A 68,837-nucleotide genomic window follows, 5' to 3' on the forward strand; every position below is an offset into this window, starting at 1 on the left:
ACCCCCTGTATAATATACATCTGCTGGTGTCACCCCCTGTATATATATATCTGCTGGTGTCACCCCCTGTATATATATATCTGCTGGTGTCACCCCCTGTATAATATATATCTGCTGGTGTCACCCCCTGTATAATATATCTGCTGGTGTCACCCCCTGTATAATATATATCTGCTGGTGTCACCCCCTGTATAATGTATATCTGCTGGTGTCACCCCCTGTATAATATATATATATCTGCTGGTGTCACCCCCTGTATAATATATCTGCTGGTGTCACCCCCTGTATAATATATATCTGCTGGTGTCACCCCCTGTATAATGTATATCTGCTGGTGTCACCCCCTGTATAATGTATATCTGCTGGTGTCACCCTCTGTATAATATATATCTGCTGGTGTCACCTCCTGTATAATGTACATCTGCTGGTGTCACCCCCTGTATAATATATCTGCTGGTGTCACCCCCTGTATAATGTATATCTGCTGGTGTCACCCCCTGTATAATATATATCTGCTGGTGTCACCCCCTGTATAATATATATCTGCTGGTGTCACCCCCTGTAAATATATCTGCTGGTGTCACCCCTGTATAATGTATATCTGCTGGTGTCACCCCCTGTATAATATATATCTGCTGGTGTCACCTCCTGTATAATATATATCTGCTGGTGTCACCCCCTGTATAATATATATCTGCTGGTGTCACCCCCTGTATAATGTATATCTGCTGGTGTCACCCCCGTATGTATATCTGCTGGTGTCACCCCCTGTATAATATATATCTGCTGGTGTCACCTCCTGTATAATATATATCTGCTGGTGTCACCCCCTGTATAATATATATCTGCTGGTGTCACCCCCTGTATAATATATCTGCTGGTGTCACCCCCTGTATAATGTATATCTGCTGGTGTCACCCCCTGTAATATATATCTGCTGGTGTCACCTCCTGTATAATATATCTGCTGGTGTCACCCCCTGTATAATATCATCTGCTGGTGTCACCTCCTGTATAATATATATATCTGCTGGTGTCACCTCCTGTATATAATATATATATCTGCTGGTGTCACCCCCTGTATATAATATATATATCTGCTGGTGTCACCCCTGTATATAATATCTGCTGGTGTCACCTCCTGTATATAATATATATATATCTGCTGGTGTCACCTCCTGTATATAATATATATATATCTGCTGGTGTCACCCCCTGTATAATATATATCTGCTGGTGTCACCTCCTGTATAATATATATCTGCTGGTGTCACCCCCTGTATAATATATATCTGCTGGTGTCACCTCCTGTATAATATATATCTGCTGGTGTCACCCCCTGTATAATGTATATCTGCTGGTGTCACCTCCTGTATAATATATATTATACAGGAGGTGACACCAGCAGATGTATATTATACAGGAGGTGACACCAGCAGATATACATTATACAGGAGGTGACACCAGCAGATATATATTATACAGGGGGTGACACCAGCAGATATATATTATACAGGAGGTGACACCAGCAGATATACATTATACAGGGGGTGACACCAGCAGATATATATTATACAGGGGGTGACACCAGCAGATGTATATTATACAGGAGGTGACACCAGCAGATATACATTATACAGGGGGTGACACCAGCAGATATACATTATACAGGGGGTGACACCAGCAGATGTATATTATACAGGAGGTGACACCAGCAGATATACATTATACAGGGGGTGACACCAGCAGATATATATTATACAGGAGGTGACACCAGCAGATATATATTATACAGGGGGTGACACCAGCAGATATACATTATACAGGGGGTGACACCAGCAGATATACATTATACAGGGGGTGACACCAGCAGATATATTATTAACAGGGGGTGACACCAGCAGATATACATTATACAGGGGGTGACACCAGCAGATATATATTATACAGGGGGTGACACCAGCAGATATATATTATACAGGGGTGACACCAGCAGATATATATTATACAGGGGGTGACACCAGCAGATATACATTATACAGGGGGTGACACCAGCAGATATACATTATACAGGGGGTGACACCAGCAGATATATATTATATACAGGGGGTGACACCAGCAGATATACATTATACAGGGGGTGACACCAGCAGAATATATTATACAGGGGGACACCAGCAGATTATATTATATACAGGGGTGACACCAGCAGATATAATTATACAGGGGGTGACACCAGCAGATATATATTATATACAGGAGGTGACACCAGCAGATATACATTATACAGGGGGTGACACCAGCAGATATATATTATACAGGAGGTGACACCAGCAGATGTATATCTGCTGGTGTCACCCCCTGTATAATATACATCTGCTGGTGTCACCCCCTGTATAATGTATATCTGCTGGTGTCCCCCGTATAATATACATCTGCTGGTGTCACCCCCTGTATAATGTATATCTGCTGGTGTCACCCCCTGTATAATGTATATCTGCTGGTGTCACCTCCTGTATAATGTATATCTGCTGGTGTCACCCCCTGTATAATATATATCTGCTGGTGTCACCCCCTGTATATAATATAATCTGCTGGTGTCACCCCCTGTATAATGTATATCTGCTGGTGTCACCCCCTGTATAATATATATATCTGCTGGTGTCACCCCCTGTATAATGTATATCTGCTGGTGTCACCCCCTGTATAATATATCTGCTGGTGTCACCCCCTGTATAATATATATATCTGCTGGTGTAACCCCCTGTATAATGTATATCTGCTGGTGTCACCTCCTGTATATATACATCTGCTGGTGTCACCCCCTGTATAATGTATATCTGCTGGTGTCACCCCTGTATAATGTATATCTGCTGGTGTCACCCCCTGTATAATATCATCTGCTGGTGTCACCCCCTGTATAATGTATATCTGCTGGTGTCATCCCCTGTATAATATACATCTGCTGGTGTCACCCCCTGTATAATGTATATCTGCTGGTGTCACCCCCTGTATAATGTATATCTGCTGGTGTCACCTCCTGTATAATGTATATCTGCTGGTGTCACCCCCTGTATAATATATATCTGCTGGTGTCACCCCCTGTATATAATATATATCTGCTGGTGTCACCCCCTGTATAATGTATATCTGCTGGTGTCACCCCCTGTATAATATATATATCTGCTGGTGTCACCCCCTGTATAATGTATATCTGCTGGTGTCACCCCCTGTATAATATATCTGCTGGTGTCACCCCCTGTATAATATATATCTGCTGGTGTAACCCCTGTATAATGTATATCTGCTGGTGTCACCTCCTGTATAATATCATCTGCTGGTGTCACCCCCTGTATAATGTATATCTGCTGGTGTCACCCCCTGTATAATGTATATCTGCTGGTGTCACCCCCTGTATAATATACATCTGCTGGTGTCACCCCCTGTATAATGTATATCTGCTGGTGTCACCCCCTGTATAATGTATATCTGCTGGTGTCACCCCCTGTATAATGTATATCTGCTGGTGTCACCCCCTGTATAATATACATCTGCTGGTGTCACCCCCTGTATAATGTAGATCTGCTGGTGTCACCCCCTGTATAATGTATATCTGCTGGTGTCACCTCCTGTATAATATATATCTGCTGGTGTCACCCCCTGTATAATGTATATCTGCTGGTGTCACCCTCTGTATAATATATATCTGCTGGTGTCACCTCCTGTATAATGTATATCTGCTGGTGTCACCCCCTGTATAATATATATCTGCTGGTGTCACCTCCTGTATAATATATATCTGCTGGTGTCACCCCCTGTATAATATACATCTGCTGGTGTCACCCCCTGTATAATGTATATCTGCTGGTGTCACCTCCTGTATAATGTATATCTGCTGGTGTCACCTCCTGTATAATGTATATCTGCTGGTGTCACCTCTGTATAATATATATCTGCTGGTGTCACCTCCTGTATAATATACATCTGCTGGTGTCACCTCCTGTATAATGTATATCTGCTGGTGTCACCCCCTGTATAATATATATCTGCTGGTGTCACCTCCTGTATAATGTATATCTGCTGGTGTCACCCCCTGTATAATGTATATCTGCTGGTGTCACCTCCTGTATAATGTATATCTGCTGGTGTCACCCCCTGTATAATATACATCTGCTGGTGTCACCTCCTGTATAATATATATATATCTGCTGGTGTCACCCCCTGTATAATGTATATCTGCTGGTGTCACCTCCTGTATAATATACATCTGCTGGTGTCACCCCCTGTATAATATATATCTGCTGGTGTCACCTCCTGTATAATATATATCTGCTGGTGTCACCCCCTGTATAATATATATCTGCTGGTGTCACCTCCTGTATAATATATATATATCTGCTGGTGTCACCCCCTGTATAATGTATATCTGCTGGTGTCACCTCCTGTATAATATACATCTGCTGGTGTCACCCCCTGTATAATATATATATCTGCTGGTGTCACCCCCTGTATAATATATACATCTGCTGGTGTCACCCCCTGTATAATGTACATCTGCTGGTGTCACCTCCTGTATAATGTACATCTGCTGGTGTCACCCCCTGTATAATATATACATCTGCTGGTGTCACCCCCTGTATAATGTACATCTGCTGGTGTCACCTCCTGTATAATGTATATCTGCTGGTGTCACCCCCTGTATAATATATATCTGCTGGTGTCACCTCCTGTATAATATATATCTGCTGGTGTCACCCCCTGTATAATGTATATCTGCTGGTGTCACCCCCTGTATAATGTATATCTGCTGGTGTCACCCCCTGTATAATGTATATCTGCTGGTGTCACCCCCTGTATAATGTATATCTGCTGGTGTCACCCCCTGTATAATATATATCTGCTGGTGTCACCTCCTGTATAATATACATCTGCTGGTGTCACCCCCTGTATAATATATATCTGCTGGTGTCACCTCCTGTATAATATACATCTGCTGGTGTCACCTCCTGTATAATATATATCTGCTAGTGTCACCCCCTGTATAATATACATATCTGCTGGTGTCACCTCCTGTATATAATATATATATCTGCTGGTGTCACCTCCTGTATAATGTATATCTTCTGGTGTCACCTCCTGTATAACGTATCTGCTGGTGTCACCCCCTGTATAATCTATATCTGCTGGTGTCACCCCCTGTATAATCTATATCTGCTGGTGTCACCCCCTGTATAATCTATATCTGCTGGTGTCACCCCCTGTATAATCTATATCTGCTGGTGTCACCCCCTGTATAATCTATATCTGCTGGTGTCACCCCCTGTATAATCTATATCTGCTGGTGTCACCCCCTGTATAACATATCTGCTGGTGTCACCCCCTGTATAATATATATCTGCTGGTGTCACCCCCTGTATAATATATATCTGCTGGTGTCACCTCCTGTATAATGTATATCTGCTGGTGTCACCTCCTGTATAATATATATCTGCTGGTGTCACCTCCTGTATAATATATATCTGCTGGTGTCACCCCCTGTATAATATAACTGATATCTGGAGAGCGGTGATGTCACCTCATGTGTAATATCACTGATATCCGGAGAGCGGTGATGTCACCTCCTGTATAATATAACTGATATCCGGAGAGCGGTGATGTCACCTCCTGTATAATATAACTGATATCTGGAGAGCGGTGATGTCACCTCCTGTATAATATAACTGATATCTGGAGCTAGTGATGTCACCTCCTGTATAACTGATATCGTGAGAGCGGTGATGTCACCTCCTGTATATATAACTGATATCTGGAGAGCGGTGATGTCACCTACCTGTATAATATAACTGATATCTGGAGAGCAGTGATGTCACCTCCTGTATAATATAACTGATATCTGGAGAGCGGTGATGTCACCTCCTGTATAATATAACTGATATCTGGAGAGCGGTGATGTCACCTCCTGTATAATATAATGATATCTGGAGAGCGGTGATGTCACCCTCCTGTATAATATAACTGATATCTGGAGAGCGGTGATGTTACCTCCTGTATAATATAACTGATATCTGCAGAGCGGTGATGTCACCTCCTGTATAACTGATATCTGGAGAGCGGTGATGTCACCTCCTGTATAACTATACTGATAGAGTGGTGTCACCTCCTGTATAACTGATATCTGGAGAGCGGTGATGTCACCTCCTGTATAATATAACTGATATCTGGAGCGGTGATGTCACCTCCTGTATAATATAACTGATATCTGGAGAGCGGTGATGTCACCTCCTGTATAATATAACTGATATCTGGAGAGCGGTGATGTCACCTCCTGTATAATATAACTGATATCTGGAGAGCGGTGATGTCACCTCCTGTATAATATAACTGATATCTGGAGAGCGGTGATGTCACCTCCTGTATAATATACTGATATCTGGAGAGCGGTGATGTCACCTCCTGTATAATACTGATATCTGCAGAGCGGTGATGTCACCTCCTGTATAATATACTGATATCTGGAGAGCGGTGATGTCACCTCCTGTATAATATAACTGATATCTGGAGAGCGGTGATGTCACCTCCTGTATAATATAACTGATATCTGGAGAGCGGTGATGTCACCTCCTGTATAATATAACTGATATCTGCAGAGCGGTGATGTCACCTCCTGTATAATATAACTGATATCTGGAGAGCGGTGATGTCACCTCCTGTATAATATAACTGATATCTGGAGAGCGGTGATGTCACCTCCTGTATAACTGATATCTGGAGAGCGGTGATGTCACCTCCTGTATAATATAACTGATATCTGGAGAGCGGTGATGTCACCTCCTGTATAATATAACTGATATCTGGAGAGCGGTGATGTCACCTCCTGTATAATATAACTGATATCTGGAGAGCGGTGATGTCACCTCCTGTATAATATAACTGATATCTGGAGAGCGGTGATGTCACCTCCTGTATAATATAACTGATATCTGGAGAGCGGTGATGTCACCTCCTGTATAATATAACTGATATCTGGAGAGCGGTGATGTCACCTCCTGTATAATATAACTGATATCTGGAGAGCGGTGATGTCACCTCCTGTATAATATACTGATATCTGGAGAGCGGTGATGTCACCTCCTGTATAATATAACTGATATCTGGAGAGCGGTGATGTCACCTCCTGTATAATATAACTGATATCTGGAGGCGGTGATGTCACCTCCTGTATAATATAACTGATATCTGGAGAGCGGTGATGTCACCTCCTGTATAATATAACTGATATCTGGAGAGCGGTGATGTCACCTCCTGTATAATATAACTGATATCTGGAGAGCGGTGATGTCACCTCCTGTATAATATAACTGATATCTGGAGCGGTGATGTCACCTCCTGTATAATATAACTGATATCTGGAGAGCGGTGATGTCACCTCCTGTATAATATGATATCTGGAGAGCGTGATGTCACCTCCTGTATAATATACTGATATCTGCAGAGCGTGATGTCACCTCCTGTATAATATACTGATATCTGCAGAGCGTGATGTCACCTCCTGTATAATACTGATATCTGGAGAGCGGTGATGTCACCTCCTGTATAATATACTGATATCTGGAGAGCGGTGATGTCACCTCCTGTATAATATAACTGATATCTGGAGAGCGGTGATGTCACCTCCTGTATAATATACTGATATCTGGAGAGCGGTGATGTCACCTCCTGTATAATATACTGATATCTGGAGAGCGGTGATGTCACCTCCTGTATAATTAACTGATATCTGGAGAGCGGTGATGTCACCTCCTGTATAATATAACTGATATCTGTACAGCGGTGATGTCACCTCCTGTATAATATAACTGATATCTGGAGAGCGGTGATGTCACCTCCTGTATAATATAACTGATATCTGGACAGCGGATGTCACCTCCTGTATAATATAACTGATATCTGGAGAGCGGTGATGTCACCTCCTGTATATAACTGATATCTGCAGAGCGGTGATGTCACCTCCTGTATAATATAACTGATATCTGGAGAGCGGTGATGTCACCTCCTGTATAATATAACTGATATCTGGAGAGCGGTGATGTCACCTCCTGTATAATATAACTGATATCTGGAGAGCGGTGATGTCACCTCCTGTATAATATACTGATATCTGGAGAGCGGTGATGTCACCTCCTGTATAATATAACTGATATCTGGACGGTGATGTCACCTCCTGTATAATATAACTGATATCTGGAGAGCGGTGATGTCACCTCCTGTATAATATAACTGATATCTGGAGAGCGGTGATGTCACCTCCTGTATAATATAACTGATATCTGGAGAGCGGTGATGTCACCTCCTGTATAATATAACTGATATCTGGAGAGCGGTGATGTCACCTCCTGTATAATATAACTGATATCTGGAGAGCGGTGATGTCACCTCCTGTATAATATAACTGATATCTGGAGAGCGGTGATGTCACCTCCTGTATAATATACTGATATCTGGAGAGCGGTGATGTCACCTCCTGTATAATATAACTGATATCTGGGAGCGGTGATGTCACCTCCTGTATAATATAACTGATATCTGGAGAGCGGTGATGTCACCTCCTGTATAATATAACTGATATCTGGGAGCGGTGATGTCACCTCCTGTATAATATAACTGATATCTGGAGAGCGGTGATGTCACCTCCTGTATAATATAACTGATATCTGGAGAGCGGTGATGTCACCTCCTGTATAATATACTGATATCTGGAGAGCGGTGATGTCACCTCCTGTATAATATAACTGATATCTGGAGAGCGGTGATGTCACCTCCTGTATAATATAACTGATATCTGGAGAGCGGTGATGTCACCTCCTGTATAATATAACTGATATCTGGAGAGCGGTGATGTCACCTCCTGTATAATATAACTGATATCTGGAGAGCGGTGATGTCACCTCCTGTATAATATAACTGATATCTGGAGAGCGGTGATGTCACCTCCTGTATAATATAACTGATATCTGGAGAGCGGTGATGTCACCTCCTGTATAATACTGATATCTGGAGAGCGTGATGTCACCTCCTGTATAATATAACTGATATCTGGAGAGCGGTGATGTCACCTCCTGTATAATATAACTGATATCTGGAGAGCGGTGATGTCACCTCCTGTATAATATAACTGATATCTGGAGAGCTGATGTCACCTCCTGTATAATATACTGATATCTGGAGGCGGTGATGTCACCTCCTGTATAATATACTGATATCTGGAGAGCGGTGATGTCACCTCCTGTATAATATAACTGATATCTGGAGAGCGGTGATGTCACCTCCTGTATAATATAACTGATATCTGGAGAGCGGTGATGTCACCTCCTGTATAATATAACTGATATCTGGAGAGCGGTGATGTCACCTCCTGTAATATAACTGATATCTGGAGAGCGGTGATGTCACCTCCTGTATAATATAACTGATATCTGGAGAGCGGTGATGTCACCTCCTGTATAATATAACTGATATCTGGAGAGCGGTGATGTCACCTCCTGTATAATATAACTGATATCTGGAGAGCGGTGATGTCACCTCCTGTATAATAAACTGATATCTGGAGAGCGGTGATGTCACCTCCTGTATAATATAACTGATATCTGGAGAGCGGTGATGTCACCTCCTGTATAATATACTGATATCTGGAGAGCGGTGATGTCACCTCCTGTATAATATAACTGATATCTGGAGAGCGGTGATGTCACCTCCTGTATAATATACTGATATCTGGAGAGCGGTGATGTCACCTCCTGTATAATATAACTGATATCTGGAGAGCGGTGATGTCACCTCCTGTATAATATAACTGATATCTGGAGAGCGGTGATGTCACCTCCTGTATAATATTACTGATATCTGGAGAGCGGTGATGTCACCTCCTGTATAATATAACTGATATCTGGAGAGCGGTGATGTCACCTCCTGTATAATATAACTGATATCTGGAGAGCGGTGATGTCACCTCCTGTATAATATAACTGATATCTGGAGAGCGGTGATGTCACCTCCTGTATAATATAAAGATATCTGGAGAGCCGGTGATGTCACCTCCTGTATAATATAACTGATATCTGGAGAGCGGTGAGTGCCACCTCCTGTATAATATCACTGATATCTGGACGAGCCGGTGATGTCCACCTCCTGTATAATATAACTGATATCTGGAGTAGCGGTGATGTCACCTCCTGTATAATATAACTGATATCCTGGAGAGCGCGGTGATGTCACCTCCTGTATAATATTACCTGATATCTGGAGAGCGGTGATGTCACCTCCTGTATAATATAACTGATATCTGGAGAGCGGTGATGTCACCTCCTGTATAATATAACTGATATCTGGAGAGCGTGATGTCACCTCCTGTATAATATAACTGATATCTGGAGAGCGGTGATGTCACCTCCTGTATAATATAACTGATATCCTGGAGAAGGCGGTGATGTCACCTCCTGATATAAACTTGATATCTGGAGAGCGGTGATGTCACCTCCTGTATAATATAACTGATATCTGGGAGAGCGGTGGATGTCAACTCTGATAATATAACTGATATCTGGAGAGCGGTGATGTCACCTCCTGTGTAATAACTGATATCCGGAGAGCGGTGATGTCACCTCCTGTGTAATATAACTGATATCTGGAGGGCGGTGATGTCATTCCTGTATAATATCACTGATATCTGCAGAGCGGTGATGTCACCTCCTGTATATAAGGCTGGGGGGTCCTGGGCACTTCTTTCCCACCATATTCGAGGTGTTTCATGCTCCAGTCCCTGTGAGTAGACAGATCAGGGATTACAGGGTCCCGGGGGGGGGGGGGGGGGGGTCGCCTCTATGATTCTAGCACCAGGCAGACAATAGACCAGTGAGATCCCCACACACAATGGCAGCGCAGAGAGGGGCGGTCAGCCATAACCTCCTACCGTCCATGCCAACCCGACATACCGCGTGCTGTATACTGCCAGAGGGCAATGCAGGGTGTACAGGCAATATACCCCCCATACACTATACATATAGGGGATCTCCTGGACATTATACCCCCCCCCCATACACTATACATATAGGGGGATCTCCTGGACATTATACCCCCCCATACACTATACATATAGGGGATCTCCTGGACATTATACCCCCCCATACACTATACATATAGGGGATCTCCTGGACATTATACCCCCCCATACACTATACATATAGGGGATCTCCTGGACATTATACCCCCCCCCATACACTATACATATAGGGGGATCTCCTGGACATTATACCCCCCCCCATACACTATACGTATAGGGGATCTCCTGGACATTATACACCTTCATACACTATACATATAGGGGACCTCCTGGACATTATACACCTTCATACACTATACATATAGGGGATCTCCTGGACATTATACACCTCCATACACTATACATATAGGGGATCTCCTGGACATTATACCCCCCATACACTATACATATAGGGGATCTCCTGGACATTATACCCCCCCATACACTATACATATAGGGGGATCTCCTGGACATTATACCCCCCCCATACACTATACGTATAGGGGGATCTCCTGGACATTATACCCCCCCATACACTATACGTATAGGGGATCTCCTGGACATTATACACCTTCATACACTATACATATAGGGGACCTCCTGGACATTATACACCTTCATACACTATACATATAGGGGACCTCCTGGACATTATACACCTTCATACACTATACATATAGGGGACCTCCTGGACATTATACACCTTCATACACTATACATATAGGGGATCTCCTGGACATTATACACCTTCATACACTATACATATAGGGGATCTCCTGGACATTATACACCTCCATACACTATACATATAGGGGATCTCCTGGACATTATACCCCCCATACACTATACATATAGGGGATCTCCTGGACATTATACCCCCCCCCATACACTATACATATAGGGGATCTCCTGGACATTATACACCTCCATACACTATACATATAGGGGACCTCCTGGACATTATACACCTCCATACACTATACATATAGGGGATCTCCTGGACATTATACCCCCCATACACTATACATATAGGGGACCTCCTGGACATTATACCCCCCCATACACTATACATATAGGGGGATCTCCTGGACATTATACCCCCCCATACACTATACATATAGGGGACCTCCTGGACATTATACACCTCCATACACTATACATATAGGGGACCTCCTGGACATTATACCCCCCCATACACTATACATATAGGGGGATCTCCTGGACATTATACCCCCCATACACTATACATATAGGGGGATCTCCTGGACATTATACCCCCCCCCCATACACTATACATATAGGGGGATCTCCTGGACATTATACCCCCCCCATACACTATACATATAGGGGGATCTCCTGGACATTATACCCCCCCCCCCCCCATACACTATACATATAGGGGACCTCCTGGACATTATACCCCCCCATACACTATACATATAGGGGACCTCCTGGACATTATACACCTCCATACACTATACATATAGGGGATCTCCTGGACATTATACCCCCCCCATACACTATACATATAGGGGATCTCCTGGACATTATACCCCCCCATACACTATACGTATAGGGGATCTCCTGGACATTATACACCCCCCCCATACACTATACATATAGGGGACCTCCTGGACATTATACACCTCCATACACTATACATATAGGGGGACCTCCTGGACATTATACACCTCCATACACTATACATATAGGGGATCTCCTGGACATTATACACCTCCATACACTATACATATAGGGGATCTCCTGGACATTATACACCTCCATACACTATACATATAGGAGGATATCCTGGACATTATACCCCCCATACACTATACATATAGGGGATCTCCTGGACATTATACACCTCCATACACTATACACATAGGGGGATCTCCTGGACATTATACACCTCCATACACTATACATATAGGGGATCTCCTGGACATTATACCCCCCCCATACACTATACATATATGGGATCTCCTGGACATTATACACCTCCATACACTATACATATAGGGGACCTCCTGGACATTATCCCCCCCCCCCATACACTATACGTATATGGGATCTCCTGGACATTATACCCCCCCCATACACTATACGTATATGGGATCTCCTGGACATTATACATATAGGGGATCTCCTGGACATTATACACCTCCATACACTATACATATAGGGGATCTCCTGGACATTATACACCTCCATACACTATACATATAGGGGACCTCCTGGACATTATACCCCCCCCCCATACACTATACGTATATGGGATCTCCTGGACATTATACCCCCCCCCATACACTATACATATAGGGGATCTCCTGGACATTATACAACCCCCCATACACTATACATATAGGGGATCTCCTGGACATTATACACCTCCATACACTATACGTATAGGGGATCTCCTGGACATTATACCCCCCCATACACTATACATATAGGGGACCTCCTGGACATTATACCCCCCCCATACACTATACGTATATGGGATCTCCTGGACATTATACCCCCCATACACTATACATATAGGGGATCTCCTGGACATTATACCCCCCCCCCCATACACTATACGTATATGGGATCTCCTGGACATTATACACCTCCATACACTATACATATAGGGGATCTCCTGGACATTATACACCTCCATACACTATATGTATAGGGGATCTCCTGGACATTATACCCCCCCCCCCATACACTATACATATAGGGGACCTCCTGGACATTATACCCCCCCCATACACTATACGTATATGGGATCTCCTGGACATTATACCCCCCCATACACTATACATATAGGGGATCTCCTGGACATTATACAACCCCCCATACACTATACATATAGGGGATCTCCTGGACATAATACAACCCCCCATACACTATACATATAGGGGGATCTCCTGGACATTATACCCCCCCCCCATACACTATACATATAGGGGGATCTCCTGGACATTATACACCTCCATACACTATACGTATAGGTGATCTCCTGGACACTATACCCCTCCATACACTATACATATAGGGGATCTCCTGGACATTGTACACCTCCATACACTATACGTATAGGGGATCTCCTGGACATTATACCCCCCCATACACTATACATATAGGGGATCTCCTGGACATTATACACCTCCATACACTATACGTATAGGGAACCTCCTGGACATTATACACCTCCATACACTATACATATAGGGGACCTCCTGGACATTATACCCCCCCCCATACACTATACGTATAGGGGATCTCCTGGACATTATACACCTCCACACACTATACATATAGGGGATCTCCTGGACATTATACCCCCCCCCCCCATACACTATACGTATAGGGGATCTCCTGGACATTATACATCTCCATACATTATACATATAGGGGATCTCCTGGACATTATACACCTCCATACACTATACGTATAGGGAACCTCCTGGACATTATACACCTCCATACACTATACATATAGGGGATCTCCTGGACATTATACCCCCCCCCATACACTATACGTATAGGGATCTCCTGGACATTATACACCTCCACACACTATACGTATAGGGGATCTCCTGGACATTATACACCCCCATACACTATACGTATAGGGGATCTCCTGGACATTATACACCCCCATACACTATACATATAGGGATCTCCTGGACATTATACCCCCCCCCCATACACTATACGTATAGGGGATCTCCTGGACATTATACCCCCCCCCATACACTATACGTATAGGGGATCTCCTGGACATTATACACCTCCACACACTATACGTATAGGGGATCTCCTGGACATTATACACCCCCATACACTATACATATAGGGGATCTCCTGGACATTATACACCTCCATACATTATACATATAGGGGATCTCCTGGACATTATACACCTCCATACACTATACGTATAGGGGATCTCCTGGACATTATACATCTCCATACATTATACATATAGGGGATCTCCTGGACATTATACACCTCCATACACTATACGTATAGGGAACCTCCTGGACATTATACACCTCCATACACTATACATATAGGGGATCTCCTGGACATTATACCCCCCCCCATACACTATACGTATAGGGGATCTCCTGGACATTATACACCTCCACACACTATACGTATAGGGGATCTCCTGGACATTATACACCTCCATACACTATACATATAGGGGATCTCCTGGACATTATACACCTCCATACACTATACATATAGGGGATCTCCTGGACATTATACACCTCCATACACTATACGTATAGGGGATCTCCTGGACATTATACACCTCCATAGACTATACATATAGGGGATCTCCTGGACATTATACCCCCCCCTCCCATACACTATACATATAGGGGACCTCCTGGACATTATACACCCCCATACACTATACGTATAGGGGATCTCCTGGACATTATACACCTCCATACACTATACATATAGGGGATCTCCTGGACATTATACACCTCCATACACTATACATATAGGGGATCTCCTGGACATTATACCCCCCCCATACACTATACATATAGGGGATCTCCTGGACATTATACACCTCCATACACTATACATATAGGGGATCTCCTGGACATTATACCCCCCATACACTATACATATAGGGGACCTCCTGGACATTATACCCCCCCCATACACTATACGTATAGGGGATCTCCTGGACATTATACACCCCCATACACTATACGTATAGGGAACCTCCTGGACATTATACACCTCCATACACTATACATATAGGGGATCTCCTGGACATTATACCCCCCATACACTATACATATAGGGGACCTCCTGGACATTATACCCCCCCCCCCCCATACACTATACGTATAGGGGATCTCCTGGACATTATACACCTCCACACACTATACATATAGGGGATCTCCTGGACATTATACCCCCCCCCCCATACACTATACGTATAGGGGATCTCCTGGACATTATACATCTCCATACATTATACATATAGGGGATCTCCTGGACATTATACACCTCCATACACTATACGTATAGGGAACCTCCTGGACATTATACACCTCCATACACTATACATATAGGGGATCTCCTGGACATTATACCCCCCCCCATACACTATACGTATAGGGGATCTCCTGGACATTATACACCTCCACACACTATACGTATAGGGGATCTCCTGGACATTATACACCCCCATACACTATACGTATAGGGGATCTCCTGGACATTATACACCTCCATACATTATACATATAGGGGATCTCCTGGACATTATACACCTCCATACACTATACGTATAGGGGATCTCCTGGACATTATACATCTCCATACATTATACATATAGGGGATCTCCTGGACATTATACACCTCCATACACTATACGTATAGGGAACCTCCTGGACATTATACACCTCCATACAGTGTGTGTGTGTGTGTGTGTGTGTGTGTGTATGTATGTGTGTGTGTATATATATATATATATATATATATATATATACACATACATACATACACACACACACACACACACTCTCCTGCACATTATACATGTTCTTTTGGCGTGTGTGATGTGAACCTGATGCAAGCAGTGTAGACTGACACCTCCCTGCCCCCGACATCCCTACACTGATGTCTGCAGATGAGATGCTGGCTTATTAATATCCGAGTCATGGCCTGTTTACAGGGTCGAACATTGACATCTGGTGGCATTAGAGGCGGAGCTTCAGAGCTCATTTGCATGTCCTTTTCCCCAGAATTCCAGAGGAGCAGGTATGGCCTCCAAGTCTCACACAGATTACGGCGCTCTCCCCAAGGAGAGATAGTGCGCCCCAACTACACAGATATACGCAGCACGTGGAGCAGGGTCCACTCCGAGGGTGGTGTTTTGGTCATGAAGCAGTCATCTGCTGCCCCCTCCTGGGCACATGGTGTCATTACTGCAGGCTGGTGAGGAGATGGCAGCACCACGGTACCTGGCTGGATGACCCAACACACCTGGTGCAGCGCCCCCAGCAGACCGTCCGTGCGGTGAATAAACAGTTTCTTACCTCACGTCATCTATTAAAGGGGTCTTATTACACTGCCCCCAGGTTCCGGCTACAGACGCCTCTCCTGGTCCCAGCAGACAGGGCGCCCCCAGGTCCCGGCTACAGACGCCTCTCCTGGTCCCAGCAGACAGGGTGCCCCCAGGTTCCGGCTACAGACGCCTCTCCTGGTCCCAGCAGACAGGGCGCCCCCATGTCCCGGCTACAGACGCCTCTCCTGGTCCCAGCAGACAGGGCGCCCCCAGGTTCCGGCTACAGACGCCTCTCCTGGTCCCAGCAGACAGGGCGCCCCCAGGTTCCGGCTACAGACGCCTCTCCTGGTCCCAGCAGACAGGGCGCCCCCCAGGTCCCGGCTACAGACGCCTCTCCTGGTCCCAGCAGACAGGGTGCCCCCCAGGTTCCGGCTACAGACGCCTCTCCTGGTCCCAGCAGACAGGGCGCCCCCAGGTCCCGGCTACAGACGCCTCTCCTGGTCCCAGCAGACAGGGTGCCCCCAGGTTCCGGCTACAGACGCCTCTCCTGGTCCCAGCAGACAGGGCGCCCCCATGTCCCGGCTACAGACGCCTCTCCTGGTCCCAGCAGACAGGGCGCCCCCAGGTTCCGGCTACAGACGCCTCTCCTGGTCCCAGCAGACAGGGCGCCCCCCAGGTCCCGGCTACAGACGCCTCTCCTGGTCCCAGCAGACAGGGTGCCCCCAGGTTCCGGCTACAGACGCCTCTCCTGGTCCCAGCAGACAGGGCGCCCCCATGTCCCGGCTACAGACGCCTCTCCTGGTCCCAGCAGACAGGGCGCCCCCATGTCCCGGCTACAGACGCCTCTCCTGGTCCCAGCAGACAGGGCGCCCCCAGGTTCCGGCTACAGACGCCTCTCCTGGTCCAGCAGACAGGGGGCCGCCGGGTCCCGGCTACAGACGCCTCTCCTGGTCCCAGCAGACAGGGCGCCCCCATGTCCCGGCTACAGACGCCTCTCCTGGTCCCAGCAGACAGGGCGCCCCCATGTCCCGGCTACAGACGCCTCTCCTGGTCCCAGCAGACAGGGCGCCCCCAGGTTCCGGCTACAGACGCCTCTCCTGGTCCCAGCAGACAGGGGGCCGCCGGGTCCCGGCTACAGACGTCTCTCCTGGTCCCAGCAGACAGGGTGCCCCCAGGTCCCGGCTACAGACGCCTCTCCTGGTCCCAGCAGACAGGGGGCCGCCATGCCTATGAAGGCCTTGCAATCGACCCCCCCCCCCCATTGCAGGGGCTCGGAGGAGAGGGCAGAGGGGCCCAGGTGAAGGGTCCGGAGGAGAGGGCAGAGGGGCATCCCATACAAACACCTCTTACTTCAAGAAAGGCGAGTAGAGGTGCAACCACTATAACCCTGAGGCCCCTGTCACACGGGCGAGATTTCTGCGCGGGTGCGATGCGTGAGGTGACCGCATTGCACCCGCACTGAATCCCGACCCACTCATTTCTATGGGGTTGTTCACATGAGCGGTGATTTTCACACATCACTTGTGCGTTGCGTGAAAATCGCAGCATGCTCTATTTTGTGCGTTTATCACGCAATACAGGCCCCATAGAAATGAATAGGGTTGCGTGAAAATCGCAAGCAAGTGCGGATGCGGTGCGATTTTCACGCACGGTTGCTAGGAGACGATCGGGATGGAGACCCGACCATTATTATTTTCCCTAATAACACGGTTCTAAGGGAAGATAATAGCATTCTGAATACAATAGGGCTGGAGGGGTTAAAAAATAATATAACTCGCCTTAATCCACTTGATCGCGAAGCCGGCATCTCTTCTGTGCTGTGTGGAGGAACAGGACCTGTGGTGACGTCACTCCGGTCATCACATGACCCATTACCATGGTGATGGATCATGTGATAGACCATGTGATGACCGGAGTGACGTCACCACAGGTCCTGTTCCTCCACACAGCACAGAAGACAGAAGGAGATGTCGGCTGCGCGATCAAGTGGATTAAGGGGAGTTAAATAATATATTATTTTTTAACCCCTCCAGCGCTATTGTACTCTGCAGTCTGTATTCAGAATGCTATTATCCCTTATAATCTACAGAACACCGATCCCAAGCCCGGTTCTGTAAAGAAGTTCGGGTTTAGGTACCAAACATGCCGATTTTTCTCACGCGCGTGCAAAACGCATTACAATGTTGTGCACTCGCGCATGTTCCCGCAACGCACCCGCACCTTTTCCCGCGACACCCGTCTGAAAGAGGCCTTACTATAACTTACAGAAAACAGAGGGTGTTGTCCAGTTAGCTTTTATTACAACCCCATTGGGCTGCCCAAGTGCCTGTGGCCGGCTGCTCCTCCGTGATGGCCACTTGGGGCCATGTGACCGCTGAAGCCAGGCACTGACGGGAGAGGCGCTCACACCCCGGCCGTCCGGGCACTGGGAGACTAGAGGAGGGAGCAGAGGAGCAAGGCGCTCATCCGTCGGTGGCCGTCCTTCTGACTACCTCATACACATAGATCCTCCTCCACTGACGACTCGTGGACCGTCTCCAGAAGAAAAAGCCCCCATACATAGTACATGGCCTCTAGTCAGATGGTGGCCTTTACAGACCAGACATCAACCCCTTCACAAAGCAGCCGGAGCTCAGGGGGAAGGCCACTAAGTGGTGGATGCTGCTGCTGGGTGGGATATGGCGGCCCCCCGAATCCACGCAGCATCGTCATTCTGACTCTGAAGCTGCAGTAAGACAAAGGGCAGAGGACGACTCCAAGACTCTGACCTTCCCGAAGACGGTATCATGCGCCTGCTGCACCAGACTAGGAGAACGGCGCCCCCTGCTGCTGCACCAGACTAGGAGAACGGCGCCCCCTGCTGCCGCACCAGACTAGGAGAACGGCGCCCCCTGCTGCCGCCGCACCAGACTAGGCGAACGGCGCCCCCTGCTGCCGCCGCACCAGACTAGGCGAACGGCGCCCCCTGCTGCCGCCGCACCAGACTAGGCGAACGGCGCCCCCTGCTGCCGCCGCACCAGACTAGGAGAACGGCGCCCCCTGCTGCCGCCGCACCAGACTAGGCGAACGGCGCCCCCTGCTGCCGCCGCACCAGACTAGAACAACGGCGCCCCCTGCTGCCGCCGCACCAGACTAGAACAACGGCGCCCCCTGCTGCCGCCGCACCAGACTAGAACAACGGCGCCCCCTGCTGCCGCCGCACCAGACTAGAACAACGGCGCCCCCTGCTGCCGCCGCACCAGACTAGAACACGGCGCCCCCTGCTGCCGCCGCACCAGACTAGAAGAACGGCGCCCCCTGCTGCCGCACCAGACTAGAACGCCGCCCCCTGCTGCCGCCGCACCAGACTAGGCGAACGGCGCCCCCTGCTGCCGCCGCACCAGACTAGGCGAACGGCGCCCCCTGCTGCCGCCGCACCAGACTAGGCGAACGGCGCCCCCTGCTGCCGCCGCACCAGACTAGGCGAACGGCGCCCCCTGCTGCCGCCGCACCAGACTAGGCGAACGGCGCCCCCTGCTGCCGCCGCACCAGACTAGGCGAACGGCGCCCCCTGCTGCCGCCGCACCAGACTAGGCGAACGGCGCCCCCTGCTGCCGCCGCACCAGACTAGGCGAACGGCGCCCCCTGCTGCCGCCGCACCAGACTAGGCGAACGGCGCCCCCTGCTGCCGCCGCACCAGACTAGGCGAACGGCGCCCCCTGCTGCCGCCGCACCAGACTAGGCGAACGGCGCCCCCTGCTGCCGCCGCACCAGACTAGGCGAACGGCGCCCCTGCTGCCGCCGCACCAGACTAGGAGAACGGCACCCCCTGCTGCCGCCGCACCAGACTAGGAGAACGGCACCCCCTGCTGCCGCCGCACCAGACTAGGAGAACGGCGCCCCCTGCTGCCGCCGCACCAGACTAGGAGAACGGCACCCCCTGCTGCCGCCGCACCAGACTAGGAGAACGGCACCCCCTGCTGCCGCCGCACCAGACTAGGAGAACGGCGCCCCCTGCTGCCGCCGCACCAGACTAGAACAACGGCGCCCCCTGCTGCCGCACCAGACTAGGCAAACAGCGCCCCCTGCTGCCGCCGCACCAGACTAGGCGAACGGCGCCCCCTGCTGCCGCACCAGACTAGAACGGCGCCCCCTGCTGCCGCCGCACCAGACTAGGCGAACGGCGCCCCCTGCTGCCGCCGCACCAGACTAGGCGAACGGCGCCCCCTGCTGCCGCCGCACCAGACTAGGCGAACGGCGCCCCCTGCTGCCGCCGCACCAGACTAGGCGAACGGCGCCCCCTGCTGCCGCCGCACCAGACTAGGCGAACGGCGCCCCCTGCTGCCGCCGCACCAGACTAGGCGAACGGCGCCCCCTGCTGCCGCCGCACCAGACTAGGCGAACGGCGCCCCCTGCTGCCGCCGCACCAGACTAGGAGAACGGCGCCCCCTGCTGCCGCCGCACCAGACTAGGAGAACGGCGCCCCCTGCTGCCGCCGCACCAGACTAGGAGAATGGCGCCCCCTGCTGCCGCCGCACCAGACTAGGAGAATGGCGCCCCCTGCTGCCGCCGCACCAGACTAGGAGAATGGCGCCCCCTGCTGCCGCCGCACCAGACTAGGAGAACGGCGCCCCCTGCTGCCGCCGCACCAGACTAGGAGAACGGCGCCCCCTGCTGCACTAGACCAGGGATGGGCAAACTGCTGCTCTCTAGCTGTTGTAAAACTACAAAGCCCATCATGCCCTGCTGTAGGGAGACTAGGCAAACTGGGAGTTGAAGTTTTACAACAGCTGGAGAGCCAGTTTGCCCATCCCTGCACTAAACTAATACAACGGCGCCCCCTGCTGCTGCACCAGACTCGGTACGGCGCCCCCTGCTGCTGCACCAGACTCGGTACGGCGCCCCCTGCTGCTGCTGCACCAGACCCGGTACGGCGCCCCCTGCTGCTGCTGCACCAGACCCGGTACGGCGCCCCCTGCTGCTGCTGCACCAGACTCGCAGTACGGCGCCCCCTGCTGCTGCTGCACCAGACTCGCAGTACGGCGCCCCCTGCTGCACCAGACTCAGTACGGCGCCCCCTGCTGCACCAGACTCGCAGTACGGCGCCCCCTGCTGCACCAGACTCTCAGTACAGCGCCCCCTGCTGCATCAGACTCAGTACGGCGCCCCCTGCTGCACCAGACTCTCAGTATGGCGCCCCCTGCTGCTGCTGCACCAGACTCAGTATGGCGCCCCCTGCTGCTGCTGCACCAGACTCAGTATGGCGCCCCCTGCTGCTGCTGCACCAGACTCTCAGTATGGCGCCCCCTGCTGCTGCTGCACCAGACTCTCAGTACGGCACCCCCTGCTGCTGCTGCACCAGACTAGGAGAACAGCGCCCCCCGCTGCCGCACCAGACTCTCAGTACGGCGCCCCCTGCTGCTGCACCAGACTCTCAGTACGGCGCCCCCTGCTGCACCAGACTCTCAGTACGGCGCCCCCTGCTGCACCAGACTCTCAGTACGGCGCCCCCTGCTGCTGCACCAGACTCTCAGTACGGCGCCCCCTGCTGCTGCACCAGACTCTCAGTACGGCGCCCCCTGCTGCTGCACCAGACTCTCAGTATGGCGCCCCCTGCTGCTGCACCAGACTCTCAGTATGGCGCCCCCTGCTGCTGCACCAGACTCTCAGTATGGCGCCCCCTGCTGCTGCACCAGACTCTCAGTATGGTGCCCCCTGCTGCACCAGCCTCTCAGTACGGCGCCCCTTGCTGCACCAGACTCTCAGTATGGCGCCCCCTGCTGCTGCACCAGACTCAGTACGGCGCCCCCTGCTGCTGCACCAGACTCTCAGTACGGCGCCCCCTGCTGCACCAGACTCTCAGTACGGCGCCCCCTGCTGCACCAGACTCTCAGTACGGCGCTCCCTGCTGCTGCACCAGACTCTCAGTACGACGCCCCCTGCTGCTGCACCAGACTCTCAGTACGGCGCCCCCTGCTGCACCAGACTCTCAGTACGGCGCCCCCTGCTGCTGCACCAGACTCTCAGTACGGCGCCCCCTGCTGCTGCACCAGACTCTCAGTATGGCGCCCCCTGCTGCTGCACCAGACTCTCAGTATGGCGCCCCCTGCTGCTGCACCAGACTCTCAGTATGGTGCCCCCTGCTGCACCAGCCTCTCAGTACGGCGCCCCTTGCTGCTGCACCAGACTCAGTACGGCGCCCCCTGCTGCTGCACCAGACTCTCAGTATGGCGCCCCCTGCTGCTGCACCAGACTCTCAGTATGGCGCCCCCTGCTGCTGCACCAGACTCTCAGTATGGTGCCCCCTGCTGCACCAGCCTCTCAGTACGGCGCCCCTTGCTGCACCAGACTCTCAGTATGGCGCCCCCTGCTGCTGCACCAGACTCAGTACGGCGCCCCCTGCTGCTGCACCAGACTCTCAGTACGGCGCCCCCTGCTGCACCAGAGGTCTGCAGTCTCTGGATACCCCCACCAGTCTGGGGCCCTGTATATAGGCGAGATGCGGGCATGGTCAGCGACTACACAGCGGGGGAGGTGCAGAGCTCCTGGCATGTACAGGGCTTTGGTCAGCAGAGCGGCTGCAGGAGATAAAGGGCTCCGCTCCTCATTTATGAGAAGGTCAGGCATCAGCCTTCCCCAGGTTGTGGGGGGGCGGCGTCACGCCTGCGCGGCGCACTGAGCATGCACACGGAGGATTGGTTCTTTTATTCATTTTCTAGGTTAACAGCGTTTTATGAAAATCACAGCCGATGGCGTTCGATAAAAAGGTCTGAAAGTGTCTGTGCATTGCATAGTGGAGGAGCCTTCACAGAAGACATGATCCATGTAGACAGTATATAGACATGTATGTACAACTCCGCATGCTGCCCGACTGTCCAGTGTCACGTATCCACCGCCCCCAACATGGGGTCACTTAGTGCAATTTCCTCCCACACGTGATTATTAGAAGAGTCGCGGGAAGACACTGTCCCTCCTGGGGCCGTGACTAGACCAGGACCTGCTCGTTCCGCTGCGTCCGGGCTCTGCTACATCTGTAGTATGTTAGGTTCCATCTCAAGGCCTGAAAATACCGGGAGCTAATCCAAATCCTGGAAATCCAGAAGAAGTGGCATCCACCAGCGATGGTCTGGAACCCCCCGACCCCAGCAGAGGGGAGCAGCTCTAGCACAGCGCGTCCTCCATTGCACTGGGTCGGGTTGCTTGATACAAGGTGTTGGGGAATATGGGTGGAGTAGTACACAATTGGCACCAAGAAGTGGTAGAGCGGACCATTTGGTGTGTAGAGGGTTCTGCTACTGTGCACAAATGCACGCGGGTCTACGAAATCCATGGGGTTACAGAGGGGACAAAGTACCACAGGCTCAGAAATGGAGGGACGGTAAGGCTGGCTAACACGATGGTCTGTTGTCACCCCAAGGTCCTGCACTTGGAGCACATCCGGTCCTTGCAGGAACCTAGCGGGCGTAGGCACTCAAGTAATAACAGCCCACAGTTATGGCTGCCACGTCGACATGGGGGACGGAACCGAGCAGTCTCCTGTACCATCACAACTCCCGGCAGCAGCTCCTTGGTCCAGTTTTGGCCCCAGTTTATTGATAATGTTGGTGAAGTCTCTAGACCGTGACCTCGTGGTATCCACTGGTGACTTGGCTGTGGGTTCGCAGGTTGGGTCTCTGTAGAGGACAGCAAAAAACTAAATCCAGGGAGGAGGCCGATCCTTCAGCGCGACCCAACCTGCGCAGTCCTAACAGTTCTTTATTTTCCAGTTTCAAGGTCTTCGGTCCAGACAAGAAAACTACGAGGCCAAAAGAGTCATTAGGAGGAGGGACACCGCCACCGCCAAGTGTAAGTGCTCCCGCTTCGGGCTTGTCCCGCTAATGCTCTTCTCCAACTTGGGGATCTCTGGATTAAAGTTACCTGAAATAAAGGAGAGGAAAGGTGAGCCGTCAGAAGGACCTCGAACCGAAAGGCAGCCCGCCAGCTGCTGTGACACTGCAACTCTCAGCATTCTCTGACAGGTCACATGCTGGGAGTTAGAGTTTCCCAGCAGATGGATACCAGTGCTGCAGATTGTAAAGTATTTAACAGAGCTTATAAAGAGAGCGCAGAGACGACATAGCAGGAGTTCAGGGGGACAGAATGGGAGAGTCTGGCACCGGAAATCAGAATTCTGATCTTCGCCCTCGTCCCCACACTGTTCCTGATGAGGGGGCGAAGGAGAGGGAGACGAGGGCGAAGGAGAGGGAGACGAGGGCGAAGGAGAGGGAGACGAGGGCGAAGGAGAGGGAGACGAGGGCGAAGGAGAGGGAGACGAGGGCGAAGGAGAGGGAGACGAGGGCGAAGGAGAGGGAGACGAGGGCGAAGGAGAGGGAGACGAGGGCGAAGGAGAGGGAGACGAGGGCGAAGGAGAGGGAGACGAGGGCGAAGGAGAGGGAGACGAGGGCGAAGGAGAGGGAGACGAGGGCGAAGGAGAGGGAGACGAGGGCGAAGGAGAGGGAGACGAGGGCGAAGGAGAGGGAGACGAGGGCGAAGGAGAGGGAGACGAGGGCGAAGGAGAGGGAGACGAGGGCGAAGGAGAGGGAGACGAGGGCGAAGGAGAGGGAGACGAGGGCGAAGGAGAGGGGACGAGGGCGAGCAGAGGGGACGAGGGCGAGCAGAGGGGACGAGGGCGAGCAGAGGGGACGAGGGCGAGCAGAGGGGACGAGGGCGAGCAGAGGGGACGAGGGCGAGCAGAGGGGACGAGGGCGAGCAGAGGGGACGAGGGCGAGCAGAGGGGACGAGGGCGAGCAGAGGGGACGAGGGCGAGCAGAGGGGACGAGGGCGAGCAGAGGGGACGAGGGCGAGCAGAGGGGACGAGGGCGAGCAGAGGGGACGAGGGCGAGCAGAGGGGACGAGGGCGAGCAGAGGGGACGAGGGCGAGCAGAGGGGACGAGGGCGAGCAGAGGGGACGAGGGCGAGCAGAGGGGACGTCTACGAAGGAGTGGGGACGAGGGCGAGCAGAGGGGACGTCTACGAAAGAGTGGGGACAAGGGCGAGCAGAGGGGACGTCTACGAAGGAGTGGGGACGAGGGCGAGCAGAGGGGACGTCTACGAAGGAGTAGGACGAGGGCGAGCAGAGGGGACGTCTACGAAGGAGTAGGGACGAGGGCGAGCAGAGGGGACGTCTACGAAGGAGTAGGGACGAGGGCGAGCAGAGGGGACGTCTACGAAGGAGTAGGGACGAGGGCGAGCAGAGGGGACGTCTACGAAGGAGTAGGGACGAGGGCGAGCAGAGGGGACGTCTACGAAGGAGTAGGGACGAGGGCGAGCAGAGGGGACGTCTACGAAGGAGTAGGGACGAGGGCGAGCAGAGGGGACGTCTACGAAGGAGTAGGGACGAGGGCGAGCAGAGGGGACGTCTACGAAGGAGTAGGGACGAGCGCGAGCAGAGGGGACGTCTACGAAGGAGTAGGGACGAGCGCGAGCAGAGGGGACGTCTACGAAGGAGTAGGGACGAGCGCGAGCAGAGGGGACGTCTATTGCTGTTCTGTGGTTCCAGCAGCATCTTCTCCTATAGTCTGAAGATCAGTTGGCTGGTGCCACGCTCAGGTCACAGTATGAGGGAGCCACCTGCGGAGCTTTACAACATGCGTAGGAGCAGAAGGTTCTCTTTGGAGACGAAGAACGTGAGAGCTCCAAGTCGCCCTGTGAAGCCGCCCCGCTGGCCGTATTAAGAGCTAAAGACGATAGGAGGGCAATGAGGTGCTGGCAGGGAGCGGGCACAGCCTGTGTGAAGGTCTGGCTGGCTGCGAGCACAGGCAGGAGAAGCCACGGCCAGGAACAACCCTCGTCTGCGCTCCAGTCTTCGTGGTGGGCGGACACGGCTCGTTCTATAATCCCTTTTATATATTCCTCTTGGCAGCGATCCCTGAAACTGAAAGCCGTGCCCCATCTCCTGAGCAGCACAGACCACCAGGGACCCGTCTGCAGACCACCACCTGGATTCATGTCAGGGGGTAGGTGGCGACTGGTGGCAAATACAACCCAAGACCGAGGACAATCCTGGATGTGGATCAGGACCAGAGATACCTGGAAGAGGCACAGAACCAGCAGGAGGCCCGAACTGCAGATCTAGCTAATCCGCTCAGTCAGGTGCGAGTCCAGTAAGGGGAGACCCAGGCACCGGCATCTTGGAGAAAGCTGCTATTTCATGACTGTCCAGCAGATGGAGACAAAGCCCCACAGGGACTCACCTAGATCCTCGATCTTCACATCAGGTTCTATCGTGAACTGGGGTAGTGTGGGAGCGTGCTTCTCTCCTGAACGAGCTGCTGCAGAGGAAGGACAGCAGAGTTACTACCTGACCACGGCATCACTGCCCGCCAGCCACGTCCTGGAGGGTGAATACTTACTGGTTGCACAGCACACAAACACTTTCATCTTCAGACAGGAGCGCCGGTGGTTGTGAGTCGGCGTTGCTAGAGAGAAAAAAAAAATTATTATAAAAAAATAGAGAATGAAGTCATTGCAAGCCCTGGATGCCAGAAGGCGCAGATAGAGGACCCTACGCTGCAGAGACCAGCACCGCTGTACTGACTACCCCCTGCTTCCCAACCAGACAGGCGGAAGCCGACCAATAAAGGTGCTCATTTCTATGGAGTGCAAAAACCCTCAACCCCCTCCTGTCCTGGACTCCAGTGTCACAGCTGCACTGACACACTGTAACGAACCCACAGTTGCGAGCACTGGAAAAGGCCAAGACTGGTAGACCTGGAAGATGGATGGAAGCGTCACTCCCAGGCTGCGGCCGTTTCTTGTTTCCCACTATGGTCGCACCATGCAGTTCAGCCACTAGGGGGCAGTGGGCACCATACTGACAGATCATACATCTGCATTCAAGTGTAAAGAAGAGGACTCCATGTTACAGGGTGGCAGAGAAAGGACTACGGCAAAACTACAACTCCCCGCATGCCCTAAATAGCTATACGCAAGGCATGGCCAAACTGCAGCTCTCCAGCTGTTGTAAAACAATAACTCTCATCATGCCCTGCTAGAGGCTAATAGCTGTAGGCAGTCAGGGCTTGCTGGAAGTTGTAGTTTTGAAACAGCTGGAGGGCCACAGGTTTGGAATCCCTGGACTATGCGAACCAACATGGTGGATTCTCTGGGTCATCTTATAAAATAAAAAAAGGGGAAGACCTGGCGACCTCCGGCACCTCCAGAAAAGCAGACGTAAGGTTTCACGTCCAATACTGTTCACTTACAGATGTAGTAGTACTCGTGTCCCGCGTGGAACTCGTATCCCAGAGAGAAGGCGCTGTATCGCTGGAACTTCTCAGAGAACTTGATGGGGCTGTGTGGGGAGTGCGGCCGGTTACATTCCCAGCGTTTCGAGCCCAGGCTGATGTCACAGGTGCGGTAACCCTCATAATTCACCATATATAGGATATATTGCTCCATCCGGTGCTCCGCCATCGACTCGTTATAATGTGGACAGTAAATGTCAAGGTAGTCGTTCACATTCACCTGGACCGTGTAACCATCCCGCCGTAAACTGGAAGACATCAAGACAAAGTCATCAGTACAAGGCACGTCACAGCCCCCGACACCAGCAAAAGACAGGCTCAGCCCATCACAGGCCACCCCCCAACATCTCCAGAAGAACGTGTCTGCACGTCACAGGCCACCCCCCCAACATCTCCAGAAGAACGTGTCTGCACGTCACAGGCCACCCCCCAACATCTCCAGAAGAACGTGTCTGCGCGTCACAGGCCACCCCCCAACATCTCCAGAAGAACGTGTCTGTACGTCACAGGCCACCCCACAACATCTCCAGAAGAACAGCTCAGCACATCACAGGCCCAACATCTCCAGAAGAACAGCTCTGCACATCACAGGCCCAACATCTCCAGAAGAACAGCTCTGCACATCATGCCCCCCCCCAACATCTCCAGAAGAACTGCTCTCCCTGTGTAACACGCCCCAGTCAATACAGTGAACGCACGGTTGAGCGGTAATTTGGTTTTTTCTTTAATCTCGGCTCTTGAGGCTGAGAATTAATTAGAAAATATTGAGCCGGCCAAAGGCACTTAGTAATGTTCATGCTCTCCCTGTAACAAACACCCATGGAGAGCTGGCCCACCAAACCTATAATAGACAGCGACGGGATTATACAAAAGAGACGTGTGAGGATTATATAGAGCTGTGGTCACATGAAGAAGAAGAGACGTGTGAGGATTATATAGAGCTGTGGTCACATGAAGAAGAGACGTGTGAGGATTATATAGAGCTGTGGTCACATGAAGAAGATGAGACGTGTGAGGATTATATAGAGCTGTGGTCACATGAAGAAGAAGAGACGTGTGAGGATTATATAGAGCTGTGGTCACATGAAGGAGAGACGTGTGAGGATTATATAGTGCTGTGGTCACATGAAGAAGACGAGACGTGTGAGGATTATATAGAGCTGTGGTCACATGAAGAAGACGAGACGTGTGAGGATTATATAGAGCTGTGGACACATGAAGAAGAAGAGACGTGTGAGGATTATATAGAGCTGTGGTCACATGAAGAAGAAGAGACGTGTGAGGATTATATAGAGCTGTGGTCACATGAAGAAGACGAGACGTGTGAGGATTATATAGAGCTGTGGTCACATGAAGGAGAAGAGACGTGTGAGGATTATATAGAGCTGTGGTCACATGAAGAAGAAGAGACGTGTGAGGATTATATAGAGCTGTGGTCACATGAAGGAGAGACGTGTGAGGATTATATAGTGCTGTGGTCACATGAAGAAGACGAGACGTGTGAGGATTATATAGAGCTGTGGTCACATGAAGAAGACGAGACGTGTGAGGATTATATAGAGCTGTGGACACATGAAGAAGAAGAGACGTGTGAGGATTATATAGAGCTGTGGTCACATGAAGAAGAAGAGACGTGTGAGGATTATATAGAGCTGTGGTCACATGAAGAAGACGAGACGTGTGAGGATTATATAGAGCTGTGGTCACATGAAGGAGAAGAGACGTGTGAGGATTATATAGAGCTGTGGTCACATGAAGAAGAAGAGACATGTGAGGATTATATAGAGCTGTGGTCACATGAAGAAGAAGAGACGTGTGAGGATTATATAGAGCTGTGGTCACATGAAGGAGAAGAGACGTGTGAGGATTATATAGAGCTGTGGACACATGAAGAAGAAGAGACGTGTGAGGATTATATAGAGCTGTGGTCACATGAAGAAGAGACGTGTGAGGATTATATAGAGCTGTGGTCACATGAAGAAGAAGAGATGTGTGAGGATTATATAGAGCTGTGGTCACATGAAGAAGAAGAGACGTGTGAGGATTATATAGAGCTGTGGTCACATAAAGAAGAGACGTGTGAGGATTATATAGAGCTGTGGTCACATGAAGAAGAAGAGACGTGTGAGGATTATATAGAGCTGTGGTCACATGAAGAAGAAGAGACGTGTGAGGATTATATAGAGCTGTGGTCACATGAAGAAGAAGAGACGTGTGTGGATTATATAGAGCTGCGGTCACATGAAGAAGAAGAGACGTGTGAGGATTATATAGAGCTGTGGTCACATGAAGAAGAGACGTGTGAGGATTATATAGAGCTGTGGTCACATGAAGAAGAAGAGACGTGTGAGGATTATATAGAGCTGTGGTCACATGAAGAAGAAGAGACGTGTGAGGATTATATTGAGCTGTGGTCACATGAAGAAGAGACGTGTGAGGATTATATTGAGCTGTGGTCACATGAAGAAGAGACGTGTGAGGATTATATAGAGCTGTGGTCACATGAAGAAGAGACGTGTGAGGATTATATAGAGCTGTGGTCACATGAAGAAGAAGAGACGTGTGAGGATTATATAGAGCTGTGGTCACATGAAGAAGAAGAGACGTGTGAGGATTATATAGAGCTGTGGTCACATGAAGGAGAAGAGACGTGTGAGGATTATATAGAGCTGTGGACACATGAAGAAGAAGAGACGTGTGAGGATTATATAGAGCTGTGGTCACATGAAGAAGAGACGTGTGAGGATTATATAGAGCTGTGGTCACATGAAGCAGAAGAGACGTGTGAGGATTATATAGAGCTGTGGTCACATGAAGAAGAAGAGACGTGTGAGGATTATATAGAGCTGTGATCACATGAAGAAGAAGAGACGTGTGAGGATTATATAGAGCTGTGGTCACATGAAGAAGAAGAAGAGACGTGTGAGGATTATATAGAGCTGTGGTCACATGAAGAAGAAGAGATGTGTGAGGATTATATAGAGCTGTGGTCACATGAAGAAGAGACGTGTGAGGATTATATAGAGCTGTGGTCACATGAAGAAGAAGAGACGTGTGAGGATTATATAGAGCTGTGGTCACATGAAGAAGAAGAGACGTGTGAGGATTATATAGAGCTGTGGTCACATGAAGAAGAAGAGACGTGTGAGGATTATATAGAGCTGTGGTCACATGAAGGAGAAGAGACGTGTGAGGATTATATAGAGCTGTGGACACATGAAGAAGAAGAGACGTGTGAGGATTATATAGAGCTGTGGTCACATGAAGAAGAAGAGACGTGTGAGGATTATATAGAGCTGTGGTCACATGAAGAAGAGACGTGTGAGGATTATATAGAGCTGTGGTCACATGAAGAAGAAGAGACGTGTGAGGATTATATAGAGCTGTGGTCACATGAAGAAGGAGACGTGTGAGGATTATATAGAGCTGTGGTCACATGAAGAAGAGACGTGTGAGGATTATATAGAGCTGTGGTCACATGAAGGAGAAGAGACGTGTGAGGATTATATAGAGCTGTGGTCACATGAAGAAGAGACGTGTGAGGATTATATAGAGCTGTGGTCACATGAAGAAGAGACGTGTGAGGATTATATAGAGCTGTGGTCACATGAAGAAGAAGAGACGTGTGAGGATTATATAGAGCTGTGGTCACATGAAGATGAGACGTGTGAGGATTATATAGAGCTGTGGTCACATGAAGATGAGACGTATGAGGATTATATAGAGCTGTGGTCACATGAAGAAGAGACGTGTGAGGATTATATAGAGCTGTGGTCACATGAAGAAGAAGAGACGTGTGAGGATTATATAGAGCTGTGGTCACATGAAGAAGAGACGTGTGAGGATTATATAGAGCTGTGGTCACATGAAGGAGAAGAGACGTGTGAGGATTATATAGAGCTGTGGTCACATGAAGAAGAAGAGACGTGTGAGGATTATATAGAGCTGTGGTCACATGAGGAAGAGACGTGTGAGGATTATATAGAGCTGTGGTCACATGAAGGAGAAGAGACGTGTGAGGATTATATAGAGCTGTGGTCACATGAAGAAGGAGACGTGTGAGGATTATATAGAGCTGTGGTCACATGAAGGAGAAGAGACGTGTGAGGATTATATAGAGCTGTGGTCACATGAAGAAGATGAGACGTGTGAGGATTATATAGAGCTGTGGTCACATGAAGAAGAAGAGACGTGTGAGGATTATATAGAGCTGTGGTCACATGAAGAAGAGACGTGTGAGGATTATATAGAGCTGTGGTCACATGAAGGAGAGACGTGTGAGGATTATATAGAGCTGTGGTCACATGAAGAAGAGACGTGTGAGGATTATATAGAGCTGTGGTCACATGAAGGAGAGACGTATGAGGATTATATAGAGCTGTGGTCACATGAAGAAGAGACGTGTGAGGATTATATAGAGCTGTGGTCACATGAAGAAGAAGAGACGTGTGAGGATTATATAGAGCTGTGGTCACATGAAGGAGAAGAGACGTGTGAGGATTATATAGAGCTGTGGTCACATGAAGGAGAAGAGACGTGTGAGGATTATATAGAGCTGTGGTCACATGAAGAAGAAGAGACGTGTGAGGATCATATAGAGCTGTGGTCACATGAAAAAGAAGAGACGTGTGAGGATTATATAGAGCTGTGGTCACATGAAGGAGAGACGTGTGAGGATTATATAGAGCTGTGGTCACATGAAGAAGAGACGTGTGAGGATTATATAGAGCTGTGGTCACATGAAGAAGAAGAGACGTGTGAGGATTATATAGAGCTGTGGTCACATGAAGAAGAAGAGACGTGTGAGGATTATATAGAGCTGTGGTCACATGAAGAAGAAGAGACGTGTGAGGATTATATAGAGCTGTGGTCACATGAAGAAGAGACGTGTGAGGATTATATAGAGCTGTGGTCACATGAAGAAGAAGAGACGTGTGAGGATTATATAGAGCTATGGTTACATGAAGAAGAGACGTGTGAGGATTATATAGAGCTGTGGTCACATGAAGAAGAGACGTGTGAGGATTATATAGAGCTGTGGTCACATGAAGAAGAGACGTGTGAGGATTATATAGAGCTGTGGTCACATGAAGGAGAGACGTGTGAGGATTATATAGAGCTGTGGTCACATGAAGAAGAGACGTGTGAGGATTATATAGAGCTGTGGTCACATGAAGAAGAGACGTGTGAGGATTATATAGAGCTGTGGTCACATGAAGAAGAAGAGACGTGTGAGGATTATATAGAGCTGTGGTCACATGAAGAAGAAGAGACGTGTGAGGATTATATAGAGCTGTGGTCACATGAAGAAGAAGAGACGTGTGAGGATTATATAGAGCTGTGGTCACATGAAGAAGACGAGACGTGTGAGGATTATATAGAGCTGTGGTCACATGAAGGAGAAGAGACGTGTGAGGATTATATAGAGCTGTGGTCACATGAAGAAGAAGAGACGTGTGAGGATTATATAGAGCTGTGGTCACATGAAGAAGAAGAGACGTGTGAGGATTATATAGAGCTGTGGTCACATGAAGGAGAAGAGACGTGTGAGGATTATATAGAGCTGTGGTCACATGAAGAAGAAGAGACGTGTGAGGATTATATAGAGCTGTGGTCACATGAAGAAGAAGAGACGTGGGAGGATTATATAGAGCTGTGGTCACATGAGGAAACTATGGAGGATTATGAAGTCCCTGACGATTCTCTGGCCTGGGTGGACATTTCTGATTTGGTATAGTCCTTCATCTGCTCTACCTTCTGATATATGGCGGTATGCTGTCGCATGGCACGGAGTGGTCAGCAGTATTACCATTTAGTGTTGCTGCTGTCCTTGGGAAGGACAATGTGGCATACGTGCTGGCACATGGATGGTTGGAGGGCATGTAAGTAACGTCCGTTCTTCTCCACGGCTACAAGTCCTCCCTACACGGCGGTGCCGACACGACCTTTCCTGCCTGTCCTCCCTCCACGTGAGCCGCCTTAACTCTGGGGTCACACGCTGGGTAGTAAGCACAAGATATAGAATGGTGATAAGTGGCGCCCCTGTCTCCAGAAAACAGAGAGAATCATACAGTCTGAGGTGTGACGTGTGCACGCGACAAGCAGCGATGGCACTAACGCTTTATACGTGGCTATTCCGGTCCAGACCAGTGTGCGGTCATTGCCGTCATACGGTGGCACATGATCAGGGCCACGCTCTGCACCAGTATAAGTGACCAGGAGAACGGCTCCACCGCTGTAATAATGTCCGCAGCGGGCCAAGGACGTGCTGCGCCCCGGGCTGCGAGTGAAGATGGCCGCAGTAGGGGTAGGGGTCGGACCACCGGCGTGTTCCTGGCACAGGCGAGAGGCGGTAATAGAGAGGTTCAGTTTGTCAGGATTAATGTTGTGTTTGCCTGGAGGGATCCGTTTAGCTGGCAAGCGGCATCAGATGAATCCAGCTGTCAGAGGCGCTCCGCTCCCGGCCAGCAGATATTTTTAGCAAGTGGGTCCCATCTATACTAATTAAGAGGTAGCTCTGTGCCCCCACACAAACCGACAGCCAGTCTCGCCATGCCGAGGAGAGCGCGCTGCACCTGTCAGCTGTCACCGCCACGAAATACGCACCGAAACCAGTCTATCAACCCAGCAACACTGCCCTGAACGTACTACTACCAGCATCATCTTCTGCGGTAGCTGTATACAGGGCATGTGCAGCCAATCACTGGCTTCGGCCCCATTAGCTGTAGGCCCGTAGACAAGGCGCGTAGGACGGTGGCGCACTGAGGCAAGCACACGGTCGGGACCACAGCTACAACCCCCATTATCTATACAATACGTAGCCCACCATGTTTCCTGCACATTGTACGATCACCCCTACCATCTTCCCGCATGGCTTGCCCTGCCCTATTGGCAGTAATATCCCTAGCGGTTGCTGGGGTCTCGAGCTTGGCCCGGTGCAGCGAGTGGAGTGAGGGGCACAGCCATCGCCGCCAGATCACAATCTCCACAGATGACTACCGCAGTCCCAACACCCCGCATCTGCTCGACATCACAGAAGGTCTGCTCTACCCCCGCGACGAGGCGCAAGCCCTGGGCTACCGGCCTGACATATCTGGGACAGACGTGATGGTGAGACACAGTGCCCGCAGGAGCATGCAGTCACACTGCTACTTCTCTCCGACTGGAAAGACGGATGAGGAGCAGCCCTGGCAGCTGCCCAACAATCTGGGGTACAGCTGGCACGACGGGGGCCAGCCTTATCTGTGGATGTGCTGCCGGCCACAAAGGCTGGTCCATCCAACGTGGGGTGGCTGCACATCACAGACCTGGCACGGGTACAGCGGCTCAGGGTCTGCCTTTCTTCCCAGAGACCAAATCCACAGAGACTTCTGCCGGTAACACCGCAGCCACCGCATCTCCGTCTTTTCAATGGGACTAATTTAAGCCGGCAGGCGCACACAGCTGTACGCGGCAGGCAACATGGAGCAGGACAAAGGAGGGAGGACATTACCGACATTCCAGAGACATGGGAGGGGGCCCTGCGCGGTGGGGTTAGCACAGGTTGGGGGTGCAGCCGGTGGAGGATGACTGCTGGTACGTGTGGTGCTTACACTTGGCAATATAGCTGTGGATGGGCTAGAGCCGTGGTGTAGGACAGCACACAGGGAGGACAATGAAGCGTGTCCTAGTTAGACAATCCTCCGGTACACAGAGCCTCGCGTCTCCCGCGCTCCAGTCATAAATAATTGAGTGCGCATCAGACGGATGATACATCAGCCAGGCAGCCGTGAGCCTGAGTGACATGCCGAGGAATCGGTCAGGACGGGCAAATCAGCTGAAGTGGTCCCAACACTGCTGACCCCCCCTGACGTCTGAGAGAACACCAGAGAAGGGACAGCACATCTCCCGCCCAGCAGTGAAGTACCACGTGTAACCCCCAGGAGCAGAACACGAGACCCGGGGGTCGGCACTGAGCACTACGTCCAGGCTGGCACCTAACCCAGGTGGCCTCCTGCCGGTGACATATGACCATGTGGAGGTCACGCATCACTGGTGAGAAATCTTCGGAGGCTTCCCGGGGTCCATACTAATGGCTCCTGCTTGTAGAACAGCGTGTTACAGCTTCCTGCAGATGAGGGGAATCCATTTTACAGAAAAAAACTATTGTCCAACTGTCAGATGCTATCGACCGCAAGTCACGTGGACTGGAGACAGAAGGTTGTGATCAGCATCACAATCAGAGCTCCAATCGCCAGGTCCTGGACCACCGAGGCAGAAACGCCGGCCTGTGAGAACATCAGCAATTAATAACTGCTACAGAGGAGCAGATAAAACGTCCGCCCGTCTAATGTGACATCTAAGAGACAGACTTAATTAGGAAGCTAATAAAGCATGTTAAAAGGCATAGAAACAATGCTTTCAGCTCAGGGATCCTCTCTCGTAAAACCCCGATACCGGGCCTCGCCGCTCCCCTCTCGTAAAACCCCGATACCGGGCCTCGCCGCTCCCCTCTCGTAAAACCCCGATACCGGGCCTCGCCGCTCCCCTCTCGTAAAACCCCGATACCGGGCCTCGCCGCTCCCCTCTCGTAAAACCCCGATACCGGGCCTCGCCGCTCCCCTCTCGTAACACCCCGATACCGGGCCTCGCCGCTCCCCTCTCGTAACACCCCGATAGCGGGCCTCGCCGCTCCCCTCTCGTAACACCCCGATAGCGGGCCTCGCCGCTCCCCTCTCGTAACACCCCGATAGCGGGCCTCGCCGCTCCCCTCTCGTAACACCCCGATAGCGGGCCTCGCCGCTCCCCTCTCGTAACACCCCGATAGCGGGCCTCGCCGCTCCCCTCTCGTAACACCCCGATAGCGGGCCTCGCCGCTCCCCTCTCGTAACACCCCGATAGCGGGCCTCGCCGCTCCCCTCTCGTAACACCCCGATAGCGGGCCTCGCCGCTCCCCTCTCGTAACACCCCGATAGCGGGCCTCGCCGCTCCCCTCTCGTAACACCCCGATAGCGGGCCTCGCCGCTCCCCTCTCGTAACACCCCGATAGCGGGCCTCGCCGCTCCCCTCTCGTAACACCCCGATAGCGGGCCTCGCCGCTCCCCTCTCGTAACACCCCGATAGCGGGCCTCGCCGCTCCCCTCTCGTAACACCCCGATAGCGGGCCTCGCCGCTCCCCTCTCGTAACACCCCGATAGCGGGCCTCGCCGCTCCCCTCTCGTAACACCCCGATAGCGGGCCTCGCCGCTCCCCTCTCGTAACACCCCGATAGCGGGCCTCGCCGCTCCCCTCTCGTAACACCCCGATAGCGGGCCTCGCCGCTCCCCTCTCGTAACACCCCGATAGCGGGCCTCGCCGCTCCCCTCTCGTAACACCCCGATAGCGGGCCTCGCCGCTCCCCTCTCGTAACACCCCGATAGCGGGCCTCGCCGCTCCCCTCTCGTAACACCCCGATAGCGGGCCTCGCCGCTCCCCTCTCGTAACACCCCGATAGCGGGCCTCGCCGCTCCCCTCTCGTAACACCCCGATAGCGGGCCTCGCCGCTCCCCTCTCGTAACACCCCGATAGCGGGCCTCGCCGCTCCCCTCTCGTAACACCCCGATAGCGGGCCTCGCCGCTCCCCTCTCGTAACACCCCGATAGCGGGCCTCGCCGCTCCCCTCTCGTAACACCCCGATAGCGGGCCTCGCCGCTCCCCTCTCGTAACACCCCGATAGCGGGCCTCGCCGCTCCCCTCTCGTAACACCCCGATAGCGGGCCTCGCCGCTCCCCTCTCGTAACACCCCGATAGCGGGCCTCGCCGCTCCCCTCTCGTAACACCCCGATAGCGGGCCTCGCCGCTCCTCTCACACTTCAACTCATACAAGCAACACAAGCATATTTCTACTGCTTAGATCAAGCACATGTACTATATGTCCTGCCACCTGCCTCCGGGACTGTCCAGCCCACAAGTAAGGGTGGCCGTACACATTCAGGTTCAGATCCAGTTCATTTTCTGCAGTTTTTGAAAGTGTGGATCATAACAGGAGATAAGTATAAAAGACAGATACTGCTTTCAATTTACTCCCGGTTTTGTCATAAAAAAACTGCATTAAAAAAGCCCTGAAAAAACCTGAATGTGTATGAACAGCCTAAGACTGATGCGCCCATCATTGCAGCTGGGCCTCAGTGCACTTATTAAAAGATGGAGAAAGGCTCATAGACTCTCCCATCCCGGCAGAAGTAGCGCCCCATCCACCCGGCGAGATCTCATTAGTGGGTTCTGCTTTTCAATGATATAAGTGACAGGCTCTGGCCTCAATCTGTTCTCTCCTTTCTATTGTCCCGCTGAATGCACAAGGGGCGCTCAGAGATGGTCATCTATCTGCAGAAGGAAGCCATGCATGAAAGTGACAATTTCCATAGCAATATTAGGCGGCGGCAGCCACTGACCAGAAACCCTGGGAATTGTCTCGGTTTCTAAGCCTCTGACAAATTTGAGTCTCTGCAAATCACCTCGACTCCATGATGTCCTCACTAGTCCAAAGCTTCAGGTGGAATAGCAGCTTCTACCATGACAAATACCCGGTAGGAAGGACGCGACTCCACTACGCAAGGCTGATCTATTCACGTAAAGAGTGTAAGATGGCTGCAGTGCTGCAGGTAATGACACGTTGGTGAGGGGTGATCAGATTCCAGTCTTATAAGGAGTTGAGTGCGTCCGTGTGAACTCACCCTTGGGCGCAGACTGCTAAAGGACATGTTTTTTCCGAGAATTGTCTGCCCTAGGTCCTTAAGTTGTCAGCAAGACAGCATGTTATCCATACAGATGAATGACCTCCATAATTACATCCCTGCAAGCTGCAGCCACCAGGACGTAGATGACAATGTATGTAGCATGAATCCCATTGTGTGCCCACCACATAAGACCCTGCACGCAGAAGAGGAAAGTATGAGAGGAGTCTCATAAAGGATACGGGGGGGAAATCGCAACAAGTAAACCGAGATCCTACGCTACTGGACAAGTCTCTACTCCATCACCACCACTGGAGACTATAAAAACGGAGAAGATACTGAGCGTAAAACACACAACTGACCAGAATGATGGTGGTCAGGACTTCAGAGGAGTGTTTAATCTGAGGTCTACAGCCAAGAGAGCAGCAGGGCCCACGGTAAAGACTGGGGCCAGTTGGCAGAGGAAATTCCACTAGGGGTGGGATGTGGGACATTTAATTTTTGGTGGCGAGTGTTCCCCAGATGTCCAAGCTGTGCTCTGGAGAAATAAATATAGAAAAAATAGGCTACAGAACTGGAAATCATTACAGAAAACACACTTAACAGAACCCTGACGTCCACCATACACACAGTAAGGACTGTGACCGTGTTCCAGTAATGTGACCAAAGCTCAATTGTCCTGAACGCCCTTAAGTAACTTCTCACTTGGTGGTAGAGTCATAGGGGACTGTGGAGATAAAAAAATAAATAAAAAATCCCTCACTGAATTGAGCAGATTCTGCACTTTTAAAGGTTATAGTTTCCATAATTACATCACACCTGGATCTAAACTGCACAGGACGCACCAGAAAAGGACGCAAACCATTCACCGAGTTTCCAAAAACACCAAGCCCTGAAGTGGCCCTTACATTTCATGACTAGCCCTACTCTAGCTAACACCTACACGACCTGCAACTTCTGGACTGATGTTTTTACATATGGTTCTTTATGTTTTTCTGCGGGGTGTAGAATTGTTCTGGTTAATGCAGATTCCAGAACTGAGGTGTGAGACACCGCTCCTCGGTCTGGGGGTGCATGCATTGTCGGACCCATCGTCAGGAGAAGTTTAACCGAGGAACATAGACACCCCAGCACTGAGTGGCACTGCTGGCAGTTTCCATCTTTAACACAGGCTTATTATCCTGTTGGCAACAATTTGTCTTCTTAAAGTGGTGCCAAGCTGCTCAAGCCCGTCTCCAAGAGCCTCCCCCATCAGGTGTCCAAAAACGACTCACAAGCCTCCCGGGACGAATCACGAAATGACTCAACAAAGCGTTGGTGGGAGAAACAAAGGAATAAGCTCCCAGGGGATGGAGGTGGAAGACGGCAAGAAGCTTCCGTTTTATGGCAGTCAAGCTCTTCTCTTCGAGACGCCCTCAGATGATCATCCTCCAGCTGCCAGGCTGGTGGCTTTATTCTTAATTAATCAGATACGAGGAAAGCAAACGGCTCCTTCCATTACGAGAGAAGACGCTGCAGCAGGATGTGGTCTGAGACGGGACAAACGTCTTAATGAGCACATATAGAGTCTGCCGGCCAATCGATCCCAGCACCACACATTACAAGCAGGTTCCGGGTGATCGCCATGTTGGGAGCGAGGCGTCCATCCGATACAGGAATGCACATTATTCCCCAGTAACTTGGTGACATGCCGGATGGAGTAAACATTGAGATGTATTCCTTTCTAGAGGATCAGGAGCCTCTATCAGAGGCGTCATACATTTATTACAAAACCCATCGCCTGGAACATTGTGACAATGTACACCCATTAATAATCAGATCTAAGCCATGGAGGTCCTTGCACACAGAGCTAGGCAGGAGGTAAATTATGCCTCACACCCCATCCTTACTGACAAAGCATTAGTAGGTGGCAATCTTCACGATATAAGGAATGTACACAGACGAGGGCGTCTCAGGATGGGGATGTGTTTGCCGCACCTTCAAGGGCTCCTTACAGCTCTGTAGACCCACACAAGGTTTTACCGGCCAGATGTGCATTGATTTAAACAAAATGGTCTCTAGAGAAAGACGAGAAAACTGCACATCACGCCAAACTGCAAACCCAGCAGAGGTCACGGATCTGAGGGACAATGTATTCACTGCAGGAGTAACATGCGAAAACACCATGGCATCCCGTCATTTCAGAACCCCTCTGTACACAGCTCGGGGGGGGGGTCACACGCCATAAGGACTACAGGTTCAGTAATCTGTGGGGTCACCAAATCCCCATCTCAGAACCCCCCGGTACATAGCACTGGGGTCACACCGGGAGAAACTCCTTAGGAATGAGGTAGATTACCGGGTTCAGTATTCTGTGGGGGTCACCACTGAATCATCATAACAATTCTGAGGGGTCCTCAAAGTTCCTCTAGATGCAGTCCCTGTTCTCTGGTGTTTCTAAAAATCTACAAAGTCAACCTGGCCCAACACCACAGGGACCCTAGCGCTAGATGGCCGACAACTACTCATGAACCTTGCCATCAAGCTGAGTCGGTGTTATTACTGGGCAGGTGACCTCTGGGGAGAGACGTGCTGAGCAAAGGAGCACACAATCTCACAGGAGAGGTGAACAGCTTCACCAGGGAATTGCAAGTTGCAGATGTGACCAGTACAAGAACCTCCGGAGGACAGAAGCACAAACAACAAGGAAGTCCTGACATGGCATGAGGAGCCCTGGGGGCTGAGACATCAGGGAGCACACCTTGTACAGCCCGGCCACCTCACATAGACATCTGCTGAAAGGGGTGACCAAAGATACAGGGCAATCGGAGACTTAGCCCTCCAACCAACGACATCTACAAAACAGTCTATTGCCCCCTGTTACCAGCCATTTCAGGGGTGAGGATGACTGTAGGACAGGAGAATACAGTCTATTGCCCCCTGTTATCAGCCATTTCAGGGGAGAGGATGACTGTAGGACAGGAGAATACCGTCTATTGCCCCCTGTTATCAGCCATTTCAGGGGAGAGGATGACTGTAGGACAGGAGAATACCGTCTATTGCCCCCTGTTATCAGCCATTTCAGGGGAGAGGATGACTGTAGGACAGGAGAATACAGTCTATTGCCCCCTGTTATCAGCCATGTCAGGGGAGAGGATGACTGTAGGACAGGAGAATACAGTCTATTGCCCCCTGTTATCAGCCATTTCAGGGGAGAGGATGACTGTAGGACAGGAGAATACAGTCTATGGCCCCTGTTATCAGCCATTTCAGGGGAGAGGATGACTGTAGGACAGGAGAATACAGTCTATTGCTCCCTGTTATCAGCCATGTCAGGAGAGAGGATGACTGTAGGACAGGAGAATACAGTCTATTGCCCCTGTTATCAGCCATTTCAGGGGAGAGGATGACTGTAGGACAGGAGAATACAGTCTATTGCCCCCTGTTATCAGCCATTTCAGGGGAGAGGATGACTGTAGGACAGGAGAATACAGTCTATTGCTCCCTGTTATCAGCCATTTCAGGGGAGAGGATGACTGTAGGACAGGAGAATACAGTCTATTGCCTCCTGTTATCAGCCATTTCAGGGGAGAGGATGACTGTAGGACAGGAGAATACAGTCTATTGCCCCCTGTTATCAGCCATGTCAGGGGAGAGGATGACTGTAGGACAGGAGAATACAGTCTATTGCCCCCTGTTATCAGCCATTTCAGGGGAGAGGATGACTGTAGGACAGGAGAATACAGTCTATTGCCCCTGTTATCAGCCATTTCAGGGGGAGAGGATGACTGTAGGACAGGAGAATACAGTCTATTGCCCCCTGTTATCAGCCATGTCAGGGGAGAGGATGACTGTAGGACAGGAGAATACAGTCTATTGCCCCCTGTTATCAGCCATTTCAGGGGAGAGGATGACTGTAGGACAGGAGAATACAGTCTATTGCTCCCTGTTATCAGCCATTTCAGGGGAGAGGATGACTGTAGGACAGTAGAATACAGTCTATTGCTCCTGTTATCAGCCATTTCAGGGGGAGAGGATGACTGTAGGACAGTAGAATACAGTCTATTGCCCCCTGTTATCAGCCATTTCAGGGGAGAGGATGACTGTAGGACAGGAGAATACAGTCTATTGCTCCCTGTTATCAGCCATTTCAGGGGGGAGGATGACTGTAGGACAGGAGAATACAGTCTATTGCTCCCTGTTATCAGCCATTTCAGGGGAGAGGATGACTGTAGGACTGGAGAATACAGTCTATTGCTCCCTGTTATCAGCCATTTCAGGGGAGAGGATGACTGTAGGACAGGAGAATACAGTCTATTGCCCCCTGTTATCAGCCATTTCAGGGGAGAGGATGACTGTAGGACAGGAGAATACAGTCTATTGCTCCCTGTTATCAGCCATTTCAGGGGAGAGGATGACTGTAGGACAGGAGAATACAGTCTATTGCTCCCTGTTATCAGCCATTTCAGGGGAGAGGATGACTGTAGGACAGGAGAATACAGTCTATTGCCCCCTGTTATCAGCCATTTCAGGGGAGAGGATGACTGTAGGACAGGAGAATACAGTCTATTGCTCCCTGTTATCAGCCATTTCAGGGGAGAGGATGACTGTAGGACAGGAGAATACAGTCTATTGCTCCCTGTTATCAGCCATTTCAGGGGAGAGGATGACTGTAGGACAGGAGAATACAGTCTATTGCTCCCTGTTATCAGCCATTTCAGGGGAGAGGATGACTGTAGGACAGGAGAATACAGTCTATTGCCCCCTGTTATCAGCCATTTCAGAGGAGAGGATGACTGTAGGACAGTAGAATACAGTCTATTGCTCCCTGTTATCAGCCATTTCAGGGGGAGAGGATGACTGTAGGACAGTAGAATACAGTCTATTGCCCCCTGTTATCAGCCATTTCAGGGGAGAGGATGACTGTAGGACAGGAGAATACAGTCTATTGCCCCCTGTTATCAGCCATTTCAGGGGAGAGGATGACTGTAGGACAGGAGAATACAGTCTATTGCCCCCTGTTATCAGCCATTTCAGAGGAGAGGATGACTGTAGGACAGTAGAATACAGTCTATTGCTCCTGTTATCAGCCATTTCAGGGGGAGAGGATGACTGTAGGACAGTAGAATACAGTCTATTGCCCCCTGTTATCAGCCATTTCAGGGGAGAGGATGACTGTAGGACAGGAGAATACAGTCTATTGCTCCCTGTTATCAGCCATTTCAGGGGGGAGGATGACTGTAGGACAGTAGAATACAGTCTATTGCCCCTGTTATCAGCCATTTCAGGGGAGAGGATGACTGTAGGACAGGAGAATACAGTCTATTGCTCCCTGTTATCAGCCATTTCAGGGGGGAGGATGACTGTAGGACAGGAGAATACAATCTATTGCTCCCTGTTATCAGCCATTTCAGGGGAGAGGATGACTGTAGGACAGGAGAATACAGTCTATTGCTCCCTGTTATCAGCCATTTCAGGGGGAGAGGATGACTGTAGGACAGGAGAATACAGTCTATTGCTCCCTGTTATCAGCCATTTCAGGGGAGAGGATGACTGTAGGACAGGAGAATACAGTCTATTGCTCCCTGTTATCAGCCATGTCAGGGGATAGGATGACTGTAGGACAGGAGAATACAGTCTATTGCCCCCTGTTATCAGCCATTTCAGACCAGAGACAGGATGACTGTAGTGTTCAATGGGATGAATTACAGCAAGTCTTTAAGTCCTCCTTCCCAGACCAACCAGGATTACTACATGTCCCATATCTCCAGAGCGGAGACCCTTCGACACGAGACGGATATCACCTGGTGTAACGGTCCACACCTTTTTTGTGTCGTTCATCACCCGTACAAGGGGACGGGTGATGCAGCAGGATGGTTATTTAGCGGAGGATAAGCAGGCGCTAAGTGCTGTGGTTTCGCGCGTACTAATGAGTCTCGGTGTGGCGAACAGAAAGAGGATTTCTCGCCCGATGCAAATTAAATCCCTCTTTATAAAGGGCAGCCTAACGGGAGCAGCCATCATTGATTAAGAGCTTCAATCCCAGCACATCCACTCGTAGACGTCTGATCATCGCCGGAGCCGGTGACCCTGCGGTCCCGCTCAATTAATTATTAACCCGCCTCTCATGCTCCAGGCTCAGCAGATAAACCAGTGTATATTTCACACAGATCCCTCTACAAACCCCGCTAGTAGAGGACGCCAGTCTATTGGGACATACCGTGGCACCCTACTGGTAAGGTGACACTGCAGGCTATGATCTGACATTGGACAATCACCACAACCACTGTAGTGTGTGCAATCTGACCCATCGACATGTCAAACATCCCAAACAAACATGTCCAGAGATAAGCAGCCGCCAGAGAACACTGCAATCGTCAGTCAGGAGATAAGCAGCTGCTACAGAGACCACAGGTGATCATTACCTACAGGTCAGGAGATAAGAAGCCACCACACAGACCATTGGTGATCACTACCTGCAGGTCAGGAGATAAGAAGCCCCCACAGAGGCCACTGGTGATCACTACCTGCAGGTCAGAGATAAGAAGCCCCCACAGAGGCCACTGGTGATCACTACCTGCAGGTCAGAGATAAGAAGCCCCCACAGAGGCCACTGGTGATCACTACCTGCAGGTCAGAGATAAGAAGCACCCACAGAGGCCACTGATGATCACTACCTGCAGGTCAGAGATAAGAAGCCCCCACAGAGGCCACTGGTGATCACTACCTGCAGGTCAGGAGATAAGAAGCACCCACAGAAGCCACTGGTGATCACTGCTGCCAGGAACAGGTCTAGAACTCATCTTTAGGGTCAGGCTACCTCCACATGACGATCTTCAACATCCAGAACACAAGGTAAGTCACTGACAGCAGGTATGAGACATCAGTCCTGGTAATCCAAGGTCCATGATCACCAGACATGAGCCCATCCTGACGGTACTACTATCTCCACTGTCTGGATCAGGAGGATTTGTGAGACAGGGCAAGAAGCACCAAATGTCCAGGACCTCCAGGTGACCATTACCACTGGTACTGCAGAGTCCTCGTGACAGCACTCCCTGCACTGGACTTCACAGATTTGCTGGTGCGAAGGATCACATTAATGAATGGACGAGTGCAGTTATGCTTGGGAACAGTGACTGAGACCGCAGTACATGAGGCGACAGCCTAGGAGCTGTATATATGTACGCAGCACACTGTTGGCCCAGTAGACATGGAAGGAGAGCTCTTATAGCGCCCCCCGAGAAGCCTTTCCCGGCCGCTGTCAGTCACCGACTCGGCTGAGCGTTATTTCCAATTGGGTGAACATACAAGAAGCAGAGGGGACAGCAAAATCCGCAATTCAAATGCGCCAGCAAAGTGTACAGCGTTCCACCTGGTGACCCCTCAAACATGTCGCTCTTCTGCAAACCCGAGCGCAGCCAATGGCATCCATCACCCCGGCATAAGGAGTCATCATCCGGATCCAGCCATAAATTCCACACGAGCACTGCGCCCAAGCCCGGCCTGCCACCCTCATCCATGGCAATGCTGCCCCAAATACCAGGGACAAGCACCCGTCTGTGCTCAACCTGACAGGAGATCATCTCAGCAGGGTGCACAGGACAGACCCCGCAGAGGAGGGGGACCCCGTCAGACAGAGCTCACGAAAAATACACTCCACCCCAGACAGAGCGATAGAGACCCCGTGTACTATTCATAGGGGTGAGAGAGAGCGATAGACACCCCGTGTACTATTCATAGGGGTGAGAGAGCGATAGAGACCCCGTGTACTATTCATAGGGGTGAGAGAGCGATAGAGACCCCGTGTACTATTCACAGAGGTGAGAGAGAGCGATAGAGACCCCGTGTACTATTCACAGAGGTGAGAGAGAGCGATAGAGACCCCGTGTACTATTCACAGAGGTGAGAGAGAGCGATAGAGACCCCGTGTACTATTCATAGGGGTGAGAGAGAGCGATAGAGACCCCGTGTACTATTCACAGAGGTGAGAGAGAGTGATAGAGACCTCATGTACTATTCACAGAAGTGAGAGAGAGCGTGATAGAGACCCCGTGTACTATTCATAGGGGTGAGAGAGAGCGATAGAGACCCCGTGTACTATTCATAGGGGTGAGAGAGAGAGAGACCCCGTGTACTATTCATAGGGGTGAGAGAGAGCGATAGAGACCCCGTGTACTATTCATAGGGGTGAGAGAGAGCGATAGAGACCCCGTGTACTATTCATAGGGGTGAGAGAGAGCGATAGAGACCCCGTGTACTATTCATAGGGGTGAGAGAGAGAGAGACACCGTGTACTATTCAGAGAGGTGAGAGAGAGCGATAGAGACCCCGTGTACTATTCATAGGGGTGAGAGAGAGCGATAGAGACCCCGTGTACTATTCATAGGGGTGAGAGAGAGAGAGACACCGTGTACTATTCAGAGAGGTGAGAGAGAGAGATAGAGACCCCGTGTACTATTCAGAGAGGTGAGAGAGAGAGAGATAGAGACCCCGTGTACTATTCAGAGAGGTGAGAGAGAGATAGAGACCCCGTGTACTATTCAGAGAGGTGAGAGAGAGAGATAGAGACCCCGTGTACTATTCACAGAGGTGAGAGAGAGCGAGAGAGAGCGAGAGCGAGAGACCCCGTGTACTATTCAGAGGAGGGAGAGAGGGAGAGGGAGACCCAGTGCGTATCATTTAGAGAGCTGTGTGAGAAGGAGCGCTAGCGATCCCGGATACCAGTTATATATCCCCTGGACACACACATCATATTAGTTAGGAATGTATAAATACAGAATTGTGGACACACTGTGTGCATGGCAGGGATTACAGGAAAAGTCTGCCACAATATAAAAGGTTCACTCCTTCCAAAAACTCCTGGTAACGGTAATACAGATTTACAAAAATATGCGTAGTGGCAATAGTGCCCCCAAGGGGAGGCATTAGGGAAACGCGCATGGGGTGGGCGATCTCCTTGCACTCCTGGTACCCACCGTGGCAGGTAAGTGCTTGATCTGTTGCTCTTTTGTTCCAACAGGTCTGTTGTGCCCCTATCAGTATGGTTGGTGCGGATCTCTACGGAGGACCACCGGTGTGGCTGTGGACTACCAGAGGGGTCTTTGTGTAGGACACATGCGGTGCCGCCATTGGTGCAGACACCACCTTTTTGTATCATCTTAGCCTACAGATACGCGGTTCTTGTAGTTTGCATCATTGTGTCCACACTTTAGTACCACGCATGGTCTTTGAATCCTAAGGTTGGACTCTACGGCTCGAGTGCACCTGACATCGCATCATCATTCAGACCAGCATACACAAGTTACCCCTACCGCACCCGTTTGGCATAATAAACTATTGCCACTAGACAGCCTCCATACCTCTCCCCGCTGCCCAGACAGCCTCCATACCTCTCCCCGCTGCCCAGACAGCCTCCATACATCCTTCCCTCCCCCCCTGTCCCGACATCCTCCATACCTCTCCCCCCTGCCCGGACAGCCTCCATACCTCCTTCCCCTCCCCCCCTGTCCCGACATCCTCCATACCTCTCCTCCACCCCCGGACATCCTCCATACCCATCATCCATACCTCTCCCCGGACAGCCTCCATACCTCTCCCCGCTGCCCAGACAGCCTCCATACCTCCTTCCCTCCCCCCCTGTCCCGACATCCTCCATACCTCTCCTCCACCCCCGGACAGCCTCCATACCTCTCCCCCCTGCCCGGACAGCCTCCATACCTCCTTCCCCTCCCCCCCTGTCCCGACATCCTCCATACCTCTCCTCCACCCCCGGACATCCTCCATACCCATCATCCATACCTCTCCCCGGACAGCCTCCATACCTCTCCCCGCTGCCCAGACAGCCTCCATACCTCCTTCCCTCCCCCCCTGTCCCGACATCCTCCATACCTCTCCTCCACCCCCGGACAGCCTCCATACCTCTCCCCCCTGCCCGGACAGCCTCCATACCTCCTTCCCCTCCCCCCCTGTCCCGACATCCTCCATACCTCTCCTCCACCCCCGGACATCCTCCATACCCATCATCCATACCTCTCCCCGGACAGCCTCCATACCTCTCCCCGCTGCCCAGACAGCCTCCATACCTCCTTCCCGCCCCCCCTGTCCCGACATCCTCCATACCTCTCCACCCCCGGACAGCCTCCATACCTCTCCCCCCTGCCCGGACAGCCTCCATACCTCCTTCCCCTCCCCCCCTGTCCCGACATCCTCCATACCTCTCCTCCACCCCCGGACATCCTCCATACCCATCATCCATACCTCTCCCCGGACAGCCTCCATACCTCTCCCCGCTGCCCAGACAGCCTCCATACCTCCTTCCCTCCCCCCCGTCCCGACATCCTCCATACCTCTCCTCCACCCCCGGACAGCCTCCATACCTCTCCCCCCTGCCCGGACAGCCTCCATACCTCCTTCCCCTCCCCCCCTGTCCTGACATCCTCCATACCTCTCCTCCACCCCCGGACATCCTCCATACCCATCATCCATACCTCTCCCCGGACAGCCTCCATACCTCTCCCCGCTGCCCAGACAGCCTCCATACCTCCTTCCCTCCCCCCCTGTCCCGACATCCTCCATACCTCTCCACCCCCGGACAGCCTCCATACCTCTCCCCCCTGCCCGGACAGCCTCCATACCTCCTTCCCCTCCCCCCCTGTCCCGACATCCTCCATACCTCTCCTCCACCCCCGGACATCCTCCATACCCATCATCCATACCTCTCCCCGGACAGCCTCCATACCTCTCCCCGCTGCCCAGACAGCCTCCATACCTCCTTCCCTCCCCCCCTGTCCCGACATCCTCCATACCTCTCCTCCACCCCCGGACATCCTCCATACCTCTCCTGGACATCATCCGTACCTCTCTGCCCCCAGTAACAGTGGGTGTCCTGCTCTCACAAGGTCGCCATGTAAATTAGGAGGAGTCATTAGGATGTAACTGCGGGGGATGAGACTTGTGTCTTAATTGCAGAGCATGAAGCATGATTCTAGACGGCTCCAGAGTCTGCGCCTCCTCCCAGCAGGCAAATCACAGGCCGGAGAGCCGCCCGTCACATGGAGGTGACCCGCTCTGCTCAGTGCCCGCATTTACGTCTGTGCCTCACTGTGGGGTCATGTGATGTCTAACAGCTGCATTTTATGTGTCTCCATCGTGAAGGAGAATCCGCCATGTTACAATGCGGGAACACCATGAGCAGACGCCCCAAAGCCGCTGATTAACCCCTTCCATCTCCCTAATGGAATGGATGCTACTAATGACCACCTGACCTCAATGAACATCTAATGAGAGCGGCAACGCCCCCCCCCCCCCCAGTTCGCATCCACTGGATGACTGCGAGCTCTTGAGAACAGGCTCAGCACCCCACCGTCAGGGCTGAGGTGTGGTTTATGAGCCGGAAGAAGAAGAGCAGCAGGATGAGGAGATAAATCGCATCCCGGTAATGAAAGCCGCCATTCCTGACACCAACATGCCATAAATCAGCTTTATGAGGTCATTTAGAAGCTGGCAGAGATCTGCAACTCAAAGTAATTCAGAGGGAGTAGGAACCAACGCCAGATGAAGAGGCTTTTATTAGGAAGCGTAAGCTCTGCAGACAAGGCCTGGCTTGTAACTAGTCAGCAGAGAAGCCGTAGGACAGACTGAGGAGGCAGCTTCCTCCCGCCAGTGTAAACATTGCTGCCGCCATCTTACAGGCCCCGGCGAAAATCTGGGTTAAAATATTCCATTTCTTGTCCTGAATAATTCATGGGGGATTCATCTCCACACGATTCACAAACATCAAAGCGGCAGAGCCAAGGTGCCGGAGCGGCGCCCTCGACCTTCACGACGAGCCTTTGAAGAACCACACAATAAAATAATTCAAATGTGCCCCAAAGACTCGGAGAGTCACAAATCCCAGGGAAAAAAAGGAGAGGAGAGAGATGATCCACAGCAGGGGCAGATGGCGGGCAAGGAGACGACAACACGGCCACAGCCGCACCACCATCAGGACGGATGAGGCTGTAACACGCCGCACATTAGACCGGCAAGAGCGCGCCACCATTAGCAGTCATCACCGCTCCCGCATACTCATGGTTCACGTCTTTCTTATACAAGTTCAAGTCAAACATTTCTAGTACAAGGATCAAAACTGCCAGGCTCCCTCCCCAAGTTTCGAGGCCCGTCGCCCTCTCCAAGCTTCGAGGGCAGTCTTTTGGAAAAATTAGATTTAAATTGTGTTACAAGGAGTTAAAATTAGTTTGTGTGGGGGGGCTGAGGTTTTTGGAAATGAAGGAAGTTTTCCTAGGCCTTCCTCTGCAAACCAGACAGGGACTTAGAGCTTACGGCAAAGGTCTGTACATAAAACAGAAACGTGGTGATGGCGAGAAGGTATAAAAAGTATGTGTTGGGTCTTTTTGATGACACCTTCTTCTATGTCACCTCCATGCTGCAAGTAAAAAAACGTTCAGATGACCCTTATAGAAGAAAAATTTCTGCAACACAGTCGCCTGGCCCGGCCCCCTCCCGCCTCCCTTCCCCGGGTTTCAAGGCCCGCCGCCTCCCTTCCCCGGGTTTCAAGGCCCGCCGCCTGCCTCCCACCCCGGGTTTCAAGGCCCGCCGCCTCCCTTCCCCGGGTTTCAAGGCCCGCCGCCTCCCTTCCCCGGGTTTCAAGGCCCGCCGCCTCCCTTCCCCGGGTTTCAAGGCCCGCCGCCTCCCTTCCCCGGGTTTCAAGGCCCGCCGCCTCCCTTCCCCGGGTTTCAAGGCCCGCCGCCTCCCTTCCCCGGGTTTCAAGGCCCGCCGCCTGTCTCCCACCCCAGGTTTCGAGGAAAGTCTTTTGACTTTTTAAATTGTAATCTCATTTTGGGTTCTCTATGAGGGTGATCACCACCATGGAGACCCCATGTAAGCGATAGAGCCTGACTGCACACGTCAGAGGAGAGATTTCATCACCAGCACGGGTGCCCTGTAAACCATCTGCGCCAGTGAGGGATCACCGGATAAGTAATGTGTTTACCAAGCAGCACCAGTCCTTCCTTCCTCTAATTTACCGCTGCTGATCAGACTCAGAATCCATTAAGGTTCCTTCACTTTGATTTATCTGCTGCCTGCGGCTGGGAGCGGAGGTAACACAGCGGCTCCGCACTTCCCCAGCATCGCACCTTGTTAGTACCAGAGATGTAATGGCATCAAGCCTGGACCAGCTGACCTGGGCCCCTGTACACAACAAGCACGGAGGAGGACAACAAGGACCCCACCTGCAGGAAACCCCGAGCCGTGGCGCATGAGGGCAGCTGTACTCACTAGTACGCTGCGCAGTCAGCGGGCCAGACACACGTGCATCAGCCCATTAGACCCATATCCATCAGTCTATTTCCCTCCCCCACACTGTTGCTGTAAACCTTTCTGACAGCAGCAGAGCATGGCCGCTGTATCCGAGCCCTAAATTAGTAACAAGCTCTCCCGGATCTACATATCAGAACCATTTACTGCATGGCTGCGCACACGCCGGAGGAGGGGTGGGGACCCAGCAGCCTGCCCCTCGCCCATCCAGTGCCCCCTATTACTACTCCACAGGGGGCAAGTACACCTCAGAACCTCTCCATACAAGTCACCAGAGAGGACCCAGCAGCCTGCCCCGCGCCCATCCAGTGCCCCCTATTACTACTCCACAGGGGGCAAGTACACCTCAGAACCTCTCCATACAAGTCACCAGAGAGGACCCAGCAGCCTGCCCCGCGCCCATCCAGTGCCCCCTATTACTACTCCACAGGGGGCAAGTACACCTCAGAACCTCTCCATACAAGTCACCAGAGAGGACCCAGCAGCCTGCCCCGCGCCCATCCAGTGCCCCCTATTACTACTCCACAGGGGGCAAGTACACCTCAGAACCTCTCCATACAAGTCACCAGAGAGGACCCAGCAGCCTGCCCCGCGCCCATCCAGTGCCCCCTATTACTACTCCACAGGGAGCAAGTACACCTCAGAACCTCTCCATACAAGTCACCAGAGAGGACCCAGCAGCCTGCCCCGCGCCCATCCAATGCCCCCTATTACTACTCCACAGGGGGCAAGTACACCTCAGAACCTCTCCATACAAGTTATCTATATAAATATATCTATAAGTCTACACGCGCCCCGCGGACGCGACGCATACAGCCCCGCGGACGCGACGCATACAGCCCCGCGGACGCGACGCATACAGCCCCGCGGACGCGACGCATACAGCCCCGCGGACGCGACGCATACAGCCCCGCGGACGCGACGCATACAGCCCCGCGGACGCGACGCATACAGCCCCGCGGACGCGACGCATACAGCCCCGCGGACGCGACGCATACAGCCCCGCGGACGCGACGCATACAGCCCCGCGGACGCGACGCATACAGCCCCGCGGACGCGACGCATACAGCCCCGCGGACGCGACGCATACAGCCCCGCGGACGCGACGCATACAGCCCCATACAGCCCCGCGGACGCGACGCATACAGCCCCATACAGCCCCGCGGACGCGACGCATACAGCCCCATACAGCCCCGCGGACGCGACGCATACAGCCCCGCGGACGCGACGCATACAGCACCATACAGCCCCGAGGACTCGACGCATACAGCCAGTACTGCTTTGATATGATCACATGATCCCAGAGAGAAGTCTCCTTTAAAAGCAGTGGGGAAGACTGTTCACATCATGCGGATGACTGCTTATGTAGGACAGTCTCAGCCATGTAACACTGCAGTGACAAAAACAGCAAAGAACTCTACACAGGAGTCTCCGCCAGCGGCACAGGGTCTACGGCCCAGTCATGGAGGCCACTGCTCTGCCACGATGACGAAGATTCACCCCGACACTGAGGTCAGAGGATGGGTCCACCAGTATAACCATCATACATATGGACAGGACAGTTCAGTGGACATGTTTGTTTAGCACTGACAGTCTTCAGCCAGTCACCGGACGCAACGTCTCCAAAGTCAGATAACCACCCTGGTTCAGACATGTGAACACCCCATCCATGATGGGCATTGTCACCAGCTAACCAGTCTATAGGTACACAGAACTGGTACATCAAAATGAATCCAACTGCACAGATGATAGTCTTCACAAACAAGGCACCCACTACCACTGGGGTAGACCATGTACACCTCACCGAGATGGCTGATAACAGGGACCACCACATGATGATTGCCCCTTTATAAAGTTGCCATCTTGACCATACAGAGTTGTTGCGCTCACATCCATGACATTTCCCTGGCCGGTTGTTATCTCTAAGCGTCCGACCATTGGGGATCTGGTTAACGAGATCGATGCGGCACTAAATTGGGTTTTAATTAAACAATCAATCTCCATCCACTTACTCAATTAGTGGCCCCAACGATATTCAGTCACCACACAATACTTGCCGTTCTGCACAGGAGAACCGAAGATGTCAATCCTCCAGACATCTGCAAGGTGACCCAAGTCCTCTCCCCACCACGAAGATAGACAACATGGAAGACCTCACAAAACCATACCGATCACCAGTCAGTATGGATAGACCAGAAGGACCCCAGATGGGACTAAATGCCATGGTACACACTTTCTCTGCACAGGCCAAAGCCACTGAATAGTAAAGGAGTGATGTCCATCACCATGGGCCAGCCACATGAGGGCACACTGCTGGGCACTGCTGCTCAGTTACCCATGTGAGGTCCATGTAACACACTGTACACAAAGACATATGAGATGAGGGGAAGAAACTCCCAGGAAAAATGGCTTACTTATTTAAAAAAAAAAAAAAAAAAAAAAAAAAAAAAAAAAAAAAAAATCGGTATTACTCAACAGGGATCTCCAAGTCAACATTTCCATGACTCGCTAGGATCGGGTCAGAACTTCCTGAATCACTACATCTGTGCCCAGTTGTGCTCCAGAGGACACATGACTCTAGGGTTTGGTCAGGGACCTCTGGCGATGTTACTCACGTAGTCTCATGTAACAATGAAGTTCTCATATTGTAATGAAGAACCAGGAATATAACACTCCACCAGCAAAGGGGTTAAAGAGAACATCCGTGTACCTGCAGACAAGGGAACCCCCCACCATGCCACAGTCTACAGGTTTGGTGATCCAGGGTGAAGCTATGCTTGGTGGTCATGGCGGTCATACTCACCACCGACTCTTCGCACCAGCCCATCACAGTTCACATAGGAGGACCAGATGGCATAGAAGACGGGCATGTCTCACTAACCATCTGTATGTGCTAGACAGATTCATATGCGTTTGTTATGTCAGAAGACGATGGCACAGAAGGAGCATTACAGGCCATGTGTGGTGAAGGAAGGAATGTTCAACAACAAAGTGAAGGAGAACCATGTGTCCAACGGAAAGATGACCCGTGGGCAGCACAGCAGATGTTGCCCTCTCAGAACCTTCTCCCCCAGATTAGATCATAGAATTTCCTGGCATGGAGACGTGTGACAATGACCACAGCTGCTTCACACCACGGACGACTCAGCGCTGACAATTCCCAACCCAATCTCTTCTGACATACGCCTCCATTTAACTGCCTCGAAGAAGAACGAGGCACGCGTTATATAAGTGGCAGAGAGAACAGAGAGCTCAGGACATGAGGAAAAGACGACGCCATGCAGATAATGTGTCAGGTGGAGAGAAATTGGGCAGCAGGGATTCTGACAGATCCACCATCATCCATGAGAGAGACTCAACAGCCATGTGAGAAGACAATCAGCTCCTCACAACCCTGGGCACGCTACCACAGAAAGGAGGCTTTGGGGAAGACTTAGGCCTCATGCACACGACACATGGCCATTTTGCATCAGCGTGTGCATCCAGTGTTAAAAACGGACATAAAAAAAAAAATGGATAATTTTGATTGCCAGTTATTTCTAGACCCACCCTTCTGAGAACACCCACAGGATGGAAGGCCCCCAGCTAAATAAATGTCCCCCACAGTGTATCATTTTTTTTAACCGCCACTAGCTTTAATAAAGCCCCCAATGTAGGGCCCCATCTTAAATAGGGCCCCCAGCTTTATAATGTCCCCTATAGTTTATGTAATTTCCCCAAAGTGTCCTGCAAAAAAAAAAAAAATTATCCACGTGCTCGCGCTGCAGCAGTCTCTTCTCTCTTCACAGAACGGGACCTGCCGAAGGTGCGCGATGACGTCACTGCACGCTCCCACGTGGTTAAATCACCACGCGGATTGCAGGTCCTGCTCAATGAAGAGAGAAGAGACTGCAGCAACGCGAGCAAGTGGATGAGGAGAGTTTTTTTTTTTTTTTAACCACTAAATGGCCTGTGTACCCGTTTTGAACGGCCGTTAGACGGGTGCACTCCTGTCAATTGGCCGTTAAAAACAGGTTCAATGATTTCAATGGGGTCCGTGAAAACGGTCAAAGATAGGACATGTCCTATTTTTGGACAGACGCTAGTCACTGGCCGTTAAAAGAACGGCCATGTGAATAGCCCCATAGACTTTCACTGGTGCCAAAAATGCCCGGGTGATGGCTGTCACCGGCCATTTTTCACTGTCGTGTGCATGTAGCCTTACTGACACAGGTTAATAGTAGCACCATGTGAACTTAATATTAACAGATCTGGTGGCACATGCAAAACTGAAGCCAGAGCACCTCCAATCTATCTTCAGCCCATACATCACCACACATGATACCAGACACATTACCCCACACAGTCCAGGAACCTCAGAACTATCTTCAGCCCATACATCACCACACATGATACCAGACACATTACCCCGCACAGTCCAGGAACCCCAGAACTATCTTCAGCCCATACATCACCACACATGATACCAGACATTACCCCACACAGTCCAGGAACCCCAGAACAATCTTCAGCCCATACATCACCACACATGATACCAGACACATTACCCCGCACAGTCCAGGAACCCCAGAACTATCTTCAGCCCATACATCACCACACATGATACCAGACATTACCCCACACAGTCCAGGAACCCCAGAACAATCTTCAGCCCATACATCACCACACATGATACCAGACACATTACCCCACACAGTCCAGGAACCTCAGAACTATCTTCAGCCCATACATCACCACACATGATACCAGACATTACCCCACACAGTCCAGGAACCTCAGAACTATCACCACACATGATACCAGACACATTACCCCGCACAGTCCAGGAACCCCAGAACTATCTTCAGCCCATACATCACCACACATGATACCAGACATTACCCCACACAGTCCAGGAACCTCAGAACTATCTTCAGCCCATACATCACCACACATGATACCAGACACATTACCCCACACAGTCCAGGAACCCCAGAACTATCTTCAGCCCATACATCACCACACATGATACCAGACACATTACCCCACACAGTCCAGGAACCCCAGAACTATCTTCAGCCCATACATCACCACACATGATACCAGACACATTACCACGCACAATCTAGGGCATCAGCTGCACCTTCATCTCCCCTCTGGTGAAGGAGGATCGGAGGGAGGCTGCAAACAGTAAATATGCAGAAAAACAACTAGTCTGAGGCTGTAGTAAAGCTGGAGCCTCGGGCAAGAATTCTGCAAGAATTTTCTTCTAGGCCTGATTTACATAGATCCAGTTGTCAAGTGGCAGACGAGGCTAACAACACTCCGCAGAGGATCAGCTCAACAGAGGTGCCCCGTCAGCAGGAAGACCCCTCATCAGTGGCTGTCCAGATTCTAAGATGCTGGGGAGACTTGGGAGGGCACCACCCTGCTGTTTTTCTATGCCTTTTACTCCTGTCACATCTGGAGCTGCTGTTATACTAGGCCATCTACTCCAGTCACATCCAGAGCTGCAGGTATTCTGCTGCCCTGCCTCCTGGTGGTATTTTTATTTAGTGGGGGCCTTTCCCACTCCCCGCCCGTTATTGTTGGGACACAATGGGTGAGAAGATAAGCGTTCTGGCATTCAGGGGCAGCGCAGCGGCTGAATGCGCCCGTCTGAGCAGAAGTCTTCATCAGAATAAGAGAAGATGGGCTCCTGAGAGCAACGAGCTGCACAATGGAGGCCGTGACAGTCACATTCAGCCCTCTGACTGATCGCTCCGCCAGCACAGAAGGGCCTCTCTGTCTCCTCAGCCTTCTTTCATGCAAGGAAAGCGCCTCCTTAAAGGGCCCTCTTCAGCTTTCATTGCCCCTTGACAGGGCCGAGGATTAACGTCTCCTGATTTCACGCCAAAAGTTCACAGGCCGGAACAAATCCCAGAATCCTCACAGCTCGCCAGAGCCATCTCCAGGGGGAAGACTTCAGTCTAAGAGTGCCGCATTATCCACCAAATCCAGAGGGACTGGGTGTCTACACAACCACCATGGAGCCAGCAGTACACCACAGGCCCCACCAAATCCAGAGGGACTGGGTGTCTACACAACCACCATGGAGCCAGCAGTACACCACAGGCCCCACCAAATCCAGAGGGACTGGGTGTCTACACAACCACCATGGAGCCAGCAGTACACCACAGCCCCCAGCAAATCCAGAGGGACTGGGATTTGGCCAGCCCCGGGGAGGCGATATGGCCAGCCCCGGGGAGGCGATATGGCCAGCCCCGGGGAGGCGATATGGCCAGCCCCGGGGAGGCGATATGGCCAGCCCCGGGGAGGCGATATGGCCAGCCCCGGGGAGGCGATATGGCCAGCCCCGGGGAGGCGATATGGCCAGCCCGGGGAGGCGATATGGCCAGCCCCGGGGAGGAGATATGGCCAGCCCCGGGGAGGCGATATGGCCAGCCCCGGGGAGGCGATATGGCCAGCCCCGGGGAGGCGATATGGCCAGCCCCGGGGAGGCGATATGGCCAGCCCCGGGGAGGCGATATGGCCAGCCCCGGGGAGGCGATATGGCCAGCAAGAGATAAGGTTGGATACGATGAAGCCAAATGAAGAGATCATTCTAAAAAGCACCTAACCAACCGCCCTGCCCCCACATAGAGCTTAAGGATGGGGATGGTACAGCCACCATCATAATCCACCCTCATAATAAGGTCTCATATATACTGGTAATGTGCGCCATTGGTCAAGACAGCAGGCCTGTTGGCACTCATTTAGCTTCAACTGCAGCAACAATCATTGGTACTGTACGTGACTGCCAAGTAGTGAGATCGTTCCCCACCCCCGTATTGTTGGCAGGACATTCCCGCTTACTTGAGGAGATCTGCTGCGGTCGTTCACTCCATCTCTAAATGTACACACCCTCATCATTAATATAAACCCTTGCTTGTTGTCAGCAGATCTCGTGTGAACAGGATGTGCTGCTGACCGTAATGTCAACCATGTGGGGGAAGAACGATCGCATACAAGATCCCAACCATAAGTGCCAATCCATTTGTTGTGCCACCCTTAGCTATACGATGCACAGGGCATAGAGCACCCTTATAGTCCTGAACGCCGGCTCTGCAGCGGACTGTCAGGAGTGGCCTCTTCTCCCACATCATTAACAGCTGACTGAAGCCGAACGGCCTGGGAGTTCTCCCCTCTAACTGCGAGCATATCACTTCCAGCCTGCCTAACCGGGCAGAATGCGGGTCCTCCGCTCGCCACTACATGCACACACCCCAACTCGGCATCCATTGAGAGGCAGCATCCTGTATTAATGTGCCCCATGCAGAGTCATTTATCCCCGGCCCCTCTTGGTGAAGAGCTCCTAGTAAGCCGAGCACAGTTCCCACCTTTGAGATCTCTGGGGCAGCAGGAATATGCGTGTGAACAGGGACGAGTGCGGCCCCCTCACAATGGCACTGGTCAGGACAATAGGTGGGCTTAGTATCCTTCAAGGAAGCCCTGAAAAAGCGAGGAGAATAACCATTTACAAAGAGGACGTAAAAGCTGCCCATCTGCTAAGCAAGCCATCCACTGCCATGTAAAACCCAACGGGCACGGAAGGGAGAACACGGGATTATGCCGCGTAATCACTGCTGAACCTGTCACGGCAGACAACCGCTCAAATTCTGGCGTTAAAGGCCCTTTTACACGGGCTGAGAATAGCGCCAATTATCGAAGGTTTGTTCCTGAAAGCTGGCTGGTGGACGCTGCTGCTGATCCCCTGACAACGACCACTGCTCGTTAGCCACGTGATCGTCCCCGACAGAGGCCCTGTAAACGAGCGCTGATCAACACTTGGTCTCGGCCCAGCATTCGCCAACACAGCGGGCACGGACCGGGTGAGGTAGTGCGTTAGCCGGATTTACACGCAGCAATCATCTGCTCTGTATGGGGAAGGGTGATTAGTACGGCAACCACTGGTCCTTGTGCACATTCACTGAGAATTCTCATCTGCCAGCAGCACGGCTACTTACAGCGATGAGCGGCCAACAAACAGGGTGCCACGCAGAAGACGCCATCACCCTGGTGATCAGCAGCAACACAGGGCAAATACCACAAACATGTTGCAATGTAAAGGGTAAAATATGCAGCGAAGCAGATTTCGTGCTCCATAGTACCCTAAAGGGGGTTGGACACGTCCGTACGACACTCCGCCATGACCACGTTGATGTAGACATGAATTATCATTGGTCAGCAGGACATCGCTCTGTGTACGCGAGGAGGGGAAGGAACGGAGACAAACCCCTCCCAATCATTTTAACAGGTGCCAGTCGCCTTCAAATAGAGTTGGCCAGCGATTATTACAGGCTCGCTACTGATTGGCATGAAAGGACCCCAACACAACGGCGTACAAAGTGTTACCTGCTGGCACCAAACAAACCGACTAGGTTTCTTGGTTCTGTTTAGCCACCCTGGTACGTATCAACCGGCGTCTCACCTACCATTAACCAGATGACCCGGCGTTATACTGTGCACGTGAACACTAGCGCCACAGATAATGGGCGTCGGGTTTACAGACTCCTATCTTACGGGGTTATGTTCCGACATGAGAGCTGTAGATGATGGCAATGATCCTGAGTGGCGCTGAGAACAGGCTCATTACCAGTGGGCATGACGTGGACGCAGAAACTACCAGATGAAATTATGGCGCACACTGCTGCTCTCTTGCACCACTCCTGATGCTTGGACGCCCATCCACTCCACCGCAGAATGACCACAATGAAAGATCCAACTGGAAATACCAATGAAGTTTCTCCATTAAAAGGGCGTTTCGGGCACACCCGGCCTTCACCACAATAAGAGCGCTATTCCATGTTCTAACAGCACTGGGGTCTGTAGAGGGCACCACATGACGCCCCTCCAGTCCCTCACCCAACGCCCATGTTATACACGTGGTGAACACGGTATTCCACATAATCATCTCCTGATAGTCCAGGCATTGTCACGGCTCATCACACGAGAAAACAGGAATACACAGATCCTTGCTGGGGCCTGACTGGTGTCACTGGTACACGTAATAAGTATCTCCTGTCAGCAGCATAATACAGAGATACACACGCAAAACCACCACAGCCCCCCAGACGCCTAGCTACAGACCTACAGGACCATGTGCGAATCTCTGAGCCCCCGGTCTTTATAGACCAGGACGCGGTCTCGCAGAGCCGTCTCTCGGCAGTGTAGGCAGCAGGCCCCACGGCACGCACACGTGTTGTTGCATGGTTGAGTGCCTTCCCTTGTGGCTCCAGGTGGCACTTCACTGTTTAACCGAGCCTCTTATCTCCCGCTTCACCCTGTCCCCAGTGACACAATTATATAGAAGAGCCGCAGAAGTAGATCACAGGCAGCGAGATGGATGGGAAACTGGGAAATGGAGCAGATGCTGCTGGGAAAACAGAGAGGTGTGCGACGCGCATGTTTATCCAGAAAGCTGCGAGATGCCATGAAGACAACGGTGCCCGAACCAACGTGAGCGTGAAGACATGCGGTGTGTACTTCTGATACACAAGTCCTGGTATACCGGGGGTTCACGTGTCCACGTCTACAGATGTGAGAGACCATATGGGAGCCCACCCTTATAATACCTCCCCCTGTTAGTCCTGGTATACTGGTTGGTTCACCATGTCCACAGATGTGAGAGACCACACGGGAGCCCACCCTTATAATACCTCCCCCTGTTAGTCCTGGTAGGTTCACCATGTCCACAGATGTGAGAGACCACACGGGAGCCCACCCTTATAATACCTCCCCCTGTTAGTCCTGGTATACTGGTTGGTTCACCATGTCCACAGATGTGAGAGACCACACGGGAGCCCACCCTTATAATACCTCCCCCTGTAGGTCCTGGTATACTGGGGGTTCACAGCGTCCACATCTACAGATGTGAGACCACACAAGAGCCCACCCTTATAATACCTCCCCCTGTAAGTCCTGGTATACCGACACTAAACGAGGTCCTGTGGCCACTCAGGCCTGTCCTGACTTGTACCAGGCATTGATGACCACAAGGCAAGGAAAGTATGCACCAATTATATGACACTACTGTGTGAACCTCGTGTCACTACGACAATCCTTCCACTACAAGAGACGGCGCCCAAGTAGAGAAGAGGACGTTCTCCACACAAGACTGCTCCCAGAGGTGAGCAAGATGAGATTCGCAGAAGCAGAGGAATGCCCTGCGCCCCCGGGGAGGTCACGCCGTCTCATACAGAAGAATCAGTCCTGGACAAAGGACAGAGAGGCCACCAGTCCCCGCGAGGCCGCGCTCACACACCGCACTCTAATTACTTTCCACCAGAAGAGCGATAAGATCATCTCTCCTGAACAATTGGCCTCACTCCTCAACATGTAATTACAGAGCCCACCGATAGCATCTGTGCCCGGCCCGGGTGGGACGCTGACAATTTATTAGTAATGACCCCAGGTGAGGGCCACCTCTCCAGCCAGACTTAACCCTTCCCTGCATCCGCCCCAACACAACAGAGCAGAGTGCTGCCATACTCCCGCTGGAGGCTTTGGTGGCTCCATTTAACATTCACTTTGATAACATGGCCGGAAGCGATCATCTGACTTGCAAATCTGCTAATTAATTAGTGATGTTTCGAGACCCTAAACGAGCGCAGCATTTTGTCAGAGCAGGCGCTCCTCAGCAGAACAGCATGAGTTGGCTACCTTCTACCTGATCAACCGAGGTTGTATCCCACTTTCTGCCTGCTGCACCCAAACCTCATGGTACCAGAAGCTACCCCTCCCGAGCCCCACATACACTGAGCTTGGGCCACGAGAACAAAGGATTCGTTAGAATGGTGAAAGTCCATGGTGCTCGGCCCTACATCCCATGTAAAGAACAGCTAAGGCAATATGGTGGCTTGAAGAAAGGATCTCACTAACCGGAGGGTGGCACAGGTCTCCTGAAGGAAAGAGGACATCACACAAGACCAGGGTGTGATCGGGGGTCTCGGGCATGTCTGGAGAAATACGCAAACTCGGACTCATCAGCTCTAACACTGCAGAGGCCATCGATGTGACTGGTGGGGTCTGAATACCACCTGACCAGCGTCCTATACACCGGGCGCTCCGTGTATACCACCTGACCAGCGTCCTATGCACCGGGCGCTCCGTGTATACCACCTGACCAGCGTCCTATGTACCCGGCGCTCCGTGCATACCACCTGACCAGCGTCCTATACACGCCGCACTCCGCGTATACCACCAGACCAGCGTCCTATACACCCCGCACTCCGCGTATACCACCTGACCAGCGTCCTATACACCGGGCGCTCCGTGTATACCACCTGACCAGCGTCCTATACACCGGGCGCTCCGTGTATACCACCTGACCAGCGTCCTATACACCGGGCGCTCCGTGTATACCACCTGACCAGCGTCCTATACACCGGGCGCTCCGTGCATACCACCTGACCAGCGTCCTATACACCGCATGCTCCATGTATACCACCTGACCAGCGTCCTATACACCGGGCGCTCCGTGTATACCACCTGACCAGCGTCCTATACACCGGGCGCTCCGTGTATACCACCTGACCAGCGTCATATACACCCCGCACTCCGTGCATACCACCTGACCAGCGCCCTATACACCGGGCGCTCCGTGTATACCACCTGACCAGCGCCCTATACACCGGGCGCTCCGTGTATACCACCAGACCAGCGTCATATACACCCCGCACTCCGTGTATACCACCAGACCAGCGTCATATACACCCCGCACTCCGTGTATACCACCAGACCAGCGTCCTATACACCGGGCGCTCCGTGTATACCACCTGACCAGCGTCCTATACACCCCACGCTCCATGTATACCACCTGACCAGCATCCTATACACCCCGCACTCCTTGTATACCACCAGACCAGCGTCATATACACCCCGCACTGCGTGCATACCACCTGACCAGCGTCCTATACACCCCGCGCTCAGTGTATACCACCTGACCAGCGTCCTATACACCCCACGCTCCATGTATACCACCAGACCAGCGTCCTATACACCCCGCGCTCCATGTATAACACCAGACCAGCGTCATATACACCCCGCACTCCGTGTATACCACCAGACCAGCGTCATATACACCCCGCACTCCGTGTATACCACCAGACCAGCGTCCTATACACCCCGCACTCCGTGTATACCACCAGACCAGCGTCCTATACACCGGGCGCTCCGTGTATACCACCTGACCAGCGTCCTATACACCGGGCGCTCCGTGTATACCACCTGACCAGCGTCCTATACACCCCACGCTCCATGTATACCACCTGACCAGCGTCCTATACACCCCACGCTCCATGTATACCACCTGACCAGCATCCTATACACCCCGCACTCCTTGTATACCACCAGACCAGCGTCATATACACCCGGCGCTCCGCGCATACCACCTGACCAGCGTCCTATACACCGGGCGCTCCGTGTATACCACCTGACCAGCGTCCTATACACCGGGCACTCCGTGTATACCACCTGACCAGCGTCCTATACACCGGGCGCTCCGTGTATACCACCTGACCAGCGTCCTATGCACCGGGCGCTCCGCGTATACCACCTGACCAGCATCCTATACACCCCGCACTCCTTGTATACCACCAGACCAGCGTCATATACACATCACTTCAGATTTCCAGGTTTTAGAGGGAGAGGAGAATCAATATGAGAGCGGGCGCTGAACGTGAGGAGGAAGCAGCGAGACATTTACACATCGACCAGTCATTTTCTGTGTTTTACGCCGGCAGCGCTCGTCCCGATGCCCCCTCCCCCGAACACTGTTTACAATATTCTACTCCCCAACCCGAGCAATTATCTCCCGGCATCCGGTGAATGCTGGCAGCGAGGGGCAGCCACCCACAACCACTTGGCACCCATCACCCTCTGACGTGGGAGAGCAGGCTGTAGCAGCATCACGTGTGCCGGCAGCTGCCCTCTGCGCATCCATATTTCACAGCGTTAGTGCCCCTTGTGTCCATATATTATGTACCAACGTGCGCGTCGCCCCTCCTCACCACGAGCACTGCTGCTACCAGCTCCAGACCCCCTCCCCAAACTCTACTACTTCCGTCAGTGGTCTGCAGAGCAGCCCCGCCATCAGAACGACATATGGCCTATCCAGGTGACCACCGGAGACCAGCAGGGGTGAGGGGCACGTCACTGCAGGTGAATGACCGCACAAAGTCAGAGGGGCCCCTCGAAGCGTTATAGGACAGCACGGTGTGATGGAGGCCCTGGGATGGGGGGGGGGGGGGGGGCACCATACATCAGGGTATAGGACAGTGCGGTGTGATGGAGGCCCTGGGAGGGATGGGGGGGGGGCCACCATACATCAGGGTATAGGACACAGCGGTGTGATGGAGGTCCTGGGTCGAGGGGGGGGGGGGGCACCATACATCAGGGTATAGGACACAGCGGTGTGATGGAGGCCCTGGGTCGAGGGGAGGGGGGCACCATACATCAGGGTATAGGACAGTGCGGTGTGATGGAGGTCCTGGGTCGAGGGGGGGGGGGGGGGCACCATACATCAGGGTATAGGACAGTGCGGTGTGATGGAGGTCCTGGGTCGAGGGGGGGGGGGCACCATACATCAGGGTATAGGACACAGCGGTGTGATGGAGGTCCTGGGTCGAGGGGAGGGGGCACCATACATCAGGGTATAGGACAGTGCGGTGTGATGGAGGCCCTGGGTCGAGGGGAGGGGCCACCATACATCAGGGTATAGGACAGTGCGGTGTGATGGAGGTCCTGGGTCGAGAGGGGGGGGGGGGCACCATACATCAGGGTATAGGACAGTGCGGTGTGATGGAGGCCCTGGGTCGAGAGGGGGGGGGGGGGGCACCATACATCAGGGTATAGGACACAGCGGTGTGATGGAGGTCCTGGGTCGAGAGGGGGGGGGCACCATACATCAGGGTATAGGACAGTGCGGTGTGATGGAGGCCCTGGGTCGAGGGGAGGGGGCAATATACATCAGGGTATAGGACAGTGAAGTGTGATGGAGGCCCTAGGTTGTGGGGGGGGGGGCAGGGGCACCATACATCAGGGTATAGGACAGTGCGGTGTGATGGAGGCCCTGGGTCGGGGGGGCACCATACATCAGGGTATAGGACACAGCGGTGTGATGGAGGCCCTGGGTCGAGGGGAGGGGGGCATCATACATCAGAGTATAGGACACAGCGGTGTGATGGAGGCCCTGGGTCGAGAGGGGAGGGGGGCACCATACATCAGGGTATAGGACAGAGCGGTGTGATGGAGGCCCTGGGTCGAGAGGGGGGGCGGGGGCACCATACATCAGGGTATAGGACACAGCGGTGTGATGGAGGCCCTGGGTCGGGGGGGGGGGGGGGGGCACCATACATCAGGGTATAGGACACAGCGGTGTGATGGAGGCCCTGGGTCGGGGGGGGGGCACCATACATCAGGGTATAGGACAGTGCGGTGTGATGGAGGCCCTGGGTCGAGGGGAATCATACATCAGGGTATAGGACACAGCGGTGTGATGGAGGCCCTGGGTCGAGAGGGGGGGGGGCACCATACATCAGGGTATAGGACAGAGCGGTGTGATGTAGGCCCTGGGTCGAGGGGAGGGGGGCACCATACATCAGGGTATAGGACAGAGCGGTGTGATGTAGGCCCTGGGTCGAGGGGGGGGGGCACCATACATCAGGGTGTAGGACACATCGGTGTGATGGAGGCCCTGGGTCGAGAGGGGGGGGGGGCACCATACATCAGGGTATAGGACACAGCGGTGTGATGTAGGCCCTGGGTCGAGAGGGGGGGGGGGGCACCATATATCAGGGTATAGGACACAGCGGTGTGATGGAGGCCCTGGGTCGAGGGGAGGGGGGCACCATACATCAGGGTATAGGACAGAGCGGTGTGATGGAGGCCCTGGGTCAGGGGGGGGGGGGGACGACGACGACGACGACCATACATCAGGGTATAGGACAGTGCGGTGTGATGGAGGTCCTGGGTCGAGGGGGGGGGGGGGGGGCACCATACATCAGGGTATAGGACACAGCGGTGTGATGGAGGTCCTGGGTCGAGGGGAGGGGGCACCATACATCAGGGTATAGGACAGTGCGGTGTGATGGAGGCCCTGGGTCGAGGGGAGGGGCCACCATACATCAGGGTATAGGACAGTGCGGTGTGATGGAGGTCCTGGGTCGAGAGGGGGGGGGGCACCATACATCAGGGTATAGGACAGTGGCGGTGTGATGGAGGCCCTGGGTCGAGAGGGGGGGGGGGGGCACCATACATCAGGGTATAGGACAGTGCGGTGTGATGGAGGTCCTGGGTCGAGAGGGGGGGGGGGGCACCATACATCAGGGTATAGGACAGTGCGGTGTGATGGAGGTCCTGGGGTCGAGAGGGGGGGGGCACCATACATCAGGGTATAGGACAGTGCGGTGTGATGGAGGTCCTGGGTCGAGAGGGGGGGGGGGGGGCACCATACATCAGGGTATAGGACAGTGCGGTGTGATGGAGGTCCGGGTCGAGAGGGGGGGGGCACCATACATCAGGGTATAGGACAGTGCGGTGTGATGGAGGTCCTGGGTCGAGGGGAGGGGGCACCATACATCAGGGTATAGGACAGTGCGGTGTGATGGAGGCCCTGGTCGAGGGGAGGGGGCCACCATACATCAGGGTATAGGACAGTGCGGTGTGATGGAGGTCCTGGGTCGAGAGGGGGGGGGGCACCATACATCAGGGTATAGGACAGTGTCGGTGTGATGGAGGCCCTGGGTCGAGAGGGGGGGGGGGGGGGCACCTACATCAGGTATAGGACAGTGCGTGTGGATGGATGCCTGGGTCGAGAGGGGGGGGGGCACCATACATCAGGGTATAGGACAGTGCGGTCTGATGGAGGTCCTGGGTCGAGAGGGGGGGGCACCATACATCAGGGTATAGGACAGTGCGGTGTGATGGAGGCCCTGGGTCGAGAGGGGGGGGGCACCATACATCAGGGTATAGGACAGTGCGGTGTGATGGAGGTCCTGGGTCGAGAGGGGGGGGGGGCACCATACATCAGGGTATAGGACAGGCGGTGTGATGGAGGTCCTGGGTCGAGAGGGGGGGGGCACCATACATCAGGGTTAGGACAGTGCGGTGTGATGGAGGTCCTGGGTCGAGAGGGGGGGGGGGGCACCATACATCAGGGTATAGGACAGTGCGGTGTGATGGAGGTCCTGGGTCGAGAGGGGGGGGGCACCATACATCAGGGTATAGGACAGTGCGGTGTGATGGAGGTCCTGGGTCGAGGGGGGCACCATACATCAGGGTATAGGGACAGTGCGGTGTGATGGAGGCCCTGGGTCGAGGGAGGGGCCACCATACATCAGGTATAGGACAGTGCGGTGTGATGAGGCCCTGGGTCGAGGGGAGGGCCACCATACATCAGGTATAGGACAGTGCGGTGTGATGGAGGTCCTGGTC

The 68,837-nt window shown here is 52.3% G+C and overlaps 1 protein-coding gene across 1 annotated transcript; it reads right to left on the minus strand.

Moving 5' to 3' along the window:
- Positions 1 to 23,817: 23,817 nt before the first annotated feature.
- On the minus strand, positions 23,818 to 50,056 carry LOC122923511 (ephrin-A3-like). Its single transcript, XM_044274337.1, has 5 exons — positions 49,926 to 50,056; positions 28,354 to 28,643; positions 27,502 to 27,567; positions 27,343 to 27,420; positions 23,818 to 25,027 (listed from the first exon to the last, which is right to left on the minus strand). Exons 1-5 carry the CDS (start codon positions 49,991 to 49,993, stop codon positions 24,906 to 24,908), a joined length of 624 nt encoding a protein of 207 aa, XP_044130272.1. The 5' UTR covers positions 49,994 to 50,056; the 3' UTR covers positions 23,818 to 24,905.
- Positions 50,057 to 68,837: the final 18,781 nt, after the last annotated feature.

The sequence above is a fragment of the Bufo gargarizans genome, unplaced genomic scaffold, assembly GCF_014858855.1.
Source record: "Bufo gargarizans isolate SCDJY-AF-19 unplaced genomic scaffold, ASM1485885v1 original_scaffold_1684_pilon, whole genome shotgun sequence".
Classification (NCBI taxonomy): Eukaryota; Metazoa; Chordata; class Amphibia; order Anura; family Bufonidae; genus Bufo; species Bufo gargarizans.

Coding starts and splice junctions, on each gene's coding strand:
- LOC122923511 (XM_044274337.1), bottom strand. CDS start 49,993: ATGACTCCTCCTAATTTACATGGCGACCTTGTGAGAGCAGGACACCCA. Junction 27,568..28,353: donor ACACGAGTACTACTACATCT/GTAAGTGAACAG, acceptor TTTTCTCTCTAG/CAACGCCGACTCACAACCAC. Junction 27,421..27,501: donor GTTTGTGTGCTGTGCAACCA/GTAAGTATTCAC, acceptor CTTCCTCTGCAG/CAGCTCGTTCAGGAGAGAAG.